This window comes from Aegilops tauschii, chromosome 1 (genome assembly GCF_002575655.3).
Source record: "Aegilops tauschii subsp. strangulata cultivar AL8/78 chromosome 1, Aet v6.0, whole genome shotgun sequence".
NCBI lineage: Eukaryota > Viridiplantae > Streptophyta > Magnoliopsida > Poales > Poaceae > Aegilops > Aegilops tauschii.
In genome coordinates, this window is record NC_053035.3 from 90,865,663 (window position 1) to 90,937,751 (window position 72,089).

At 45.5% G+C, this 72,089-nt stretch overlaps 2 protein-coding genes across 2 annotated transcripts; one reads left to right on the forward strand and one right to left on the reverse strand.

The window, feature by feature from the left end:
• Positions 1-26,906: 26,906 nt before the first annotated feature.
• Positions 26,907-29,316, forward strand: LOC109768733 (uncharacterized). The gene is made up of 3 exons (XM_020327466.4): positions 26,907-27,131; positions 27,814-28,028; positions 28,543-29,316. The coding sequence occupies exons 1-3, from the start codon at positions 26,939-26,941 to the stop codon at positions 29,137-29,139; spliced, it is 1,005 nt and encodes a 334-aa protein (XP_020183055.1). The 5' UTR covers positions 26,907-26,938; the 3' UTR covers positions 29,140-29,316.
• Positions 29,317-30,651: 1,335 nt separating this feature from the next.
• LOC109768731 (septin and tuftelin-interacting protein 1 homolog 1-like) lies at positions 30,652-31,743 on the reverse strand. Its single transcript, XM_020327464.1, has one exon. The coding sequence runs from the start codon at positions 31,741-31,743 to the stop codon at positions 30,652-30,654; it is 1,092 nt and encodes a 363-aa protein (XP_020183053.1).
• Positions 31,744-72,089: the final 40,346 nt, after the last annotated feature.

The following is a 72,089-nucleotide window of genomic DNA, read 5'->3' on the forward strand; positions in this document are numbered from 1 at the left end:
AACCTTGGCTTCTTATGCTAGAGGTATATATGATTACTATGATGTGGAACAAATAGAAGAATTTGTTGCTTTTATGGGTGCTTATGAAATTGAATCTATGTTCAAAGAGTTTGAAAATCTTTATGATGCTGTTTATAGACCTGAACATTTAGCTATCCTTAAATATTGCTATGCCAATTATGAATTCAATTCCGATATTGATGCATTTATTGAGAAAGTCTCTGCTGTCCAAGAAGAGACTAATATTTTGCAGGAATCTATGGAAGAAGAAATTGATGAAACTGTGAGCTCATTGGATGAAAAGATGAGGAGGAGAGCGAAGAACAAAAGGAGGAAGAGCGGATTAGCTACCCGTGCCCACCTTCTAATGAGAGTAACTCTTCAACTCATACATTGTTTAATTTCCCTTCGTGCTTACCGAAGGATGATTGCTATGATGATTGTTATGATCCCGTTGATTCTTTTGAAATACCCTTTTTGATGATGCTTGCTATGCTTGTGGCCAAGATGCCAATATGAATTATTCTTATGGAGATGAACTTGCTATAGTTCCTTATGTTAAACATGAAATTGTTGCTATTGCACCCACACATGATAGTCCTATTATCTTTTTGAATTCTCCAAACTATATCGGAGAAGTTTGCTTTTATTAAGGATTATATTGATGGGTTGCCTTTTACCATTGCACATGATGACTTTGATGAATATAATATGCATGTGCTTGCTGCTCCTACTTGCAATTATTATGAGAGAGGAACTACATCTCCGCCTCTCCATGTTTCCAACACGAAAAAATTGCAAGAAACTGTTTATACTATGCATTGGCCTTTACTTTGTGTGCATGAATTGTTCTTTTATGACATGCCGATGCATAGGAAGAGAGTTAGGCTTCGTATTTGCTTGATATATGTTGCTTTGTGCTCACTACTAAATGCCAAATCATTGCTAATTAAAATGGCTTTGATATAGCTTGGGATCCGGGTGGATTCACTACTTGAGCACTATATGCCTAGCTTAATGGCTTTAAAGAAAGCGCTGCCAGGGAGACAACCCGGAAGTTTTAGAGAGTTATTTATTTCTGTTGTGTGCTTTCATATAGTTTAAAAACAACAAAATAAAGAGGGGAACCCAAAACTTTTCAAAAAGGAAAGTGGAAGTGAGAAAGACGAGCATTGTTAAAGTGGGGGACGTCCTTGAACTTTGTTCATGCCCATGGAAACTTTGTGAATCTTGATTATAGAAAATTTTCAAAAAATAATAATTATCCCCTTGTACAATTCCATTGTTTTATAAAAGGGATAATTAGATTTATGCCCCTAGTTGTGTCCCACTCGTCTGTTTTACCCCTAATTCCCAAAAGTCACCGGTTCTGTCCAAATCACTTTACTCCTCTTATGCTTTTGCCCTTTGACCGTTTGACCGTCAGTTTGAAAACTTCATAACTAATTCATACTAAATCAGAAAAATGCAAATAAGATACCAAAATGTTCAGAAAAACATCACCTATAAGTCAGTGTCATTTGCATTCATGAAAAAAGTGTTCGAAAGTGCCCATCCGAGTTTTAGCTCTTATGCTACCACCATGAATAGTAAAATCTAAAAAAGTTCAAAAAAATTCAAAAATAATTTGGCGGCAAAGAATGACAAATGTTTTAAGTGCCTGCCAAGTTTCATTAGGGAATAACATTCGTGGGTGCCGCGGCAAAAAAAACAATCAGCACTCCAAAATAGATTTTTTTCCCATGACTTCCACAAATGTCGTTCCCTAATGAAACTTGGCAAGTACTTAGAACACTTGTCGTTCTTTGCCACCATTTTTTTTGAATTTTTTTGAATTTTTTAGAGTTTACTATTCATGGTGGTATCAAAAGAGCTAAAACTCGGATGTGCACTTTCCAACACTTTTTTCATGAATGCAAATGACACTGACATATAGGTGATGTTTTTCTGAACATTTTGGTATCTTATTTGCATTTTTTTAATATTGTATGAATTAGTTATGAAGTTTTCAAACTGACGGTCAAACGGTCAAAGGGCAAAAGCATAAGAGGATCAAAGTGACTTGGACAGAACCGGTGACTTTTGGGAATTAGGGGTAAAACAGACAAGTGGGACACAACTAGGGGCATAAATCTAATTATCCCTTTATAAAAATAATGTGCCAAGGTTTGCCTTTAGGATGTTTACAATGCTTGTTGGTTTGTGCGGTGCAGGACAGAAACTTTGGCTGTAGTGAACGATTTTACATTTTTTACTTGAACATCAAATGGTTCTAAAACTTTTTGCACTGTCTTTATATACAAATTGTTTATTTTTCCTAATTTTTGCAGAATTTTTCAAGTATCAGAAGTATGGTGAATGTTCAGATTATTACAGACTGTTCTGTTTTAGACAGATTCTGTTTTTGATGCATAGTTTGCTTGTTTTGATGAAACTATCAATTTATATCAGTGGATTAAGCCATGAAAAAGTTATATTACAGTAGCTACAATGCCAAAACAAAATATGAATTGGTTTTCAACAGTACTTAGAGTAGTGATTTGCTTTATTATACTAACGGATCTTACCGAGTTTTCTGTTGAAGTTTTGTGTGGATGAAGTGTTCGAAGATCGAGGAGGTCTCGATATGAGGAGAAGAAGGAGAGGCAAGGGCTCAAGCTTGGGGATTCCGAAGGCACCCCAAGTAAATATTCAAGGAGACTCAAGCGTCTAAGCTTGGGGATGCCCCAGAAGGCATCCCATCTTTCTTCAACAAGTATCGGTATGTTTTCGGATTCGTTTCGTTCATGCGATATGTGCAATCTTGGAGCGTCTTTTGCACTTAGTTTTCATTTTTCTTTTATGCACCATGCTGGTATGAGATATTCCTTGGTTGATTTATAGAATGCTCATTGCACTTCACTTATATCTTTTGAGTATGGCTTTATAGAATGCTTCATGTGCTTCACTTATATCATTTGAAGTTTGGATTGCCTGTTTCTCTTTACATAGAAAACCGCCATTTGTAGAATACTCTTTTGCTTCACTTATATTTGTTAGAGCATGGGCATATATTTTGTAGAAATAATTAAACTCTCTTGCTTCACTTATATCTATTTAGAGAGCTGACAGGAACTGGTCATTCACATGGTTAGGCATAAAATCCTACATAAAACTTGTAGATCACTGAATATGATATGTTTGATTCCTTGCAATAGTTTTGCGATATAAAGATGGTGATATTAGAGTCATGCTAGTGGGTAGTTGTGGATTAGTAGAAATACTTGTGTTGAGGTTTGTGATTCCCGTAGCATGCACGTATGGTGAACCGTTATGTAACAAAGTCGGAGCATGAGGTATTTATTGATTGTCTTCCTTATGAGTGGCGGTCGGGGACGAGCGATGGTCTTTTCCTACCAATCTATCCCCCTAGGGGCATGCATAGTAATACTTTGCTTGGAGGGCTAATAAACTTTTGCAATAAGTATATGAGTTCTTTATGACTAATGTGAGTCCATGGATTATACACACTCTCACCCTTCCATCATTGCTAGTCTCTTCGGTACCGTGCATTGCCCTTTCTCACCTCGACAGTTGGTGCAAACTTCGCCGGTGCATCCAAACCCCGTGATACGATACTCTTTATCACACATAAACCTCCTTATATCTTCCTCAAAACAGCCACCATACCTACCTATCATGGCATTTCCATAGCCATTCCGAGATATATTGCCATGCAACTTCCATCATCATCATCATCATATACATGACTTGAGCATTTATTGTCATATTGCTTTGCATGATCGTAAGATAGCTAGCATGATGTTTTCATGGCTTGTCCGTTTTTTGATGTCATTGCTACGCTAGATCATTGCACATCCGGTACACCGCCGGAGGCATTCATATAGAGTCATATCTTTGTTCTAGTATCGAGTTGTAAGTAAATAAAAGTGTGATGATCATCATTATTAGAACATTGTCCCATGTGAGGTTTTCAAAATAAAAGAGGCCAAAGAAGCCCACCAAAAAAAGAGAAAATAAAAAAAAATGAGAGAAAAAGAGAGAAGGGGCAATGTTACTATCCTTTTACCACACTTGTGCTTCAAAGTAGCACCATGTTCTTCATATAGAGAGTCTCTTGAGTTATCACTTTCATCTACTAGTGGGAATTTTCATTATAGAACTTGGCTTGTATATTCCAATGATGGGCTTCCTCAAATGCTCGAGGTCTTCATGAGCAAGCAAGTTGGATGCACACCCACTTAGTTTCCAGTTTGAGCTTTCATACACTTATAGCTCTAGTGCATCCGTTGCATGGCAATCCCTACTCCTCACATTGACATCAATTGATGGGCATCTCCATAGCCCGTTGATTAGCCGCGTCGATGTGAGACTTTCTCCTTTTTGTCTTCTCCACACAACCTCCATCATCATATGCTATTCCACCTATAGTGCTATGTCCATGGCTTGCGCTCATGTATTGCGTGAGGGTTGAAAAGGCTGAAGCACGTTAAAAAGTATGAACCAATTGCTCGGCTTGTCATCGGGGTTGTGCATGATTTGAATGCTTTGTGTGGTGAAGATGGAGCATAGCCAGACTATATGATTTTGTAGGGATAACTTTCTTTGGCCATGTTATTTTGAAAAGACATGATTGCTTTATTAGTAGGTTTGAAGTATTATTGTCTTAATGTCAAATGATAGAATATTGCTCTAAAACACTCGTGTCTTAATATTCATGCCATGATTAGATTATGTGATCAAGATTATGCTAGGTAGCATTCCACATCAAAATTATCTTTTTTTATCATTTACCTACTCGAGGACGAGCATGAATTAAGCTTGGGGATGCTGATACGTCTCCATCGTATCTATAATTTTTGATTGTTCCATGCCAATATTATACAACTTTCATATACTTTTTGGCAACTTTTATACTATTTTTGGGACTAACATATTGATCCAGTGCCCAGTGCCAGTTCCTGTTTGTTGCATGTTTTATGTTTCGCAGAAACCCCATATCAAACGGAATCCAAATGGGATAAAAACGGACGGAGAATATTTTTGGAATATTTGGAGAATATGGGAAGAAGAATCAACGCGAGACGGTGCCCGAGGGGGCCACGAGGCAGGGGGCGCGCCTGCCCCCCTCGTGGGCCCCCCGTAAGGCGGTTGCTGCTCTTCTTTGGCCGCAAGAAAGCTAATTTTCGAAAAAAAATCTCGGCGAAGGTTTCAATCCAATCGGAGTTACGGATCTCCATACATATACGAAACGTTGAAAGGGCAGAACACGAGAACGCAGAAACAGAGAGAGACAGAGAGACAGATCCAATCTCGGAGGGGCTCTCGCCCCTCCCATGCCATGGAGGCCAAGGACCAGAGGGGAAACCCTTCTCCCACCTAGGGAGAAGGTCAAGGAAGAAGAAGAAGAAGGGGCCCCCTCTCCCCCTCTCTTCCGGTGGCGCCGGAACGCTGCCGTGGCCACCATCATCATCAGCGCCATCTTCACCAACACCTCCGCCATCTTCACCAACATTTCCATCACCTTCCCCCCTCTATCTACAGCGGTCCACTCTCCCGCAACCCGCTGTACCCTCTACTTGAACATGGTGCTTTATGCTTCATATTATTATCCTATGATGTGTTGCCATCCTATGATGTCTGAGTAGATTTTCGTTGTCCTATCGGTGGTTGATGAATTGCTATGATTGATTTAATTTGCTTGTGGTTATGTTGCTGTCCTTTGGTGCCCATCATATGAGCGCGCGCGTGGATCACACCATAGGGTTAGTTGTATGTTGATAGGACTATGTATTGGAGGGCAAGAGTGACAGAAGCTTCAACCTAGCATAGAAATTGATGCATACGGAATTGAAGGGGGACCAATATATCTTAATGCTATGGTTGGGTTTTACCTTAATGAACGTTAGTAGTTGCGGACGCTTGCTAATAGTTCCAATCATAAGTGCATAGAATTCCAAGTCAGGGATGACATGCTAGCAGTGGCCTCTCCCACATAAAACTTGTTATCGGTCTAGTAAAGTAGTCAATTGCTTAGGGACAATTTCGCATCTCCTACCACCACTTTTCCACACTCACTATATTTACTTTATTGTGTTTTTATCTAAACAGCCCCTACTTTTTATTTATGCGCTCTTTATTATCTTGCAAGCCTATCCGAAAACACCTACAAAGTACTTCTAGTTTGATACTTGTTCTAGGTAAAGCGAACGTTAAGCGTGCGTAGAGTTGTATCGGTGGTCGATAGAACTTGAGGGAATATTTGTTCTACCTTTAGCTCCTCGTTGGGTTCGACACTCTTACTTATGGAAAGAGGCTACAATTCATCCCCTATACTTGTGGATTATCAGTCCGCTACCACGGCGCGGCGGCTAGGCTCAATTTCCCCTTCGGCACACGTCCGGTCCACCTCGTTCCGTCGGAGCCAGGGGTGGTGAGCTCGGCTATGGCGCGGGAGGACCGCGAGGCATGGGAGCATCTCGAGGCCGAGGCCGCCGACGAGGCCTACATGCAGGAGCTCCACCGGCAGCACCCGGAGCTCGTGGAGGCGGAGCGGGCGATCTTTGCCGGTGCGGAGGGTTGCGAGGTTATCGCGCTCTCCTCCGATGACGAGGTCGAAGGCAGCAAGGACGACGGCGAGGTTATCGCGCTCTCCTCTGATGACGAGGTCGAAGGTGGCGGCGCGGAGGGCGTCGAGGTGGGCCCCCAGGACGAGGAGATCGATGTCGACGAGTGGAGGAGTGCCTTCCCCAACGACCCCGACGACGGTACTGGCCCGGACCCAGCTCGCGGCACACCGTACATGACAAGGAAGGATTGGCTCGACCTCTACTTGGACCGAAAGTAGTTTAGCTTAGTTTAAATTTATGTTTTATGTTCGGTTATGCAAAACTATCTATGTTTATGTTTGAATGCATGCTACTTTCGGTTGAACCTGCTTTGAACTTGATCAAATTGAACTTTACAACCTTAAGTTTAGGGGATCGACTAGAAAAGGCCAAAAATTGCTGGAGTATATATATATATATATCCACTAAGGGTTTTAGTCCTTTAAATTTTTAAGGATTGCCTAGAGATGTCCTTATGACTTGTTTATTTCAGTTCTTCACAATGTGATGCGCTATATGTGCAACTATTTGCTGTGCAGTTCAATTTCATCAATAACAGTTTCAACAATACCACTATGAATTGCGATATTTGGTTGTTGTTAAGGATATTGCAGTTAACTTGCCTTTTCGTTTTTTAATTGTTGTTTAGCAACATGCATTGTACTGAATGACTAAATATGCAATCCCAGGCTACATAGCAACAAGGAAGAGTGTTACCTTAATGTTCTGATGATGTCTAGATATACACGTAATAAAATGTTATATAATGGGATGGATGGAATGTTGTACTACATCATTTTCAATTGTTGTTTAGCTTCTAATATTAACTTGGTGCTTTTAGGTACATATATCATTGCCAAAGATCCACACTTCGACCCTTTCTGCGCATGGGGTAATGAGATATTCATGAACCAGCATCAAGTGAGGAAACTGATAAAGATTGTTACTAAAATGGGTCAAAAGATGACAATCGAACTATTTGTTTACACTTTATGCAAGACAACAGTGAACTGCAGGATGGTAAGTAAGAACCCTATAGCCTTCTTTTTACTGCCTGTAATTAGTTGTGTTAGATGACAATATCTGAATCTTTTTTCTTTTGTAGTGGATCCTGAAGCAGTTTACTCAAGATTACCTCTCAAACTACATGATTGGCGGCCGGCCATCACAAGGGGTTGGACTAGAGTCCTGCATGCCTTCTGCATATAGGAGAGCACAATAGGGCCATTCCGCTTCAGCTTGTTCAGCAACTGGAATGTCTGTCGCCTCTTTCTTTACCATCTATAATAGTACAAGTATAGAACCCTGGTACATCATTCTTTATTTGGTGCTTCTGTAATTTTTAAACATATGTACCTGTGAATCGAATAATGCATTGGTTGTTTGAACCTGATGGATATGAATAAAGCTATAGCCTACTTTCAAGTTTAAATTAGGTACAATTTTAAATAGCAGCAATTAAATTAGGGCGAAATTACGTTGTGCAGGTCATTACGGCACACACGGTTGGTAAAACACAAACGTTTGCGATATACACCATAATCCGAGACGGTTCACAGAGAGGAAACGTGTGCAAGCATGCACACAGTTGCCGTTCTCAACGCGTGTGTGATGTCAGACACTATCACATACGGTGCGGGAAAACTAAATGTGTGTGATTGTCTACCTATCGTACACGGTTTATAATCATGAAATGTTTGTGATGTGCCAGGCATCGTAAATCTCCCGTGCCTGGAATCTGCCTAAAATCTGCCTGGAAAGCTCTGGTGCCTAGAATCTGCCTGGTTTTAGGCAGAACCACAAAACTCCGACTGCGATGGCAATGCGAGCACAAACGAGTAGCAAGGATGAAGCGTTTGGGATATTCGAGATATCGGAAACGGTTATATAGGGACAACTGTATGCATCAAGGCTCCCTATCCCCGACGGTTTCTGGGTCATGTGGGAAGGACCTCCTATCGCCCACACTCACTTGGCGATGGTTCCAAATGCCATCGCGGAAAGGGGTAAAAAACCGTTTGTTTAGGACCGACGCGCACCAGTGATATCTTTTCATTCTATTTTATGCTGTCACCAACTTTTCTTTCAACTGCTCCAACATTTGTCTTTTAGCTGTTAGAAAATCTTGTGCCTCCTCATCTTATGGTCTAGGAATATCCAACTCAGTTATCAATGGAGGTGGGAAACCATAATGTGCTTGGAATGGAGACATCTTTAGGGCAGTGTGGTAAGTGGAGTTGTACCAATATTCTGCCAAAGATAACCAAGAAAGCTACTTTTTAGGTTCAGTAGTAGTCATGCATTTGAGATAAATTTCCAAGCATTGATTAACCCTCTCTGCCGGGCCATCTGTTTGGGGGTGATATGTTATACTGTATCTTAATTCCACCTTCAGAGCAGAGAAGATATCTTTCCACAGCTTGCTAGTGAAATTTCTGTCGCTGTCAGAGATTATGAGCTTTGGAGGGCCATGTAATCTGATAATGTGATCCACAAATGCTTGAGCCACTTTCAACACAGTATAGGGGTGAGATAATGGTATAAAATGTGAGTATTTAGTAAACCTATCTACCACCACCGCGATCACTTCCTTGCCTTGAGAGTTGGGCAACCCTCAATGAAATCCATTGATATGTGTTGCCATGCCATGTCTGCTACATGTAGAGGTTCTAGCAAACCAGGTTGTAAACAATTTTCATGCTTAGCTCTCTGGCAGATAGGGCAAGCTACAATAAAATTTCAACCTCTGTTTTTAACCCATTCCAATGGAAAATACTTTTAACTCTGTGATATGTAGCTCTCATTATTGAATGTACACCCACTGGAGAGCTATGCAGAGTTATTGGCAGTTGGTTTCTCAATTCAGGGTCATTGCCAACCACTACTTTCCCTTTATATCTGATAATGCCAGCCTTCATAGTATACTCAGAGGGAATATTTGGCTTTTGAAGTAGCAGTTGTTCCATTAGTTCCTTGTGTATTGTGTCTTTCTGATGTCTCTCTATCAAATCTTGAGCCCACACATGGGTAGGAGCAAAAATGGCCATCAAGCAGGTAATACTCTAGAAAGAGCATCAACAACTCTATTTGTTGTCCCCCTTTTTGTACTGGATCTTGAAGTTGAACTCCAAAAGTTTCATCATCAACTTGTGTTGCACCCCTTCAGGAATCTTATGGTTTGTAATGCATTTCAAGGACTGCTGGTCTGTCTTGATCAGTAATTCATTTCCATTTCCAAGTAAGTAGTGTCTCCATTTCTTCAAAGCTTCCAAAATGGCCAATGCTTCTTTCTCATATGTGGACATAACATCATTTCTAGGACACAGTGAAGAGCTATAATATGCAGTTGGTTTGCCTTGTTGCATTAATACAACTCCAATTCCCTTGCCCGGTGCACCAGTTTCCAACACAAACGGCTGAGAAATTTTTGGTAAAGCTAAGACATGGGCTAAAATCAGAGCTTCCTGCAGTTGTGCAAAGGCTACATCATGTTCATTTTTCCAAGAAAAAAATGTCTTTATTAAGGAGGTCATGTAATGGTCTGCAAATAAGACCATAATCTTTAATGAATCGCCTATAATACCCTTCCAAGCCTAAGAAACCTCTCAACTTAGTGACACTATCTGGTGTTGGCCATTGAGCAATTGCAGATATCTTTTGTGGGTCAGTTGCCACTCCTTCAGCAGATATGGCATGTACCAGATACTCTACTTGTTGCACAGGAAACATACATTTTGATAGTTTAGCAAACAACTTGTTGTCTCTCAAAACTTGCAACACAATGTTCAGGTGTTCTATATTTTCCTTCAGATCTTTGTTGTATACTAAGATATCATCAAAGAATACCAACACAAAAATTCTCAGATATGGACCAAATATCTTGTTCATTAATGCTTGGAATGTACCAGGAGCATTGGGCAGTCCAAATTGCATTACCAAGTATTCAAAATGGCCTAAAAAAGTTTTGAAAGCAGTTTTGTGTATGTCTTCAGGGTGCATTCTTATCTGGTGATAGCCTGACCTCAAATCTAGTTTGGAAAAGTACTTAGCCCCATGCACCTCATCCAAAATATCTTCTATGACAGGTATGGGAAATTTATTTTTGATTGTCAATGCATTTAACCTCCTAAAATCAGTACACAACCTCTTGGAACTGTCCTTCTTTCTGACCAAGATCACTGGAGCTGCATATGGACTTTGACTATGTCTTATCAAATGAGCAGCTAAGAACTTGTTGATTTGATCTTCCATTTCCTTTTTTGGTGCTGAGGCACTCTGTATGGTCTCACTTGTGAAGGTGTAGCTCCTGGAATTAAAGGAATAGTATGCATATTCCATCAGTAGCTTTTGCACTTGGGGAGGAGTTTAAAAACCCTCAGGAGCATTCATGATTATGTTATGTACCTGTAATAAAAACCCTTCCACTCCTTTGTCCAAGAGTTTGTTCATTTCCTCAGCTGGAACTTCCTTAACACTCTCCATGGTTTTAAAAACTTGCCTTTGTTTCTAATTGTTTGCCCTCTGAAGTGAAACTGAATGTTTTCTTTGGAACATCAAAAGAAACTAGACTCACCTTGGAGAACCAATCAAATCCCAATATCACATCATGACTAGGTAGATTAAGAACTTTCAAGTTGTGAGACAACTTAAGTTTTGCCATTTGAAATTCACAATTGGGAACTACTGAAGTTGATAATAACTTGCTTCCACCAGCCCCCACAATAGTTCTTAGTTTTACTAGCAGTAACTGACAACTTGCCTTAACTGCAAAGTCCTGATTTATGAAAGAAGAAGTGTTGCCTGAGTCTAACAATGCTACAGCTCTTTTCCCATTGATGTGTATTACTACTGTGGGTGTTGGTACGGCGGGTGTTGGTACGGCGGGTGTTAGTACGGCTAGTTGGTTTCCCGTAGCAAAGGCAAAAATAAACATGGCTCGCTCATTTTCTCTAGTCTTTTCCTGTTGCACCTGCTCCTCACTTTGCATGGAAATTTCCTCAGCTAGTTCTTGTTGTAACATGTGTACATTGGTCACTAATTTACATTTGTGTCCATGCATCCACTTGTCTCCACATCTCCAACATTCTTTCACTTTCCTGATTTTCTGAACATAGCATGTAGAATTCTCAGCTTGTCTGACAGGTAACTGTTGTTGGGTACTGTGGTAGGGCTGACTTTGTTCTGAAACCCAACTGTGTTTTTCTGATAGTAGTTAGTATAAGGAACTCCTTGTTTCTTAGGAACTGTGTGTACTGGAGGATGGTTGGCTTCCACATCTTTTGCCAACCAATAAGCATCAGTAACTATTTGAGGTCTTAGAGGTCTGATTTGGAATTTAATTCCCTCCTTTAAGCCAATGAAATAACATCTGACAAACCATAGCTCTCCTAGTTCAGTATTTTCTTCTTGTACATCAGCCATTAAATCTTCAAAAGACTTGGTGTATTCAGACACTATGTTTTTCAGTTGTTTTAGAGAGTTGAACTTTTCTATTAAGTCATAGGAGCCTTGTTGAGAAAATCTCTTCACTACTTCAACACATAACTATTTCCAGGATAATTTTTTCTTCAATAACCCAGATCTTCCTAACCAAATATTAGGATCCTCTCCTTCAAATCTAGGAAAATCCATCTTAGGGCCCTTGGTCAGAGACTTCATGAATTGGGCTTGCATATCTTGCTCATAGGTCCTGATTCTTGCCACTGTGTGTGTGCACGCGTGCGTGCGTGCGTGTGCGTGTGTATGCAAATGCATCTCTTCAATTTGTTTACATTTTTCCTTCTTTGCCTCTAATTGTTTCCTTAATTGCTTCGTTCTGTTCGGCTGGTCCTGCACTTGCTCTTGCTGTAGTGTAGGAGATTTCACCACTTGACTAGAACTAGAAGGAATTTCATTATGTGGGTTGCTGTTCATTGATTTCACTAGTGTCTGAAGCACTGAGGTGATCGTTGAGAGTTGCTTGCTGAGATCTAGCACAACCTTCTGCACACTACCCACTTGTAATGATATTTGCCCATGTTTACTACTGATGGACTGCACTTCATCTTGCAATTTAGTGACCTTTGACTGCATCTGGGCATTGTCTTTCTGCAGAACACCAAAATCCTCACACACACAGAGTAATCCTGCAGATCCGCCTCATTAATAGCTTTAGCACGTCCCATCGCCTTGATCTGAGGTCGAGGTAAGGAATTTTACCACTGGAGTCCCCCAGCAACCTATCCCCAAACCTCCAATCCTTCCGCCGCCTCGATCCACCTCCTTGCCACACGGATTAGCGCTCGAACACGGGATTTTAGCTATCGGGCAAGGCACCCGAACAACCACTTCTGCATGACTAATCTGCGCCTGAACAATTCACTGCCTCCAACTCCTACACCCCGTCACCAATTACCTCCAACCCCACCACCGTACGCTGCCAACAATCGTCGTCGTCTTCAGAAACACGGGTGGGAGAAAGGGTGGGAATCATCTATCTGGATTTTTTTTGGGTTCCAAGAGTACGCTCTTGGCGAGAATCGCTTGCTCATTATACCAATTTGTCAGGTCCCGGATGATCTACTAGCTATGAGAGTGTAGAATTATTGCGGAAAAGTATGAATCAGATCAGACAAGAATTATGAATCACCGCATCTATTCCCTGATTCAGTTATAGATACATATACACAGACATGATCCCTACATGGAGGGCCATGATGAGATGATGGCGACTGACTAGGACACCCTACACTCTAGGCGCTATGGTTACAACAGAATGAACGGTGCAATGTTACATGGAATACATACAACGTGACAGTTCAACACCCCCCCTCAGTCCGAACGGCGCCATGCAAGACGTTCAGACTGGACCGGAACTCACGAAACACCGAAGAAGGCAGCCCCTTTGTGAAGACATCAGCAAACTGGGAGGTAGTCGGGAAATGAAGCACTCTTGCCTTGCCGAGTGCCACACGATCCCGAACAAAGTGTAGATCGATCTCCACATGCTTCGTTCGTTGATGCTGAACGGGGTTGGACGATAGGTACACGGCGCTCACATTGTCACAATAGACAACGGTGGCACGACGAGGGGGACGATGAAGCTCGCCAAGAAGTTGTCGAAGCCAGCACGACTCTGCCACACAGTTGGTGACGGCACAGTACTCGGCCTCGGCGCTAGACCGGGACACGGTGTGCTGCCGCTTAGAGGACCAGGAGATCAAGTTAGCACCGAGAAATATGCAGAACCCGGAGGTGGAGCGGCGTGTGTCGGGACAACCCGCCCAATCGGCGTCACTATAGGCAATGAGGTCGTGGGACGAGGAGCGGTACAGCTGCAAGCCATAGTGAGGCGTGCCATGGAGGTAGCGAAGAACACGCTTGAGGAGCTGATAGTGTGCATCGAGAGGAGCATGCATGACGAGGCAAAGCTGCTGGACTGCGTAGGAGATGTCGGGATGTGTCAAGGTAAGATACTGTAAGGCGCCGGCGAGACTATGGTAAAGCGCAGGATCGTGGAACGGGACGCTAGTGGTGCTAGAGATCTTGCTATGCGTGTCAACAGGGGTGGATATAGGTTTGCAGTTAAGCATATGCGCACGATCGAGGATTTCAAGCGCGTATTGCTCCTGCGAGAGGAAGATGCCGGTGGTGGAGCGATGCACATTGATCCTAAGGAAGTGGTGAATGTCGCCGAGGTCGCTCATGGAGAACTCGCTGGAGAGAGATGTGACGAGGGACTGAAGCAGGCTGGTAGTGTTGGCGGTGAGGATAATGTCATCAACGTAGAGTAGAAGATATGCCAAGGCAGTGCCACGACGGAGAATAAAGAGGGATGTGTCACACTTGGACGACACAAAGCCAAGTGTGTGGAGGAATTTGGTGAACCGAAGAAACCAAGTGCGGGGCGCCTGCTTGAGCCCATAGAGAGACTTGTTCAGGCGACAAACATGGGTAGGACGAGCCACATCCACAAAGCCCGCGGGTTGCTGACAGTAGACGGTCTCAGCCAAGTCGCCGTGGAGAAATGCATTCTTGACGTCCATCTGCCGGATGGGCCACCCGTTAGCTGTCGCAATGCTAAGGACGACGCGGATAGTGGCCGGCTTGACGACGGGACTGAACGTCTCCCCGTAGTCGATGCCGGCCTGCTACATGAAGCCGCGCACCACCCACCGAGCTTTGTACCGCGCCAAGGTGCCGTCGGGATGAAGCTTGTGGCAGAAGATCCATTTGCCGGTCACCACGTTCACACCTGCAGGACAAGGAACCAAAGACCAAGTGTCATTCCGAATTAGCGCGTTAAACTCATCAAGCATCGCGGCGTGCCAGTGCGGGTCCTTGAGTGCTGCTCGGTGATACGTCTCCAACGTATCTATAATTTTTGATTGCTCCATGCTATATTATCTTCTGTTTTGGACATTATTGGGCTTTATTATTCACTTTTATATTATTTTTGGGACTAACCTATTAACCGGAGGCCCAGCCCAGAATTGCTGTTTTTTGCCTATTTCAGAGTTTCGCAGAAAAAGAATATCAAACGGAGTCCAAACGGAATGAAACCTTCGGGAACGTGATTTTCAGAACGAACATGATCCAGGAGACTTGGACCCTACGTCAAGGAAGCTTCCAGGAAGCCACGAGGTAGGGGGCGCGCCTACCCCCCAGGCGCGCCCTCCACCCTCGTGGCCCCACGTTGCTCCACCGACGTACTCCTTCCTCCTATATATACCTACGTACCCCCAAACGATTAGATACGGAGCCAAAAACCTAATTCCACCGCCGCAACCTTCTGTACCCACGAGATCCCATCTTGGGGCCTGTTCCGGAGCTCCGCCGGAGGGGGCATCGATCACGGAGGGCTTCTACATCAACACCATAGCCTCTCCGATGAAGTGTGAGTAGTTTACCTCAGACCTTCGGGTCCATAGTTATTATCTAGATGGCTTTTTCTCTCTTTTTGGATCTCAATACAATGTTCTCCCCCCTCTTGTGGAGATCTATTCGATGTAATCTTCTTCTGCGGTGTGTTTGTTGAGACTGATGAATTGTGGGTTTATGATCAAGTTTATCTATGAACAATATTTGAATCTTCTGAATTCTTTTATGTATGACTGGTTATCTTTGCAAGTCTCTTCGAATTATCAGTTTGGTTTGGCCTACTAGATTGATCTTTCTTGCAATGGGAGAAGTGCTTAGCTTTGGGTTCAATCTTGCAGTGTCCTTTCCAAGTGACAGTAGGGGCAGCAAGGCACGTATTGTATTGTTTCCATCGAGGATAACAAGATGGTTTTTTTTATCATATTGCATGAATTTATCCCTCTACATCATGTCATCTTGCTTAAGGCGTTACTCTGTTCTTCTGAACTTAATACTCTAGATGCATGCTGGATAGCGGTCGATGTGTGGAGTAATAGTAGTAGATGCAGGTAGGAGTCGGTCTACTTGTCTTGGACGTGATGCCTATATACATGATCATACCTAGATATTCTCATAACTATGCTCAATTCTGTCAATTGCTCAATAGTAATTTGTTCACCCACCGTAAAATACTTATGCTCTTGAGAGAAGCCACTAGTGAAACCTATGGCCCCCGAGTCTATCTTCATCATATTAATCTTCCAACACTTAGTTATTTCCGTTGCTTTTATTTTACTTTGCATCTCTATCATAAAAATACCAAAAATATTATCTTATCATATCTATCAGATCTCACTCTCGTATGTGACCGTGTAGGGATTGACAACCCCTTATCGTGTTGGTTGCGAGGATTTATTTGTTTTGTGTAGGTGCGAGGGACTCGCGTGTAGCCTCCTACTGGATTGATACATTGGTTCTCAAAAACTGAGGGAAATACTTACGCTACTTTGCTGCATCACCCTTTCCTCTTCAAGGGAAAACCAACGCAGTGCTCAAGAGGTAGCACTCGGTACGAGGATGGAAGAGGTGAGGGGGTGGTGGAGACGTGAAGGTCAAGGATATCCTTGGGCATGGCGTATCCGGTTTTGGCTCGGGTCTGCATCGGGTGGGGGTTAGCAGGTGGTGCAACGGGTACGGCGCGCGCTGGGAGAGGCGGATCAGGTGGCGTGAGGCTGGGGACGGAGTAGAGACGGGTGAGCCGCGGAGACCGGGCGTGCATGGGGGAGATCCCGAGAACGTAATGCGCGCGGGAGTGCATGGTGAAGATCCCGAGAGATCGGGTGGGATCGTGGTGGTGGTGCCAGGCGAGGGACCCGGGCGGGCGGGCGTGATTGGCGCAGGTGGGATATGGGGGCGTGGGCGGCTACTGGGACCGGGGGCAGGTGGCATGCGGGAAGGGGTGGGTGCGCGATCCAGTGGGAAAAGTGGGTACGAGGAACGGAAAGCGAGGGGCGGCGGGCCAGGTGGGGGGAGGTGTGCTGGATTTTCTATGGCGGATGATCCTGCGGGTTCAGAGAAAGGAAAGGAATTTTCATCAAAGATCACAAGACGAGAAATAATAACTTTGTGCGTGGATAAATCAAGGCAGCGGTAGCCCTTCTGTTCACGGGGGTAACCAAGGAAGACGCAACGAGCAGAGCGTGGTGAGAGTTTGTGATCAGCGGTAGCAGAAGTGTTCGGGTAGCAGAGACATCCAAACGTACGTAGGTGATTGTAGGTGGGGTGGATGCCGTAGAGAAGAAAGTGAGGGGTAAATTGATGAATGGCACGGGACGGGCGTATGTTGAGGAGAATGGTGGCGGTGTGCAATGCCTCTGCCTAGAAGGGAGAAGGGAGCGAGCCCTGGAAGAGGAGCGTGCGTACCACGTCATTGGTCGTGCGGATGTGCCGCTCGGCCTTCCCATTTTGGGGAGAGGTGTGGGGGAAGTGAGACGAAAAGAAATGTCGTTGGAGGAGAAGTAGTCGCGAAGAGTGGTGGTGAGAAATTCGCCGCCATTGTCACACTGCACACATCGAATAAGCACGCCATATTGGGTAAGGAAAAACTTAAAAAAGCGGAGAAGAACATCACAAGTTTCAAACTTTGCACGGAGAGGAAACGTCCAAGAATAATGAGTGTAATCATCAATAATCAAAAGATAATACTTGTAGCCTGAGTAACTCACAACCGCTGATGTCCACAAATCACAATGAACTAAATGAAATGGGGCGGTGGTATAGGAGGTGGATGATGGGACGGGGAGGCGGGTATGTTTGCCAAGTTGGCATGCGGTACATAGTGGTGAAGTGCGAGCATCTTTATTACAAGTGTTGAGGAAATCTAAGGAAAAACGGGAAAAGGAAGAAGAGCTCGGATGTCCAAGCCGCCGGCGCCATACGAGGCGGGTGGAGGTGGAGCGGGCGCGCCAGGAAGCATCACGGGGTAGGCCTGCTGGGGGACGTCGGGGCGGGGGCCGAGAATGCCGGCTCTCTTGGGCGGGATCCAGGGGGCGCGCGGAAGAGGGTAGGGCATCCTGCTACCTCTTGAGCACTGCGTTGGTTTTCCCTTGAAGAGGAAAGGGTGATGCAGTAAAGTAGCGTAAGTATTTCCCTCAGTTTTTGAGAACCAAGGTATCAATCCAGTAGGAGACCACACTCGAGTCCCACACACCTACACAAACAAATAAGAACCTCGCAACCAACGCGATAAAGGGTTGTCAATCCCTTCACGGTCACTTACGAGAGTGAGATCTGATAGATATGGTAAGATAATATTTTTGGTATTTTTATGATAAAGAGTAAATAAAGATGCAAAGTAAAATAAACGGCGCGAGAAATAGCTTGTTGTCGGGAGATTAATATGATAGAAAATAGACCCGGGGGCCATAGGTTTCACTAGTGGCTTCTCTCAAGAGCATAAGTATTATGGTGGGTAAATGAATTACTGTCGAGCAATTGATAGAATTGAGCATAGTTATGAGAATATCTAGGTATGATCATGTATATAGGCATCACGTCTGTGACAAGTAGACCGAAACGATTCTGCATCTACTACTATTACTCCACACATCGACCGCTATCCAGCATGCATCTAGAGTATTAAGTTCATAAGAACAGAGTAATGCTTTAAGTAAGATGACATGATGTAGAGGGATAAACTCATGCAATATGATATAAACCCCATCTTTTTATCCTCGATGGCAACAATACAATACGTGTTGTTTCCCTTTCTGTCACTGCGATCGAGCACCGCAAGATTGAACCCAAAGCTAAGCACTTCTCCCATTGCAAGAAAGATCAATCTAGTAGGCCAAACCAAACTGATAATTCGAAGAGACTTGCAAAGATAACCAATCATACATAAAAGAATTCAGAGGAGATTCAAATATTGTTCATAGATAATCTTGATCATAAACCCACAATTCATCGGATCTCGACAAACACACCGCAAAAGAAGATTACATCGAGTAGATCTCCAAGAGATCGAGGAGAACTTTGTATTGAGATCCAAAGAGAGAGAAGAACCCATCTAGCTAATAACTATGGATCCGAAGGTCTGAGGTAAAGTACTCACACATCATCGGAGAGGCTATGGTGTTGATGTAGAAGCCCTCCGTGATCAATGCCCCCTCCGGCGGAGCGCCGGAAAGGCCCCAAGATGGGATCTCACGGGTACAGAAGGTTGCGGCGGTGGAAATAGGGTTTTGGCTCCGTATATGATGTTTCCAGGGTATATGGGTATATATAGGAGGAAGAAGTACGTCAGTGGAGCAACGAGGGGCCCACGAGGGTGGAGGGCGCGCCCCCTGCCTCGTGCCTTCCTCGTTGATTGCTTTACGTAGACTCCAAGTCCCGTGGATCACGTTTGTTCCGAAAATCACGTTCCTGAAGGTTTCATTCCGTTTGGACTCCGTTTGATATCCTTTTCCTTCGAAACACTGAAATAGGCCAAAAAAAGCAATTTGGGCTGGGCCTCCGGTTAATAGGTTAGTCCCAAAAATAATATAAAAGTGTATAATAAAGCCCATTAAACATCCAAAACAGAATATAATATAGCATGGAACAATAAAAAATTATAGATACGTTGGAGACGTATCAAGCATCCCCAAGCTTAATTCCTGCTCGTCCTCGAGTAGGTAAATGATAAAAACAGAATTTTTGATGTGGAATGCTTCTTAGCATAATTTTCAATGTAATTCTCTTATTTGTGGTATGAATATTCAGATCCGAAAGATTCAAGACAAAAGTTTAATATTGACATAAAAACAATAATACTTCAAGCATACTAACTAAGCAATTACGTCTTCTCAAAATAACATGGCCAAAGAAAGTTATCCCTACAAAATCATATAGTCTGGCTATGCTCTATCTTCACCACACAAAATATTTAAATCATGCACAACCCTGATGACAAGCCAAGCAATTGTTTCATAGTTTTGGTGTTCTCAAAGTTTTTCAATCTTCACGCAATACATGAGCGTGAGCCATGGACATAGCACTATATGTGGAATAGAATGGTGGTTGTGGAGAAGACAAAAAAGGAGAAGATAGTCTCACATCAACTAGGCGTATCAACGGGCTATGGAGATGCCCATCAATAGATATCAATGTGAGTGAGTAGGGATTGCCATGCAACGGATGCACTAGAGCTATAAGTGTATGAAAACTCAACAAAAGAAACTAAGTGGGTGTGCATCCAACTGCCTTGCTCATGAAGACCTAGGGCATTTTGAGGAAGCCCATCATTGGAATATACAAGCCAAGTTCTATAATGAAAAATTCCCACTAGTATATGGAAGTGATATCATAGGAGACTCTCTATCATGAAGATCATGGTGCTACTTTGAAGCACAAGTGTGGAAAAGGATAGTAGCATTGTCCCTTCTCTCTTTTTCTCTCTTTTTTTGGGCCTTTTTTATGGCCTTTCTTTTTTTTTTGTCCGGAGTCTCATCCCGACTTGTGGGGGAATCATAGTCTCCATCATCCTTTCCTCACTTGGGACAATGCTCTAATAATGATGATCATCACACTTTTATTTACTTACAACTCAAGAATTACAACTCAATACTTAGAACAAATTATGACTCTATGTGAATGCCTCCGGCGGTGTACCGAGATATGCAATGAATCAAGAGTGACATGTATAAAAGAATCATGAACGGTGGCTTTGCCACAAATACGATGTCAACTACATGATCACGCAAAGCAATTATGACAATGATGAAGCATGTCATAGTAAACGAAACGGTGGTAAGTTGCATGGCAATATATCTCGGATTGGTTACGGAAATGCCATGATAGGTAGGTATGGTGGCTGTTTTTAGGAAAGTATATGGTGGGTGTATGATACCGGCGAAAAGGTGCGCGGTATTAGAGAAGCTAGCAATGGTGGAAGGATGAGAGTGCGTATTCCATGGACTCAACATTAGTCATAAAGAACTCATATACTTGTTGCAAAAATCTACAAGTTATCAAAGCAAAGTATTACACGCATGCTCCTAGGGGGATAGATTGCTAGGAAAAGACCATCGCTCATCCCCGACCGCCACTCAATTAAGGAAGACAATCAATAAATAAATCATGCTCCGACTTCATCACATAACGGTTCACCATACGTGCATGCTACGGGAATCACAAACTTTAACACAAGTATTTCTCAAATTCATAACCACTCAACTAGCATGACTCTAATATCACCATCTTCATATCTCAAAACAATTATCAAGCATCAAACTTCTCATAGTATTCAACACACTCATAAGATTTTTTTTACTAATCTTGGATGCCTATCATATTAGGACTAATTTTTATGATTAAAGCAAATTACCATGCTGTTTTGTAGGACTCTCAAAATAATATAAGTGAAGCATGAGAGAACAATAGTTTCTATAAAACAAATCCACCACCGTGCTCTAAAAGATATAAGTGAAGCACTAGAGCAAAAACTATATAGCTCAAAAGATATAAGTGAAGCACATAGAGTATTCTAATAAATTCCGAATCATGTGTGTCTCTCTCAAAAGGTGTGTACAGCAAGGATTATTGTGGTAAACTAAAAATCAAAGATTCAAATCATACAATACGCTCCAAGCAAAACACATATCATGTGGTGAATAAAAATATAGCCCCAAATAAAGTTACCGATGGACGAAGACGAAAGAGGGGATGCCTTCCGGAGCATCCCCAAGCTTTGGCTTTTTGGTGTCCTTAGATTACCTTGGGGTTCCATGGGCATCCCCAAGCTTAGGCGCTTGCCACTCCTTGTTCCACAATCCATCAAATCTTTACCCAAAACTTGAAAACTTCACAACACAAAACTCAACAGAAAATTTCGTGAGCTCCGTTAGAGAAAGAAAACAAAACACCACTTCAAGGTACTGTATTGAACTCATTCTTTATTTATATTTGTGTTAAACCTACTGTATTCCAACTTCTCTATGGTTTATAAACTCTTTTACTAGCCATAGATTCATCAAAATAAGCAAACAACACACGAAAAACAGAATCTGTCAAAAACAGAACAGTCTATAGTAATCTGTAACTAACGCAAACTTCTGGAGCTAAAACGATTCTACCAAAATAGGAAGACCTAGAAAATTTGTTTATTGATCTACTGCAATTGGAATCAATATTTTATCACGTTCTGGTGATTTTAAACAATTGTTTTCGTGAACAGAAAGTTTCTGGAATTTTCAGCAAGATCAAATAACTATCATCCAAGAAGATCCTATAGGTTTAACTTGGCACAAACACTAATTAAAACATAAGAACAAATCTAACCAGAGGCTAGATCAAATATTTATTCCTAAACAGAAGCAAAAAGCAAAAAACTAAAATAAAATTGGGTTGCCTCCCAACAAGCGCTATCGTTTAACGCCCTTAGCTAGGCATAAAAGCAAGGATAGATCTAGGTATTGCCATCTTTGGTAGGCAATCCATAAGTAGCTCTCATAATAGATTCATATGGTAATTTTATTTTCTTTCTAGGAAAGTTCCATACCTTTCCTCAACGGAAATTGGAATCTAATATTCCCTTCCTTCATATCAATAATTGCACCAATCGTTCTAAGGAAAGGTCTACCAAGAATAATAGGACATGAAGGATTGCAATATATGTCAAGAACAATGAAATCTATGGGCACATAGTTCCTATTTGCAACAATAAGAACATCATTAATTCTTCCCATAGGTTTCTTAATAGTGGAATCCGCAAGGTGCAAGTTTAAAGAACAATCATCAAATTCACGGAATCCTAGCAAATCACACAAGGTTTTTGGAATCATGGAAACACTAGCACCCAAATCACACAAAGCATAGCATTCATGATCTTTAATTTTAATTTTAGTAGTAGGTTCCCACTCATCATAAAGTTTTCTAGGGATAGAAACTTCCAACTCAAGTTTTTCTTCATAAGATTGCATTAAAGCATCAACGACATGTTTGGTAAAAGCTTTATTCTGACTATAAGCATGAGGAGAATTTAGCACGGATTGCAACAAGGAAATACAATCTATCAAAGAGCAATTATCATAATTAAATTCCTTGAAATAAAAAATGGTGGGTTCTTTAATATCTAAAGTTTTGACCTCTTCAATCCCACTTTTACCAATTTTTGCATCAAAATCTAAAAACACCGAATTTTTGGGACGCCTTCTAGGTAAAGGTGACTCATCTCCAGTCCCATCATTATCAAGATTCATATTGCAAAACAAAGATTTAATAGGAGAAACATCAATAACTTTTAGATCTTCATCTTTATTTTCACAAAAAAATTCCGGCTTAGCGGCCATCTTATTAACTAAGGTGGCCTGCTTATCCGAAACTTCAGCTATTAATTTTTTGAGATGAGCAATCTAAGATTTCAAACCATAAAATTCTTTAAACATATCATCGAGCTCTTTATTCATATAACCCATAAAGCTTTTTTGTTCCTCAAGCTCGTTCCTAAAGAAATTATTATGCTCAAATTGTAAAGTCATGAAACTCCTGACGTTGCTTTCGATCTCTTCTAACCTTTTAAGGTGAAGATCACCAAATGTAGGTAGAGCCATCGTGACAAGCAAGCAATCCAACACACAAGCAAACAAGAAACAAGAGAAAAAGAGGCGAACGGAAAAGAGAGGGCGAATAAAACGGCAATGGTGAAGTGGGGGAGAGGAAAACGAGAGGCAAATGGCAAATAATGTAATGCAAGGGGTAAGAGTTTGTGATGGGTACTTGGTATGTCTTGACTTGTGCGTAGACTCCCCGGCAACGGCGCCAGAAATCCATCTTGCTACCTCTTGAGCACAGCGTTGGTTTTCCCTTGAAGAGGAAAGGATGATGCAGTAAAGTAGCGTAAGTATTTCCCTCAGTTTTTGAGAACCAAGGTATCAATCCAGTAGGAGACCACGCTCGAGTCCCACGCACCTACACAAACAAATAAGAACCTCGCAACGAACGCGATAAAGGGTTGTCAATCCCTTCACGGTCACTTACGAGAGTGAGATCTGATAGATATGATAAGATAATATTTTTGGTATTTTTATGATAAAGAGTAAATAAAGATGCAAAGTAAAATAAACGGCGCCAGATATAGTTGTTGTCGGGAGATTAATATGATAGAAAATAGACCCGGGGGCCATAGGTTTCACTAGTGGCTTCTCTCAAGAGCATAAGTATTACGGTGGGTAAACGAATTACTGTCGAGCAATTGATAGAATTGAGCATAGTTATGAGAATATCTAGGTATGATCATGTATATAGGCGTCACGTCCGTGACAAGTAGACCGAAACAATTCTGCATCTACTACTATTACTCCACACATCGACCGCTATCCAGCATGCATCTAGAGTATTAAGTTCATAAGAACAGAGTAATGCTTTAAGTAAGATGACATGATGTAGAGGGATAAACTCATGCAATATGATATAAACCCCATCTTTTTATCCTCGATGGCAACAATACAATACGTGTCGTTTCCCTTTCTGTCACTGGGATCGAGCACCGCAAGATTAAACCCAAAGCTAAGCACTTCTCCCATTGCAAGAAAGATCGATCTAGTAGGCCAAGCCAAACTGATAATTGGAAGAGACTTGCAAAGATAACCAATCATATATAAAAGAATTCAGAGGAGATTCAAATATTGTTCATAGATAATCTTGATCATAAACCCACAATTCATCGGATCTCGACAAACACACCGCAAAAGAAGATTACATCGAATAGATCTCCAAGAAGATCGAGGAGAACTTTGTATTGAGATCCAAAGAGAGAGAAGAAGCCATCTAGCTAATAAATATAGACCCGAAGGTCTGAGGTAAAGTACTCACACATCATCGGAGAGGCTATGGTGTTGATGTAGAAGCCCTCCGTGATCAATGCCCCCTCCGGCGGAGCGCCGGAAAAGGCCCCAAGATGGGATCTCACGGGTACAGAAGGTTGCGGCGGTGGAAATAGGGTTTTGGCTCCGTATATGATGTTTCCAGGGTATATGGGTATATATAGGAGGAAGAAGTACGTCGGTGGAGCAACAAGGGGCCCACGAGGGTGGAGAGCGCGCCCAGGGGGTAGGCGCGCCCCCTTGCCTCGTGCCTTCCTCGTTGATTGCTTTACGTAGACTCCAAGTCCTCTGGATCACGTTTGTTCCGAGAATCACGTTCCCGAAGGTTTCATTCCATTTGGACTCCGTTTGATATCCTTTTCCTTCGAAACACTGAAATAGGCAAAAAAAAGCAATTTGGGCTGGGCCTCCGGTTAATAGGTTAGTCCTAAAAATAATATAAAAGTATATAATAAAGCCTATTCAACATTCAGAATAGAATATAATATAGCATGGAACAATAAAAAATTATAGATACGTTGGAGACGTATCACATCCCCATGGGTGCGAAATAGCCGAGCCATGGCTGGCCCCCAGCGCCGCGCCCACCGGCTGTGTCGCCACGGCCACGGCCGCGACCGCGCCCACGTCCGCCGCGCCCACCGGTGCGGATGGCGCCGAGCTGACCCGCGCGGCCACCACTGCCGCCGCCGCCGCGGCCACCGCCGCCACCGCGGTCGTCGTTCTGGACGGCGAGGACCTGGGTGCCTTCGGCGCGGGCGCGCTTGTCCAGAGTCAGCTCGGCGAGGACGAGCCGAAAACGCGCCTGGTTGAAGGAGGGTAGCGACACGGTGGCCTGGATGATGGCGGCCTGCATGGCGAACTTGGGGCCGAGGCCGTCGAGCATCTGCAACGTGAGCGCTCGATCCGTAACCGTTACCTTGACATCAGCGAGGGCGGCGGCGATCCCTTGCGGACGACGACAGTAGTCGTTGATGGAGAGATCACCACGCGCGCAGGCCCGGAACTCCTGTCCCAGATGCATGGCGTGTTCAGCTTCATTGGCGAGGAAGTACTCGTGTAGACGGTGCCAGATGGTGAACGAAGTGGAGCCGGCGGGAGCGACGACGTCGAGGAGATCGCCGTCGATGGTGGAGAAGAACAGCAAGACAAGGGTGTTGTCGTCGTCCCTCCAGGCAGGGTCGGCAAGCCGGCGTTCCGCGCCGTCGCGGATGTGATCCTCCGCATGGTACCGCGCGAGCACGAGGGTGGCGTAGTTGCGCCAGCGGGTGAAGTTGCTGCCGTCAAGGGCCAGCTTGAAGTCGAGGACGCCGATGATGTTGGCCGGGATGGGAGAGGAGGGGGCAGCAGGAGGTGCCGGCACAGGGTTGGGTGGGTGGGAAGCTAAGGGAAGATCGCTGGATTGAGGGAGTTCAGGGGAGAGCGATGCGCGGGGACGCTCGCCATGGGAGAGGCCGGTGGAGAGGTTTGCACCGGCCGAGCCATCGTCGTCGTGAGTGAGGGGAGGCGAGGCGGAGGGAGAGTGGGAGGAGCTGGTCGCCATGAGAGGCTCTGATTACCAACAAAAATTATGAATCACCGCATCTATTCCCTAGTTCAGTTACAGATACATATACACAGGCGTGATCCCTACATGCAGGGCCACGATGAGATGATGGCGATTGACTAGGACGCCCTACACTCTAGGCGCTATGGTTACAACAGAATAATCGGTACAATGTTACATGAAATACATACAACGTGACAGTTCAACAATCAGATTTGACTATAATTGGGGAGCAAGTAAGGATGTATGTATTGTCTATGAGCCATGACGTCGATAGGAATGAATCCAGAAATGCATAATGGTCTTCTGAGCCACATCCCGGCTGTTATATAGGAGAGGGGTTTAACCCAACAGTGAAAGTAAAAACGAGATGTGCTACAGTAAAACGATAAAGTCGATCTAGCGGTGACTACCAGTCGAAGACGCAGGAGTCACTGTGAACCGTTGGATCACTCATAGCGGTATTGTAGGTCAAGCTACAGTTAACTGAACCTGTCGACAGTGTTAACTGAAGAAATACCTTCATTAACCTGACAGCCTCGCGGACGCGTGCTCGTGGGACCACGGAGAGAGAGAGAGCTTCCATGGCCGGCGGCGATTGTTCTCCCGTGGCGGCAGCGGCTGCGGCGAGAAAGTGGGACCACGAAGAGTATCGGTTCGAGACGCCGGAGGAGGATTCCTTGGACCCGCGATTCAGCGAGTACGACCCCAAGCAGGGTTGTTTCATATACGTCCGCTACTTCTTCGATGGCGACAAACTCGACCTCGACGAGGAGTGTACGTTCCGTTCCAATCCAATCCAACCCAATTCCCCTTATTCTAGTTCATGATTATGTTCGGTTGAACCTCTTTTGGATAGGTTTGGAGGGGATTGAGGTGGATTTTGATTTATAGCAGATTTTACCCTCCCCAATCCACTCAAATCCCCTTCAAACCCCTCCCCTTGCAACAGAACAAGCCCTTACCGATCCTTGTGGCCTTCGTTATGCATGTCTAGTTCATGAACTCCAGTCAGTCAGTGTCACTTCATTCCTCAAAATCATTCTGAAGGTTACTTTCACTTCCTACTGGATTTATTCCGAAGCAAAGGCTGCCACTTTCAAATTCATTCGTCAATTAGCGCATTTTCTTCTGAATCGAATGTTCTAACCTTTTTCTGAATCGAAAACGCACTACTTTTAATTACTACTCTCTCCGTTCCCAATTATAAGATGTTCTAACCTTTTTCTGAGTAGGATGTATGTAGTGTGTCTGTTCACACATTTTAGCCTGTATATCAAAAACATTTTCTAATTCGGTACAGAGGTGGTAGTATATTACTATGCAAAAGATGAGAGCACAGCCTGGCTGGTTCGGTTTTCAATGGTTCTGTTCCAACCAATTTACACCTACATACATACTCGTCTTGTTACCCTCCTTGTTTGATTGATCGATATGCATTTTTCTTCTCATTTGACAGCACCTGCTGGTCCCATGCGACATACTGGTAAAATCTTCAAAGAGGGGTTCCGGCTAAAAAACTCGGTCAATGTTGTCTCCATCAAGATTGTTTCCTCCGACTATGGCTACCCACTCAATGTCTACGGTCCCATCATAGCCAGGGACAGTCTGGATCAAAAATGTGTCTATATATTCCGGCACGACCAGGATGATTGCCAGCTCATCAGCTCAAAGGTATTACTGCCATTTGCCTCATATCTACAGACACATACAATATATCAATGTGTATTTTCTTGTACTGGTACTTTCTCATTTCAGTACTCTGATTTACAAAAAATGGTGATTTCCTGACGGAGAAATTTTGGCAATTTCTATAAATGATTATTTCTGAATGTTGTATATTAGTAATCCATATCTGGGTTTTTGTATGTTATAATTGAATAACGGATCTGGTTTTGTATCCGTTCCATATGATGTTGATTTTAATGATACTTGTCTTGTAGGGTATAGTGATAGGAGCCAGGGGTTTATCACTTGCGTGCCTCAGTTTATGGCACTACAGCAATCTGCACAATAAGAAAAGGAAGTACAAAAAATACATGGCCACAGATGTAGCATAATTTTTCTGAGTCTAATTACCTTGTTTCGTCATTCAGAGCATAGCTAAAAATGAACCCCAAAGCAAGGGTAATTCAATCAATCCCAGAAACAAGCTCCTGGAATTTATCTATTCAAATTGGTCTTGTAGGATGATTCATTGATTTTGATTGGCCAAAAGAGAGGATTCATGGTATGCGATGATATATTCTTTGAAATCAATCTGAAGGTGAAGGATGTGTATGGGAGGACTGTCCATGATGCTAGGCTCAGTAAAGGCCTGATGGAGGTGGATGCTATCCGCAGGCTGGAATTTGATCCCAGATATGTGGTTGAAACGGAAACACTCGTTAGCATGCACAGCATATTGGATTTAAACTACACATTCGTAAGAAGGTCGGTGGAGGGCACTGTTGAGGTCAGGATCCTTCAGGGTCCTGATGAATTCCATGGGAAGATCGCTGCTTCCACTACCAGCATTCCATGCGACATTGTGCTACATGATAGCAAGGTGAGTGGTGCGCTAACTGCAGGTGACAATGGAGTCCTTCAAATGGCGCGGCGCGTAGTAGGAGTCTCTGTGGATGAGATACTGGTGTTGACTGTTGCTGCTGCTGTCGGTGACTATAAGTTATCTGTCGGCACTGTTGAGTTTACTCCAAGGCGCAATGGTTACGATGCTGAGATTATCATATGCGGCAACTACCATATGCTTCTGAAGGCCACTTGGTCGATTGTGTATTTCTGATGTAATTCTTAGTTATTCAGTCGCGGCAGTCTGCCATATTCTGTAGATCCTTTTTTTAGCAATCCTCTAGATCCTTTTGATGCAACGAGGCTCCATTATGGGAACTAGTTATAGTACATGCTCAAACAATATATGTGTTCCAGCGTCTATTGTATATATTCTGACTCTTCTTGCTGATGTAAGCTAGTTTTACTGGGACTGCTTGTGGTACATGCATGAAATTTAAGAGTTGTGCTATTTACGTCAGTATAGTCAGGTTTACTCGGAGGAAAACGATGAAGTGTCCCCAAAACTTGCCATCCTAAAAAGAATGTCAATATGAAGTTTTTCACCTTGTTGAATTGCAAGATGTAGTAACCAGAATGCATTTATATACAAGATCTGAAGACCTGTGTATTAGAATCAGATCGCCTGTGTTGCAAGTTCAATGTCTATGAAGACTATCCGGCTGCAATATATTTTCTAGTGCACTAATCACCTTTTTATTTTTATGTTTTTGGTTAGAATCAAGATCTCACTATAATACTAGCTTTCAGTTCTTTTGATACTTCCTCTATGTATCCAACTTGGCTGTGCATTATTGTGCTAAGGAAGTGGTTCTGAATAGTATCAAATTCAAACTTATAGCAGAATAATTGACCCCTTTTTAATTTCTTAAAATAGGTTCTTTTTCAGAATTTAAGCAACTTTAAAATGCCTTTTTTGGTGGCACTAGCACACCCAATATGCCCTCCTGGAGCATCACTAACAAGCGCCCATCAATAAAACTGCTGCACTGGATGAACAAATTCTGGTTAAGCAAAGCCTGATTAAGCATTTTTCATGCACTCCACATCAATTAGAAGAAGCAAATTCTGGTTGAGCAAATATTTGACAATGAATACGTCAATGATTTTATCATATCTTTTCATCTGCAGAGTTTGGATATCTCAGGAAAAAATGTACTGTTCTACAAAATGCTTGGTTTGATCAATGGACAAAGGCAATATGCACTTCAGAGCAACAAGACTAGCTATCTTCAGGAGGTGTTTCAGGCTTTCAGCCAATAAGAGCATAACACACATGGATCTCTTCAACAGCTAGCATTGGGTCTCTAGTCTTCGTTTCCTAGGATGCCCCTGCCTCACCATATAAACCCGGCCATAAACCCAGCTTCTTCTACGCCCAGGCAGAGATCTATGCGAAGCAATGTCGAAAGATAAAGATATGTTGTGCCTTATTTTACACTCTCACAAAATCTACATGTAGAACTGCAAAAATTCACGAAAACTTGCAAATCTGGATTTGGACTCCTTTACTATTTTGTAATTTTCATTCAAGCGTCTGTGCTGCAATAGCGTATTGATTTGGAGTGTCAAATATGGCATAAGTGACAACAACCATTACATTGCTGATCATAAGTGACTACAACCATTACATTGGTAATCACAAGTGACTACAACCATTACATTGCTAACCATAAGTGACTACAACCTCACAAGCTGTTGTAGGCTTGTAGCAGACTAGTATCAACTATGTATGACAAACAAGACGGCTGAGGTCTGCCGCTTCTCGATCCACCATGGCGACGCCGGCCTCCAGCCGTGCTTGCACGCGTTCGTCGTGGAGCAGCTCCGGGGTGAAGAGGTTCTTCCAGCCGGCGCACCACGCCGCGGCCTCTCCCGACGGCGGCCTCGCGGACCGCAGCCAGTGACGCAGCGCGCTCTCCCACTTGCCGAAGAACTCCTGTTCTAGGATCGACACCATGTCTTCGGTGCGCACCAGAGGCGTCCACGACATCACCTCGCGGAACTTAGTGTCGCGCTGCTTTGGTGGTGTGATCTTGAGCTGTTGCAGCCATCGTGTGAGCTTAGGCAAGATGTGACGCCGGGAGAAGATCTCCCAATGCGTGGGGCCGAAGTAGTCTTTCCATGGGGAGATGACGTCGTAGCAGCCGCCGCTGATCTTGCTCTCCACGGTGCCGTAGAGGCTCTCCGGCAAGTGACCGATCAAGGGGATCCACGGGCGTAGCCAGTGGTCGCAGCCCGGGCTCCACAACGGTTCCCACTCTCGCGCCTTCATGGCCATCCTCGGCGTGAGGACCTGCTCCACGATGTGCTGCACGGTCGGAGCAGGCAACGCGCCCCTCCACGCTCCCAGCGCACGCTTCTTCCCCCGGAGCTCCTCCTCGGACTTGACGATCGCCGCCAGCGCCTCCTCCGTCTCCACGCTGTCGTCGCCTTGAAGCTTCACGTCGCGCAGCAGCGCGAGGGTCCTCTCGCAGCACTCCCGTTCGAGGTGCAGGGCTCGTGAGACGGCCGCCGACTCGTGCCACTCGTCTTGGGCTGGCGGCGACGGCGCCGGCGCGCCATGCAGGCCGTTCTTGTACGTCTTTTCGGAGTGGCCGATGCCGGCGGTCGAGCAATGCCGGATGGCCTTTATAGGGGCGATGATGCCCTGGCCGTGCGCGCCGAGGCCCGAGCCTTGCTTGTAGTTCCACAGCCGCATCATCTTGGCCACCGGCGCAGTGGTGCGCGCGAGGCTGCCCGGCATCTTGAACGGGTACGACGGGTCGTCGCCCTCGTCGAGCAGCGCTGCGGTGAAGCTGCGCTTCAGTAGCGCCATGCCGCGGATCGACGTTGCCAGGCGATCGAGGACCAAACAGGGAACGTCGCTGCTGCTTGGAACCGGCCGGCGTGCTGTTCCTTGTGCTGATCGATGCGTATGCTAAGAGTCATTATATAACTACTACTCAGCAGGCTGTTACTAGAAGCTAATCAATCGACTCCGTTTTGGAGACGAGCCCTTGAACGCGTTTCCGATTCCGACAAAGCATCTTATTTACTTTATTTACTGAGATAACTACTATACTTTGCATAATACACCAACATTTCGGTACATACGCGGAGAGCACTTTTCATAGACGGTGGAACGGGGGCTCACAACTAACTTTTGATCTTTGTAACCTTGGCATCCAAGAAATATGGTGGAGTCCGAACAAGAAACTAGTTTCACATATAAAAGAACTCAACTTTGCACAACCGTTTAGCTTGAAAGCTACCCTCATTTTAGACAACTAAATTTTGGACTCTTCAAATAGATCTCATGTGTGTGCGATTTAGATTTAGGGAGTTTTTTTTTTCTTTTTTTGCACGCGAGGGGGGAATTTTGGTTTGGGAACACGTCACTTACCCAACATTATCCATACTTAGGCCTAGTTTGGCAGTGTAGTTTTTAAATACCGCAGTGTCACTTAGCCAACATTATCCATACTTAGCCAACATTGAAAACGGGTAAGGACCCGAATGACCATGGTCAATTACATGAAGGTGATGTTAACGCTGCACGGATCGTGCAGCAGGCCATCACCAAGCTTGAAATAGAGAGAAAAAACAAGTACAAGGTGGGGGTTTTGGGAGTCAGAGAGGGCTGCTTATTCAACTGTGTCAGCCCAAGCACTTAACACGGCTCGATCAACATCCCTTGGCGCTCTAAAACACCACAACCTAAGAGAGGGTGCAACTGTAGAGAAGGTTTGTGCTGATGACCATCTGGCATTGTCGAAAACCTGCACATTACGACAATTCCAAAGTGCCACCGCACAGGCTGCAAAAAGGATGTGCCACAGTTTGTCGTATTTGTGTCTTGCAGTTTGCGAAAGAAGGAAGCCATGCAGATCGGATGAGCCCAGTGCGGAATCAGATAAGCCTAATTCCTCCCAAACTGCATCTGCAAGCCTACATCGAAGAATAATGTGGCAGCTGGATTCCACAGCTGGACAAAGATCACATCCATTGTGCTGCACAAGCGTCGTCCAATGCTTATTCATCATGTTATCCCTGGTGTTCAGCCGTCCACGGAGAGCAAGCCACAAAAAAACTCGATGTTTATTGGGTATGATCTTATCCTAGACATAAAAAGCCACCGGACAGTCCACACCGGTGAAAGAAAGCAAGCTGTAGAAGTAGGCAGTGGATAGCTGGTTACCAGTACAGGCTGGACGTCGAGCATCTCCCTTGTCCGGTTGAGGTTGGATAACATCACGATACATAAGTAGTGCCTCACACTCGCTGGCTGCAGTGGCGGAGAGGTCCGGGTGCAAATGGAGGTCCCATTGCCCATCCCTGAATTGTGATGCAACCGTGCAATATTTGTGTCTCGCAAAAGAGAAAAGCACCGGGAAGGTGATCATAAGTCTCCCACATTCCAGCCAAGCATCAAACTAGAAGGAGATAGTGGATCCGTTACCAATCTCACAGACCATAGCCTCCATGACAGTTTTGAAGGTGCATTTGATCCCACTCCATATGGCAGTGTCCCGATTATGGTAGTCCAGGGAGATTTTATTCTAAAAATATTGCCTTGCAAACCAATTGTAGCATGGGACTTCATTTGACTACAGAATCTTGGAGGCTAGCTTACATATTAGCGATACGTTGTGACATTGAAGGTTTCTGGTCCCTAAACCACCAGACTCTCGAGGCAGCCTGACCCATGCAACCAAGCAGTGACCACCAGATGCAGAACTCTTTCCTTGCCAGAGAAAACCTCTAAGAATCCTTTCAAGCTTTTCAAGCAATTGAGTAGGCCATATGAAGCATGCCATGAAGTAGTTTGGGATGGAAGCAAGAACCAAGTTGATTAGGGTGAGGCGGCCGCCCCAGGACAGGAAGGTGGCATGCCAGCCAGAGAGCCTCTTGTCAACCTTATGAATAACTGGCATTAGTAGGTCATGTGATATCTTTTTCGTGGAGAGAGGCAGACCCAAGTCGATGCATGGGAACGATGAAATGGAGCATTGGAACATCTCAGCCACTCAAACTTGTAGCTTCATCCATACATATTGGGATGAAGGTGCTCTTGCTGAAATTTATATGTAGCCCACTGAAATTGGCGAAAGCATGTAAAATCCTTTTAATGATCTGGGTTTGTTCATAATTTCCTTGGATTAGCAGAAACGTATCGTCAGCGTATTGCAATATTGGGAAAGGTCCATCCACAGCAAGGGGGTGCTTAAGATTTCCTTTTCCAACCTCAGATATGCAGAGTCTCTGTAACAAGTCGGCCACAAAAATGAAAAGATAAGGGGACATGGCGTCACCTTGGAAGTCCACTTTTTGACAAAATCATACTGCTCATTTTATCATTAATTATAACCCTGGAAGAGTTGGAATATAAGAGTGTGTGAATCCACTTGATCCATCGTTGGCCAAACCCCTTGCTGATAGAATCCACTTGTCAAAGGCTTTTTAGGAATCCAACTTGAGCACTATCATGGGCATTCTCCTCTTCATCGCCTGCTGTACCAATACGGCTGCGAGAACAAAGTTATCCATGATGCATCTTCCTGGCAGAAATCCTGATTGTAACGAGTGTACCAGCATCGGGATCATTTTCTGTAAGCGCACAGCCAGTGCCTTGGTCGCCATCTTGGGAATGCTATGTGAGGGAGTCCTGGATTAGGGGGTCCTCGGGCGTCCGGGCTATGGGACATAGGACGGACTCATGGGCCGCGAAGAAAAGATGGAAGGCTCTCCCCCGTGTCCGGATGGGACTCTCCTTGGCGTGGAAGGCAAGCTTGGCGTGCGGATATGAAGATTCCTTTCTCTGTAAACCGACTCGGTACAACCCTAGCCCCCTCCGGTGTTTATATAAACCGGAGGGTTTGGTCCGTAGAGGCAATCATAATCATACAGGCTAGACATCTAGGGTTTAGCCATCACGATCTCGAGGTAGATCAACTCTTGTAACCCCTATACTCATCAAAGTCAATCAAGCAGGAAGTAGGGTATTACCTCTGTTGAGAGGGCCCGAACCTGGGTAAACACTGTGTCCCCTGCCTCATGTTACCTTCGATCCTTAGACGCACAGTTTGGGACCCTGAGGGAGTCCTGGATTAAGGGGTCCTCGGGCGTCCGGACTATGGTACGTGGGCCGGACTGATGGGCTGTGAAGATACAAGACCGAAGACTCTCTCCCGTGTCCGGATGGGAATCTCCTTGGCGTAGAAGGCAAGCTTGGCGCCCTGATATGAAGATTCCTTTCTCTGTAACCGACTTTTGTACAACCCTAATCCCCTCCGGTGTCTATATAAACCGGAGGATTTAGTCCGTAGGGATAAGGATAATCATAATCATACATGCTAGACTTTTAGGGTTTTAGCCATTACGATCTCGGGGTAGTTCAACTCTTGTAATACTGATATTCATCAAGATCAATCAAGCAGGAAGTAGGGTATTACCTCCATAGGGAGGGCCTGAACCTGGGTAAACATTGTGTCCCCCGTCTCCTGTTACCATCAACCTTAGATGCACAGTTCGGGACACCCTACCCGAGATCCGTCGGTTTTGACACCGACATTGGTGCTTTCATTGAGAGTTCCGCTGCGTCATCTTCAAGAGGTTCGATGGCCCCCGTCAATCATCTACAACAATGCTGTCCAGGGGGGAGTCTTCTTCCCCGGATAGATCTTCGTATTCGGCGGCTTCGCACTACGGGCCAACTCGCTTGGCCATCTAGAGCAGATCGACAGCTACGTGTAACGCCCACGATGCGGCTATATCTCCCACGTGTCGAGGCACGACTTAGAGTCATAACCGCATAGTGGTTTTGTCACAAGAAGGGTCATCTTCACACAATCCCATGTAATGAACAAGAATGGGATAAAGAGTTGGCTTACAATCGCCACTTCACACAATACATAAATATCATCATACATCATCCAAAATACGAACATATAGACCGACTACGGTCAAAATCCAGATGAAAATAAGACAACCCCAAATGCTAGATCCCCGATCGTCCCAACTGGGCTCCACTACTGATCATCAGGAAAAGACACATAGTAACGACCACGTTCCTCGTCGAACTCCCACTTGAGATCGACGCCATCGTCTGCACTGGCATCGTCGGCACCTGCAACTGTTTTGGTAGAATCTGTGAGTCACGGGGACTCAGCAATCTCACACCCGCGAGATCAAGACTATTTAAGCTGGTAGGAAAGGATGGTGCAATGAGGTGGAGCTGCAGCGGCAAAAGCATATATGGTGGCTAACTTGCGCAAATGAGAGCGAGAAGAGAAGCAACGGAACGGACGTCATCTAGCAATGACCAAGAAGAGGTCCTGAACACCTACTTACGTCATGCATAATTCAGACCGTGTTCACTTCCCGGACTCCGCCGAGAAGAGACCATCACGGCTACACACGCAGTGGATGTATTTTAATTGGGTCAAGTGACAAGTTATCTACAACCGGATATTAACAAATTCCCATCTGCCTCATAACCGCGGGCACGGCTTTCAAAAGATAATACCCTGCAGGGGTGTCCCAACTTAGCCCATCATAAGCTCTCACGGTCAACGAAGGATAAACCTTCTCCCGGAAAGACCCGACCAGTCTCGGAATCCCGGTTTACAAGACATCTCGACAATGGTAAAACAAGACCAGCAAAGCCGCCCGAATGTGCCGACAAATCCCGATAGGAGCTGCATATATCTCGTTCTCAGGGCACACCGGATGAGCCAGACGTCGGGTTGGCATAGACCCTGGTTGCCCAGGGGGCGCCGGACATCGCTTGGTTTGGGCCAGCACTCGAAGGAGCACTGGTCCGGGGGTTTAAAATAAAGATGACCCTCGGGCTCGCGAAAACCCGGGGGAAAAGGCTTAGGTAGCAAATGGTAAAACCAAGGTTGGGCCTTGCTGGAGGAGTTTTATTCAAGGCGAACTGTCAAGGGGGTCCCATAAATCACCCGACCGCGTAAGGAACGCAAACTCAAGGAACATAATCCCGGTATAACAGTAACTAGGGCGGCAAGAGTGGAACAAAACACCAGGCATAAGGCCGAGCCTTCCACCCTTTACCAAATATATATAGATGCATTAATTAAATAAGAGATATTGTGATATCCCATCATATCCATGTTCCGACATGGAACAAACTTCAACCTCACCTGCAACTAGCAACGCTATAAGAGGGGCTGAGCAAAAGCGGTAACTTAGCCAAACAACGGTTTGCTAGGAGAGGATGGTTAGGGGCTGACATGGCTAAAATGGGAGACATGATATAGCAAGTGATAGGTAGCGAGCATGGCAATAGAGCGAACAACTAGCATAGCAAAGATAGAAGTGATTTCGAGGGGTGGTCATCTTGCCTGCAAGATTCTCAGAGTTGTCGAAAGCTTGACCCTCGTAAGCGTACTCGACAGGTTCCTCGTTCACGAACTCGTCTCCCGGCTCTACCCAAGACAAGAACACAAACAAACGGAACCACAATCAACAGCGAGAAATGCGCAAGCAACATGATGCAAAATATGTATGATATGCGAGATATGATATGCGATGCATATGCGTGCTCCGGAAGGAAAATGATGAACATGGTAGTAACTTGGCAAACCAAGCATGCCACTGGAAAGATGAGATGATTTCGGTCGAAATCGATATAAAGATCACCGGAATCGGATGCACGGTTTGCAAATGGCAAGCAAAACAAGAATGACACTAATCTGCGATTAACAGCAAGATAGCACTTAAAATGCAACAAACAACAATGCTATAGCACCCCAACATAGCAACAAAGCACATGGCAGTAAACTACAGGAGATGCTTGACAAAAGATGAACACTGAGCTACGGCTAGTTCACAACATATCAAGCTCAAACAAGCATGACAAAAGTGCAAAAGATTACAGGTTCACAGACTTGGTGAAAAACTGGACATGGCAGAAATCAGCATCAGGTAGCAATGTTCAGAGCACGAAATCAATATGCTACAGAAACTTAACATAGCAAAACAAGGCATGGCAGTGTTCTACTAAATGCACATGACAAAAGTCCCTTACTGACCATAAGCCAAAAAGGACTAGAAGATATGATGGCAAGCATGTAAACATAGCAAGTTTCGTTAACAGGTTTAAGACACTGCAGAAAAAGAGCATGGCAGAAATAATAATATGTAGGCCTCTTTGTGAGCTTGATGCACTCACTACAGAGCAATGCATGACAAACCAAGCATACCTACAGTAAGAAGGCATGTTTATGAAGCTATCCATGGCAAGAACAATTGCATAGCATGTATGGATCAACTACAATAAGCTTGGCAAAAATGCATATCATGTTAAGAATCTGCCAGAAATATTTTATAGCAAAAGTAGAGCAAGATTGAGTCATGCTATGGCACTCCATAATTGCAAAACATTGCAGGAATGGATCAATTACAACTATAGCTACAAAATATCCTGAATGAACATCTCCAAAATATACATGGATCTCTCTGTAACATCAAGTTTACATGACAACAAAATTACAGCAGACAAGGACTTGGAGAAATCACTCTCTGAAATCAGAAATATTACGGGACCTAATTTGCATGCTTGTGCTAGTCACCACAGATATCACAAAAAATACATGGACTACACCACTGGAAAGATGGCATGGCATACTTCAAAACACATGTAGAGCTCATGCTCAAAAGATGCACAGAATAAATGATACAAAAATGACAAATCTCCAAGTTCTGATAAGAACCAGAGAATAACAGCAACTAGCCCTCTTCCAACAGAGATCTGGTCATCAAGATGACCTCTAATGAACATGGTGCAATTGAACAAAACGAAGAGCATCACGAGACGAACAATTTGACATATTACACGCGCGAATCAAAGCTACATGCAAGAAGTTATCGCATGGGGAACAGGAGCACTTGCTGAGAAAAATTCCAGACTTGGAGAAAAAACGGGTCGCGAGAAAGTCAATGGGCACGTACAGTGTAGATCGGATCGAGCGGAAGAGCTCGAGCTCGAGCCCGTCGCCGGTCGGGAGGAAGAGGAGCGACGGGGAGGCGGCCGGAGGAGGAGAGGCGCGGCCGCCGGCGGGCACGGGCGGCGGGCCGCAGGTGGCCGGAGGAGGGGCGTCGGCGGCGGCCTCGGGAGGCGCGTCGGGCGGCGGCGGAGATGGCGGGGCCGGCCGGCGCCGGCGAGGGCAGGCGGCGGCGGGGCGAGTGCGGCGGCGGCGCACGGGAGGCGAGGCGGCGGCGGGCGCGCGCGGCGCGGGCGGCGGCGATGCGGGCCGGCGGGCCCGCGGCGGGCCTGCGGGCCGGCGCGGTGGAGGATCCGGCGGCGGCCACGTGTCACCACGGGATTGGACGGGGCGCGGCGGCGGACGTGTTCGGCGGGGTACGGACGCGTCCGACGGCGCGGAGGGATTTTTTTAGGGTTTGGACTGCGGTTGTATTTCGGGAGAGATGGAGTTTTATAGGTAGAGGGAGCTAGGAGACTCCAAATGAGGTGCGGTTTTCGCCCACACGATCGTGATCGAACGACCTAGAGCATGGAAGAGAGTTTGGTAGGTTTTGGGCTGGTTTTGGAGGGGGTTTTTGCTGGACACACAAATGGACTTTGCGGATGCCCGGTTAACCGTTGGGGTACCAAACGAGCTCCGAATGGAACGAAACTTAACCGGTAGGCTCCGGGTGGTATACTAGGGCCACATGACAAGCTTCGGTCCATTCTGAGAAAGTTTGACACACGCACACGAAAGAAAACAAGAGGGGTGCACCGGATGAGATAGGAGCGCCGGATTGGAAAACGGACAACGGGGAAAATGCTCGGATGCATGAGACGAACACGTATGCGAATGTAATGCACATGATGACATGATAAGAAAATGCATGACATGACAAAATACAAAACGAAAGACAAAAACCCGACAACGGAGGAAAATCATAACACATAGCCGGAAATGGCAAGAGTCGGAGTTACAAATATGACAAGTTACATGCGGGGTGTTACACTACGCCCCTGGCCACCAGGTCAGATTTGGAAGCTTGAACTACGTCGCTGATATCTGCGGAGACTTGATCTTCGATGGATTCGAGCCCACGGTAGCCACTCCCTGCCAGTGCGATGAGCATGACCTAAATCTGTCATCGGACCATACCTAGGAGATAGCACCTGTAAGTGCTCCAGCCCTAGATCTGGAGTAGATTACGCCATCCGAGGACGGGAAGCTCAACCCCGCCACGGAAGCCGCAGACTCAGCGGAGTTGGAGCCGCACACAGACCCAACCTCGAGCGGGATCTGCGTCATCGGAACCTCGGACTCGTCTCTGGCCATAGGTTCCGAACCACGTGCATCCGCGGCCATCGAGCCTGATCAGGCGCCTATCGTTGAATTCAGCGCCGCGGACATCTTCCAGCACTCACCTTTAGGTGATGTGCTAAACTCATTAAAAACCCTCTCCTTAGCAGGGGACTCACAGCCGAATTATATCCGGTTTGAGCTGGGGGCGGATGGCGGGGAATTTCGCTTCCCACCACCTCCCAGTTAATAGCCACTGTCGAAGACTTAACTGACACGCTCGATTACGACTCCGAAGACATTGACGGCATGGACGACTATGCCGAAGAGGAGCAGGCCAAAAACCCGCCATTTACCGGGCGCTGGACGGCCACCTCCTCATACGACGTATACATGGTGGATACACCCAAAGAGAATAGCGGCGATGACAAGGAAGATCCAGTCGAGGACGAACCTCCTAAGATACAACCAAAGCACTGACGTCAGCGGCGCTGCTCTAAATCACGCCATAGAAAAAGCAGCAATACCGGCACAGGAGAAGATAACACCCCGGACGGTGCCGAAGACAGAGAAGACCCCGACGAGCAAACTGCCGAACAGGACGATCGGGAAGATGGGCAAGTTAGCCCTGACGAACAGGCCATAAACGAAGACTCGAAGGACAGCAATTATCTACCACTCTCCGAGGATGAGGTGAGCCTCGGTGACGAAGACTTCATTGTACCCGACGAACCTCTCGAGCAGGAGCACTTTAAGCGCCGGTTAATCGCCACTGCAAGGAGCCTGAAAAAGCGGCAGTAGCAGCTTCAAGTTGATCAGGATCTGCTCAATGACAGATGGACTAATGTCCTGGCAGCCGAGGAATACGGCCTCGAGCACCCAACCAAAAGTTAGCCGAAGCGCAAATTGCTACCTCAGTTCAATGACGAGGCGCTGGAGCCCGTAGCATCATCGTGCAATGCGGCTGACCGACCACCATGTGGCTGGGACAAAGAGGCAACTCAAGCCGAACACCAGCACGCACTACCTCACCATGAAGGCAGAGATAAAACAGCTCGGGGACATACATATGACCTGCGGCAGAACTTGGACAGTAGAGCAGGGCAGAACAGATCGATTTATGGCTCACGGGGGCGTGCCCCGACATGCGACAACGTCTACCTAGCCGGACGCAACAATCATAATCACGCCCGGGCCAAGAACAGCAGACGGACTCCATCCGAGCTACGTCACGACGTGGCCCGATATAGAGGCGCCGCACACCCCCTTTGCTTCACTGACGAGGTAATGGAGCACAAATTCCCAGAAGGGTTTAAACCCATGAATATCGAATCATATGATGGAACAACAGATCCCACAGTATGGATTGAAGATTTTCTTCTCCATATCCACATGGCCCGTGGTGATGATCTCCACGCCATCAAATACCTCCCACTAAAACTAAAGGGACCAGCGCGGCACTGGCTAAACAGCCTTCCAGAGAACTTCGTTGGCAGCTGGGAAGACCTGGAAGACGCCTTTCGCGATAACTTCCAAGGTACATATGTCCGGCCACCAGATGCCGATGACTTAAGTCACATCATCCAGCAGCCCGGAGAGTCAGCCAGGAAGCTCCGGACTAGGTTCTTAATTAAAAAGAACCAAATTGTCGATTGTTCGGGCGCCGAAGCCCTCGCGGCCTTCAAACACAGCGTCCGGGATGAGTGGCTCGCCCGCCACCTCGGTCAAGAAAAACCAAAATCCATGGCAGCCCTTACCGCTCTAATGACCCGCTTTTGCGCGGGAGAAGAACACTGGCTCGCTCGTAGAAGCAACAGCGCCAGCGATTCGGGCACTTCCGAAGTCCGAGATGGCAACGGCAAGCCACGACGCAATAAACACAAGTGCCGCAATAATAATGAAAGAACGCAAGACACAACAGTCAACGCCGGATTCAGCGGCTCCAAACTCGGTCAACAGAAAAAGCCATTCAAGGCAAATAGAGATGAACCATCCAATCTAGACAAGGTATTGGATCGGCCCTGCCAGATTCATGGCACCCCCGATAAACCAGCTACTCACACCAACAGAAGCTGCTGGGTCTTCAAACAAGCCGGCAAGTTTAATGCCGAACATAAGGGGAAGGGGCCGCCCAGTGACAGCAATGACGAAGAGACTTGCCAGCCGAATACCGGGGGTCAGAAGCAATTTCCCCCCGAAGTGAAAACCGTAAACATGGTATACGTGACACACACCCCTACAGGGGAGCGCAGGTGTGCACTACGGGACACATACGCCATAAAGCCGGTCCCCCAAAATTTAGCCATATCCGTCCCGTAGGTTCGGCAGCTCTGATCATCGATCTAGTTATCGATGGGTTCCATCTCACGAAAGTCCTTACGGACAACGGCAGTAGCCTTAATCTACTCTACCAAGACACTATCCGCAAAATGGGCATCGATCCTTCAAGAATCAAGCCCACCACAACTACCCTCAAGGGAGCAGTACCCGGCGTAGAAGGTCACTACACGGGCTCCATCACATCGGAAGTCGTTTTCGGTCCGCCGAACAACTTCCGCAGTGAAGGATTGACCTTTGATATTGTCCCGTTCCGCAGTAGCTACCATGCACTTCTGCGGCATACCGCTTTTTCCCGTTTTAATGCGATCCCACTCTACGCCCGCGTAAAACTTAAGATGCACGGTCCACGCGGCGTCATAACAATAAATGAAAATATGGAACACTCCCTCCGTATAGAGGATCATACTGCGGCTATTACAGCCAAAGTACAAAGCGGCCTCATCAAGCCGCATATCTCATTGGCCATTAAGCCGCCGGTCTCTATTAAATGGAACCGATTAATCTCAGAGCTGGATTAGCAGTTCGGCCTCCGTCGTTCGCCTCATATACCCGCGAAGTTTGTACCGCGCATACATAATTATGTACTTAAAATACCCTGGTCATCGACAGAGGCACAATACGGACAGGCCTACAAGCACTCCCATAGCCTCGCTTTTCTTTTCTAACTATTTTTTATCTTTTATCACAGGTTTCTCAAAGACTGGTCATCTCACGAACTCTTTCAGAGTTCGGCTTCGTACACTTACCCAAAGGCTATTCCTGTTAAGGAGTCCTTTCACTGAGGCAAGGTGGCGCAAACGTGCGACAGGAGGTCCAAATAATTTTGTGTAGACCGCACTCTTTATTTTGAGCCTGTAAAGTGCCTTCTCCCTCAGCCTTCGACCACCGGCATGTCAAATAGCCTGGGTTGTGGCGTTATTATCTGTAAGACGGCAATTGACATATCAATCAGGTTCCAGTGAACATAATCCGTATTCAGTATTCACTTTTTCTAAAGAACTGAATTTTGCTTCTCCGGTTGTTTCACACACGCACCTCGGCACAAATTGCCAGGGGCTTGATATGGGAACAAATGAGTTGCCAACAAGTCCGAACAGCTTTATAGCACACTTCGGCGTCATGAGTTTGGCCTTATATGCACCAGCTCCGAATCATGTCTTTGGTCAATAGTTGGGTTGCCCGGCTCCTGTGCTTACTACCTTACATTCCGCTATATCGACTAGGGTAGTAAAGGGAGAACTACTGCGATTGTGTCCTGGTTTATCCAGATGAGCACCTCAGTAGAGAAAGCCGAAAACTGACTGTCATGATGCGGCGAAAGCTGGTCAACCACTCGATGACTTATCAGAATCTTTCGCGATTCCTTCCGTATTACACGAAGGACCGTTCTTAAGGTCACCTATGTAACGCACCGTATTGGGATAACTGCGTACATACCAGGGGCTATATCATAGACCCACCGTCAAACTCCTATGGCTAAGTGAAAGTGTTAAAGCCCTATAGTCCGATTGCCTAGTTCGCCGCATTGACACCTCCTTCACGGACCAAGACGTTGGGTCAAGAGTGATCAAGTGCTTTTCCGAACACCCCCGTATTATATGCAAGGGGGCTGAAGCCGACGACTGGCAAACTTTCAGATTATACAAAAAACGGCCGCATAGCAGGAACCAAAACTTTCCGGGAAAAGTATAAAAAACATAGCCTTAATATATCATAATTTTTTTTTACAATTTCGATACATTCACTCGAACATCATATCCTTCGAGCACTGACCCTCTATCAAGCGGGAACCCTCTAGGACATCTTCAAAATAATGCTCTGGCGCGTGATGGTCCTTGCCCTCGGGTGGACTCTTCGCTGTAATATCGGCGGCCTTCATCTTCGCCCAGTATGTCTTGACGCGGGCAAAGGCTATCCGTGCACCTTCAATGCACGTTGACCGCTTCACGGCATCAATACGCGGCACCACATCAATAAGTCGCTGCACCAAACCGAAATAACTATTCGGAATTGGCTCGGCCAGCCACAGCCGAACCACGATGTCCTTCATGGCAGATCCGGATATCTTGTGGAGCTCGGCCCACTAGGCCATCTGTTCGTTCAACAACAGCAGACGCTTTGGCATGCTGAACTGCGACCAAAAAAGCTTTTCCGTTGCATGTCCTTCTTGCGCTTGGAAAAACTGCGTCGCATCAGAGGCACTCTTCGGCAAGTCCAAAAATGCATCTGGAGAACTCCACATTTGATTAAGCGGGGCATACTTCGGATCTCCGAATTTAGTTTGTAATAAGAAGGACTTACCGTCCGTGATCTCCCCAGCTTGTCGGATCTCCTCCCGAGCCGCTCTAGACTCGGACCGGGCCTCTCTCGCCTCTCGTAAGGCCTTGTCGAGATCGGCCGTTTTGGCTTTGTTATCCTTTTTGAGGGATTCGCATCGGACAGTGGCATCCTTCGGCTCACGCGCCATAATGGATATTCTCTCCTCGCACTGGCGCCGAGCAACCTGTCCGGCCTTTAGCTCAGCAGTTGCCTTCGTGGCAGCCGCATCACTCATCCTGGCTTGCTCCTTGGCCCGGGCAAGCTCGGCCCAAAGGATCTCAACCGCGGCTGCACTATCTGCAGTTACGCATAGCTCAGTACACAATTCTCAGCGTCATGCTCATCTTATCATACTTATGTATAATGACTGCCCCAAAAATATACCTTGCGCCTCGTCGAGCCGCCTATTAATAAGCGTGATGTCATCATCCGCAGCATCAAGTTTTTGCTTCAGACATACAACCTCTGTAGCTTGGGCAGTCGCCATGTATGTAGCAGCCTGTGTTCCAATTAATTGGATTATTTCCTGAGCATATCTTTTTTGATCCTCTGATCGCCTCCCTTTGGGCGCCAACCAGAGTCTCAGGGGCTACTATCTATACACAGGTGCATTTTGCGTACAGAGCACAATTGAAAATATTACAGTACGTACCTCGAAGCCTCTTAGCAGGCCCATGAAGGCTTCATTCAATCCGCTTTTCGTGGACAGAATTCTTTCAGCCACCTTACTCATTAAGGTATGATGTTCCTCCGAGATTGACGCATGTTGCAACATGCCCATTGTATCCGGCGCCTCCGGATTCCCGGGAGCGGCTGCGGGAGTGCGGACTCCCTTCGAAGGGATATGTTTACTCGACTCTAGAGTCGTCCCCGACTGTAAACCGGATAGTCCAAGGCCATTATGGTTGATCCCCGTCGGGGCCGCACACCCCGGGCCCTGGGCGACCGAAGTTTCACCTTCGAGCGTCGTCTTCATTGTCCCCCGCACCACTTGTTGATCGGGAAAGATCCTCCGGGACGACACCTCGAAGTCGTCTGCCCTATTGGGCAAGGGAGCCTGTGGAGGTGTCTCGCTTTCCATCATCTCTGGAAGCAGATCCCCCGAGGAGGAGGACTGTTGAGAAATATAAGCCATAGAAACTAGAAAACAAGCAAACTATGCGATGAAAACAGAATCTGTCAGAAACAGAACATTCTGTAATGATCTGAACAGCAACCATACTTCTGCTACTCCAAAAATTATGAAATAAATTGGTGGACGTGAGGAATTTGTCTATTAATCTTCTGCAAAAAGAATCAACTCAAAATCACTCTTCTGTAAAAAAAATGGCAGCTAATCTCGTGAGTGCAAAGTTTCTGTTTTTTACAGCAAGATCACATTAACTTTCACCCAAGTCTTCCCAAAGGTCTTACTTGGAACTTTATTGAAACAAAAGCTATAAAACATGATTACTACAGTAGCTTAATCATGTAAACACGCAAAAGCAGTAAGGATAAATATTGGGCTGTCTCCCAACAAGCGCTTTTCTTTAGTGCCTTTTAGCTAGGCATGATGATTTCAATGATGCTCACATAAAAGAAAAGAATTGAATCATAAAGAGAGCATCATGAAGAATATGACTAGCACATTTAACCCTAACTCACTTCCTATGCCTAGGGATTTTGTGAGCACAAAATTTGTAGGAACAAGAATCAACTAGCATAGGAAGGCAAAACAAGTAAAACTTTAAGCACATAGAGGGGAAACTTGATATTATTGCAACTCCTACAAGCATATATTCCTCCCTCATAATAATTTTCAGTAGCATCATGAATGAATTTAACAATATAACCATCACATAAAGCATTCTTTTCATGATCTACAAGCATAGAAAATTTTCTACTCTCCACATAAGCAAAATTCTTCTCATTCGGAATAGTGGGATCACTAATTCCTAAAGTTGACACTCTTCCAAACCAGCTTTAGATGATAGTATTATTCATAATCCAAAAGATATAAGTGAAGTTCATGGAGCATTCTACAATTAATATAGTCTAACCAATATACAAGCTCAAAAAATATATAAGTGAAGCACACGAAGCATTCTATAAAACCATACTTAAAAGATTTAAGTGAAGCGGAAAGAGCATTCTATAAGGTCATAATCAAAATATATAAGTGAAGCACATGAAGTATTCTATAAATCAATGAAGGTCTATCTCATACTAGCATGGTTCTTAAAGAAAAAGAAAAACACAAAGGACACAAATCACGTGAACAAAACAAAAACCGAGGTATACCGATAATTGTTGAAGAAGAAAGATGGGATGCCGACCGGGGCATCCCCAAGCTTAGATGCTTGAGTATCATTGAAATATTTACTTGGGGTGCCTTGGGAATCCCCAAGATTGAACTCTTGCCTCTCTTTATTCTTCTCATATTGATAGCTCCTCGATCTTCGAACACTTCATCCACACAAAACTTTAACAAAAACTTTGTGAGATCCGTTAGTGTAATAAAGCGAACTACCACTTTAAGGTACTGTAATGAACTCATTCTTTATTTATATTGGTGTTAAACCTACTGTATTGCAACTTCTCTATGGTTCATACCCCCCGATACTAGCCATAGATTCATCAAAATAAGCAAACAACACGCGAAAAACAGAATCTGTTAAAAACAGGACAGTCTGTAGTAATCTGGAAGTTTAGTAAACTTCTGTAACTCCAAAAATTATGAAATAATATGACAATTTGAAAATTTTGTACAGAAGTAATGTGCAAAATGTTTCAGACCCATTTGACCTTCCAGTAAAAAAATGTAAAATCACGTGCTACAGCCAAAGTTTCTATTTTTGTTCTACACATAGTAAACAAGCAATCTAATCATCCTAAAACCAAAGCTTGGCACATTATTTTTATAATACAATGGATATATACAAGGGGATAATTATTTACAGAGAAACTTCCATGAAAAATTCTACATTGTTTCCGTGAGCATGAACACAAGTGCTCAAGGTCGACCCTCACTTCTTCAATGCATAACTTTCCAATCACTTCTCTTTTTGAAAAACTTTTTATGCATGAGAGGCAAGTAAATTTTTTTGTATTTTCATTCTTTAAAAAAAATTGTGAGTTTCACCCACAACTAAACAGAAACAAAAAGGAAAAACAAAATCTACTTAGTGAAGAAAGCAAACAAGCACACACGAGAATATCAACCCCACGCTATTGCTCCCCGGCAACGGCGCCAGAAAAGAGTCTTGATGACCCACAAGTATAGGGGATCTATCGTAATCCTTTCGATAAGTAAGAGTGTCGAGCCCAACAAGGAGCAGAAGGAAATGACAAGCGGTTTTTAGTAAGGTATTCTCTGCAAGCACTGAAATTATCGGTAACAGATAGTTTTGTGATAAGCTAATTTGTAACGAGTAACACGTAATGAAAGTAAATAAGGTGCAGCAAGATGGCCCAATCCTTTTTGTAGCAAAGGACAAGCCTGGACAAACTCTTATATGAAGGAAAACGCTCCCGGGGACACATGGGAATTATCGTTAAGCTAGTTTTCATCACGTTCATATGATCCGCGTTCGTTACTTTGATAATTTGATATGTGGGTGGACCGGTGCTTGGGTGCTGCCCTTCCTTAGACAAGCATCCCACTTATGATTAACCTCTATTGCAAGCATCCGCAACTACAAAAGAAGTATTAAGGTAAACCTAACCATAGCATGAAACATATGGATCCAAATCAGCCCCTTACGAAGCAACACATAAACTAGGGTTTAAGCTTCTGCAACTCTAGCAACCCATCATCTACTTATTACTTCCCAATGCCTTCCTCTAGGCCCAAATAATGGTGAAGTGTCATGTAGTCGACGTTCACATAACACCACTAGAGGAGAGACAATATACATCTCATCAAAATATCGAACGAATACCAAATTCACATGACTACTTATAGCAAGACCTATCCCATGTCCTCGGGAACAAATGTAACTACTCACAAATCATATTCATGTTGATAATCAGAGGGGTATTAATATGCATAAAGGATCTGAACATATGATCTTCCACCAAATAAACCAACTAGCATCAACTACAAGGAGTAATCAACACTACTAGCAACCCACAAGTACCAATCTGAGGTTTTGGGACAAAGATTGGATACAAGAGATGAACTAGGGTTTTAGAGGAGATGGTGCTGGTGAAGATGTTGATGGAGATTGACCCCCTCCCAATGAGAGGATCGTTGGTGATGACGATGGCGATGATTTCCCCCTCCCGGAGGGATGTTTCCCCGGCAGAACAGCTCCGCCGGAGCCCTAGATTGGTTCCGCCAAGGTTCCGCCTCGTGGCTGCGGTCTTTCGTCCTGAAAGCTTGCTTATGATTTTTTCCAGGGTAAAAGACTTCATATAGCAGAAGATGGGCACCGGAGGCCTGCCAGGGGGCCCATGAGGCAGGGGAGCGCGCCCAGGGGGGTAGGGCGCGCCCCCCACCCTCGTGGCTAGGGTGTGGGCCCCCTCTGGTGGATTCTTTCGCCAGTATTTTTTATTAATTCGAAAACGTGCCTCCTTGAAGTTTTGGGACTTATGGAGTTGTGCAGAATAGGTCTCTAATATTTGCTCCTTTTCCAGCCCAGAATTCCAGCTGCCGGCATTCTCCCTCTTCATGTAAACCTTGTAAAATAAGAGAGAAAAGGCATAAGTATTGTGACATAACGTGTAATAACAGCCCATAATGCAATAAATATCGATATAAAAGCATGATGCAAAATGGACGTATCAACTCCCCAAAGCTTAGACCTCGCTTGTCCTCAAGCAGAAGCCGATAACGAAAAATATGTCCACATGTTTAGAGATAGAGGTGTCGATAAAATAAAATACGGACATGAGGGCATCATGATCATTCTTATAAAAGCAATATATTGTCATATGGTTTCTTATGCTCAAGTAACAATCTATTCACAATGTAAGGTATGAATCAGAAACTTCATTGAGAACCAACAAACTATAATCTTAGTCATTGAAGCAATTGCAATTTATCATAACATCGGAAAGAGTCAATATAAGAGCTTTTCAGCAAGTCCACATACTCAACTATCATTTAGTCTTTCATAATTGCTAACACTCACGCAATACTTATGGGTATGGAGTTTTAATCGGACACATAGAAAGATAGGGGCTTATAGTGTTGCCTCCCAACCTTTTACCTCAAGGGTAATGTCAACAATAATAATTCATGCTAACTTACATCCAATTGGATATATATATATATATATATATATATATATATATATATATATATATATATATCAGGATCTTTCCAACACAATGTGCTTGCCAAAGGATAAAATGTAAAAAGGAAAGGTGAAGATCACCATGACTCTTGCATAAGGTTAAGACAAAAGTAAAAGATAGGCCCTTTCGCAGAGGGAAGCAGAGGTTGTCATGTTCTTTTATGGTTGGATGCACGAAATCTTAATGCAAAAGAATGTCACTTTATATTGCCACTTGTGATATGGACCTTTATTATGCAGTCCGTCGCTTTTATTGCTTCCATATCACAAGATCGTATAAAGCTTATTTTCTCCACACTAATAAATCATACATATTTAGAGAGCAATTTTTATTGCATACAACAATGACAACTTACTTGAAGGATCTCACTCAATCCATAGGTAGGTATGGTGGACTCTCATGGCAAAACCGGGTTTATGGATATTTGGAAGCACAAGTAGTATCTCTACTTGGTGCAAAGAATTTGGCTAGCATGAGGGGGAAAGGCAAGCTCAACATGTTGGATGATTCATGACAATATACTTTATTTCGGATATAAGAAAACATAACCCATTACGTTGTCTTCCTTGTCCAACATCAACTCTTTAGCATGTCATATTTTAATGAGTGCTCACAATCATAAAAGATGTCCAAGATAGTATATTTATATGTGAAAACCTATCTTTCTTTATTACTTCGTATTAATTGCAACGATGAACAAAACTGTGTTTGTCAACTCTCAACAACTTTTATTCGTCATATTCTTTATATGTGAATTCATTACTCTCCATAAGATCAATATGATCTCTTTGTTTCTTTTTATTCTTTCTCTATTCTTTTATTTTTATTCCCTCATGATCATAGCAAGATAATCAAGCCCTTGACTCAACACTAATCTTTATTATATATAGCTCACGAACTCGATTACATAGAAGGATCATAAAACAAAACTCAAAACTAAATCATACTAAAACTTTATTCTACTAGATCAAGATACTACCAAAAGGATCGAACTAAGAAAAACGGTAAAGATAGGAGTGTGATGGTGATACGATACCGGGGCACCTCCCCCATGCTTGGCAGTTGCCAAGGGGAGTGCCCATACTAGATACTTAGTTCTCCTTTGCGGATGAAGAAGATGGTGGTGATGATGGATAGTCGCACATCGAGCGTAGGAGATACTAGCTACCTCTTGAGCACTGCGTTGGTTTTCCCTTGAAGAGGAAAGGGTGATGCAGCAAAGTAGCATAAGTATTTCCCTCAGTTTTTGAGAACCAAGGTATCAATCCGGTAGGAGGCCACGCACGAGTCCCTCGCACCTACACAAACAAATAAATCCTCGCAACCAACGCGATAAGGGGTTGTCAATCCCTTCACGGTCACTTACGAGAGTGAGATCTGATAGATATGATAAGATAATATTTTTGGTATTTTTATGATAAAGATGCAAAGTAAAGTAAACAAAATAAAAACGGCGCAAGAAATAGCTAAGTGTTGGAAGATTAATATGATGGAAAACAGACCCCCGGGCCATAGGTCTCACTAGTGGCTTCTCTCAAGAGCATAAGTATTTACGGTGGGTGAACAAATTACTGTTGAGCAATTGACAGGATTGAGCATAGTTATGAGAATATCTAGGTATGATCATGTATATAGGCATCACGTCCGAGACAAGTAGACCGACTCCTGCCTGCATCTACTACTATTACTCCACACATCGACCGCTATCCAGCATGCATCTAGAGTATTAAGTTCATAAGAACATAGTAACACTTAGCAAGATGACATGATGTAGAGGGATAAATTCATGCAATATGATAAAAAACCCCATCTTGTTATCCTCGATGGCAACAATACAATACGTGCCTTGCTGCCCCTATTGTCACTGGGAAAGGACGCCGCAAGTTTGAACCCAAAGCTAAGCACTTCTCCCATTGCAAGAAAGATCAATCTAGTAGGCCAAACCAAACTGATAATTCGAAGAGACTTGCAAAGATAACCAATCATACATAAAAGAATTCAGTGAAGATTCAAATATTGTTCATAGATAAACTTGATCATAAACCCACAATTCATCGGTCTCAACAAACTGTTGGAAATATGCCCTAGAGGCAATAATAAATGGTTATTATTATATTTCTTTGTTCATGATAATTGTCTATTGTTCATGCTATAATTGTGTTATCCGGAAATCGTAATACATGTGTGAATACATAGACCACAACGTGTCCCTAGTAAGCCTCTAGTTGACTAGCTCGTTGATCAACAGATAGTCATGGTTTCCTGACTATGGACATTGGATGTCATTGATAACGGGATCACATCATTAGGAGAATGATGTGATGGACAAGACGCAATCCTAAGCATAGCGCAAAGATCGTGTAGTTCGTTTGCTAGAGCTTTTCCAATGTCAAGTATCTTTTTCCTTAGACCATGAGATCGTGTAACTCCCGGATACCGTAGGAGTGCTTTGGGTGTGCCAAACGTCACAACGTAACTGGGTGACTATAAAGGTACACTACGGGTATCTCTGAAAGTGTCTGTTGGGTTGACACGGATCGAGACTGGGATTTGTCACTCCGTATGACGGAGAGGTATCTCTGGGCCCACTCGGTAATGCATCATCATAATGAGCTCAATGTGACTAAGGAGTTAGCCACGGGATCATGCATTACGGTACGAGTAAAGAGACTTGCCGGTAACGAGATTGAACAAGGTATTGGGATACCGACGATCGAATCTCGGGCAAGTAACATACCGATTGACAAAGGGAATTGTATACGGGATTGATTGAATCCTCGACATCGTGGTTCATCCGATGAGATCATCGTGGAACATGTGGGAGCCAACATGGGTATCCAGATCCCGCTGTTGGTTATTGACCGGAGAGGCGTCTCGGTCATGTCTGCATGTCTCCTGAACCCGTAGGGTCTACACACTTAAGGTTCGGTGACGCTAGGGTTGTAGAGATATTAGTATGCGGAAACCCGAAAGTTGTTTGGAGTCCCGGATGAGATCCCGGACGTCACGAGGAGTTCCGAAATGGTCCGGAGGTGAAGAATTATATATAGGAAGTCCAGTTTCGGCCACCGGGAAAGTTTCGGGGGTTATCGGTATTGTACCGGGACCACCGGAAGGGTCCCGGGGGTCCACCGGGTGGGGCCACCTGTCCCAGAGGGCCCCATGGGCTGAAGTGGGAGGGGAACCAGCCCCTAGTGGGCTGGGGCGCGCCCCTTGGGCCTCCCCCTGCGCCTAGGGTTGGAAACCCTAGGGGTGGGGGGCGCCCCACTTGGCTTGGGGGGCAAGCCACCCCCCTTGGCCGCCCCCCCCAGATGGGATCTCCAGGGGGGCGCCCCCCAGGGCCCCTATAAATAGTGGGGGGAGGGAGGGCAGCAGTACTACAGCCCCTGGCGCCTCCCTCTCCCCCTGCAACACCTCTCCCTCCCGCTTGCGCTTGGCGAAGCCCTGCCGGGATCCCCGCTACTTCCACCACCACGCCGTCGTGCTGCTGGATCTCCATCAACCTCTCCTTTCCCCTTGCTGGATCAAGAAGGAGGAGACGTTGCTGCTCCGTACGTGTGTTGAACGCGGAGGTGCCGTCCGTTCGGCACTCGGTCATCGGTGATTTGGATCACGGCGAGTACGACTCCATCAACCCCGTTCACTTGAACGCTTCCGCTCGCAATCTACAAGGGTATGTAGATGCACTCCTTTCCCCTCGTTGCTAGTATACTCCATAGATGGATCTTGGTGATGCGTAGAAAATTTTAAAATTCTGCAACGATCCCCAACAGTGGCATCATGAGCCAGGCCTATGCGTAGTTACTATGCACGAGTAGAACACAAAGCAGTTGTGGGCGTAGATGTTGTCAATTTTTCTTGCCACTACTAGTCTTATCTTGTTTCGGCGGTATTGTGGGATGAAGCGGCCCGGGCCGACCTTACACGTACGCTTACGTGAGACAGGTTCCACCGACTGACATGCACTAGTTGCATAAGGTGGCTAGCGGGTGTCTGTCTCTCCCACTTTAGTCGGAACGGATTCGATGAAAAGGGTCCTTATGAAGGGTAAATAGAAATTGGCATATCACGTTGTGGTTTTACGTAGGTAAGAAACGTTCTTGCTAGAAACCTATAGAAGCCACGTAAAAACTTGCAACAACAATTAGAGGACGTCTAACTTGTTTTTGCAGCATGTGCCTTGTGATGTGATATGGCCAGAAGATGTGATGAATGATATATGTGATGTATGAGATTGATCATATTCTTGTAATAGGAATCACGACTTGCATGTCGATGAGTATGACAACCGGCAGGAGCCATAGGAGTTGTCTTTATTTTTGTATGACCTGTGTGTCATTGAATAACGCCATGTAAATTACTTTACTTTATTGCTAAACGCGTTAGCCATAGAAGTAGAAGTAATCGTTGGCGTGACAACTTCATGAAGACACAATGATGGAGATCATGATGATGGAGATCATGGTGTCATGCCGGTGACGAAGATGATCATGGCGCCCCGAAGATGGAGATCAAAGGAGCAAAATGATATTGGCCATATCATGTCACTATTTGATTGCATGTGATGTTTATCATGTTTTGCATCTTATTTGCTTAGAACGACGGTAGTAAGTAAGATGATCCCTTATAATAATTTCAAGAAAGTGTTCCCCCTAACTGTGCACCGTTGCGAAGGTTCGTTGTTTCGAAGCACCACGTGATGATCGGGTGTGATAGATTCTAACGTTCGCATACAACGGGTGTTGACGAGCCTAGCATGTACAGACATGGCCTCGGAACACACGCAATACACTTAGGTTGACTTGATGAGCCTAGCATGTACAGACATGGCCTCGGAACACGGAAGACCGAAAGGTCGAGCATGAGTCGTATAGTAGATACGATCAACATGGAGATGTTCACCAATCTTGACTAGTCCGTCTCACGTGATGATCGGACACGGCCTAGTTAACTCGGATCATGTTTCACTTAGATGACTAGAGGGATGTCTATCTGAGTGGGAGTTCATTGAATAATTTGAGTAGATGAACTTAATTATCATGAACTTAGTCTAAAATCTTTACAATATGTCTTGTAGATCAAATGGCCCACGTTGTCCTCAACTTCAACGCGTTCCTAGAGAAAACCAAGCTGAAAGATGATGGCAGCAACTATACGGACTGGGTCCGGAACCTGAGGATCATCCTCATAGCTGCCAAGAAAGATTATGTCTTAGAAGCACTACTAGGTGAAGCACCCATCCCTGAGAACCAAGACGTTATGAACGCTTGGCAATCACGTGCTGATGATTACTCCCTCGTTCAGTGCGGCATGCTTTACAGCTTAGAACCGGGGCTCCAAAAGCGTTTTGAGAAACATGGAGCATATGAGATGTTCGAAGAGCTGAAAATGGTTTTCCAAGCTCATGCCCGGGTCGAGAGATATGAAGTCTCTGACAAGTTCTTCAGCTGTAAAAATGGAGGAAAATAGTTCTGTTAGTGAGCACATACTCAGAATGTCTGGGTTACACAACCGCTTGTCTCAGCTGGGAGTTAATCTCCCGGATGACGCGGTCATTGACAGAATCCTTCAGTCGCTTCCACCAAGCTACAAGAGCTTTGTGATGAACTTCAATATGCAGGGGATGGAAAAGACCATTCCTGAGGTATATTCAATGCTGAAATCAGCGGAGGTGGAGATCAAAAAGGAACATCAAGTGTTGATGGTGAATAAAACCACTAAGTTCAAGAAAGGCAAGGGTAAGAAGAACTTCAAGAAGGACGGCAAGGGAGTTGCCGCGCCCGGTAAGCCAGTTGCCGGGAAGAAGTCAAAGAATGGACCCAAGCCTGAGACTGAGTGCTTTTATTGCAAGGGAAGTGGTCACTGGAAGCGGAACTGCCCCAAATACTTAGCGGACAAGAAGGCCGGCAACACCAAAGGTATATGTGATATACATGTAATTGATGTGTACCTTACCAGTACTCGTAGTAGCTCCTGGGTATTTGATACCGGTGCGGTTGCTCATATTTGTAACTCAAAACAGGAGCTGCGGAATAAGAGGAGACTGGCGAAGGACGAGGTGACGATGCGCGTCGGGAATAGTTCCAAGGTCGATGTGATCGCCGTCGGCACGCTACCTCTGCATTTACCTACGGGATTAGTTTTAAACCTCAATAATTGTTATTTAGTGCCAGCTTTGAGCATGAACATTGTATCTGGATCTCGTTTAATTCGAGATGGCTACTCATTTAAATCCGAGAATAATGGTTGTTCTATTTATATGAGAGATATGTTTTATGGTCATGCCCCGCTGGTCAATGGTTTATTCTTGATGAATCTCGAACGTGATGTTACACATATTCATAGTGTGAATACCAAAAGATGTAAAGTTGATAACGATGGTCCCACATACTTGTGGCACTGCCGCCTTGGTCACATTGGTGTCAAACGCATGAAGAAGCTCCATGCAGATGGACTTTTGGAGTCTCTTGATTACGAATCATTTGACACGTGCGAACCATGCCTCATGGGTAAGATGACCAAGACTCCGTTCTCCGCAACAATGGAGCGAGCAACCAACTTATTGGAAATCATACATACCGATGTGTGCGGTCCAATGAGTGTTGAGGCTCGCGGAGGATATCATTATGTTCTCACTCTCACTGATGACTTAAGTAGATATGGGTATGTCTACCTAATGAAACACAAGTCTGAAACCTTTGAAAAGTTCAAGGAATTTCAGAGTGAGGTTGAGAATCAACGTGACAGAAAAATAAAGTTCTTACGATCAGATCGTGGTGGAGAATATTTAAGTCACGAATTTGGTACACACTTAAGGAAATGTGGAATCATTTCACAACTCACGCCGCCTGGAACACCTCAGCGAAACGGTGTGTCTGAACGTTGTAATCGCACTCTATTGGATATGGTGCGATCTATGATGTCTCTTACCGATCTACCGCTCTCATTTTGGGGCTATGCTTTAGAGACTGCCGCATTCACTTTAAATAGGGCTCCGTCGAAATCCGTTGAGACGACACCATATGAATTATGGTTTGGGAAGAAACCTAAGCTGTCGTTTCTAAAAGTTTGGGGATGCGATGCTTATGTCAAGAAACTTCAACCTGAAAAGCTCGAACCCAAGTCGAAAAAATGCGTCTTCATAGGATACCCTAAGGAAACCATTGGGTATACCTTCAACCTCAGATTCGAAGGCAAGATCTTTGTTGCCAAGAATGGGTCCTTTCTGGAGAAAGAGTTTCTCTTGAAAGAAGTGAGTGGGAGGAAAGTGGAACTTGATGAGGTGATAGTCACCCCTTCCGAACAGGAGAGTAGCGCAGCGTGGGAAGATGTTCCTGTGGTGCCTACACCGACTGGGGAGGAAGTTAATGATGATGATCATGAAGCTTCGGATGAAGTTACTGCTGAACTTCGTAGCTCCACAAGGACACGTTCCGCACCAGTGTGGTACGGCAACCCTGTCCTGGAAATCATGTTGTTAGACAATGGTGAACCTTCGAACTGTGAAGAAGCGATGGCGGGCCTGGATTTCGACAAATGGCTAGAAGCCATGAAATCCGAGATAGGATCCATGTATGAAAACGAAGTATGGACTTTGACTGACTTGCCCGATGATCGGCGAGCCATAGAAAATAAATGGATCTTTAAGAAGAAGACTGACGCGGATGGTAACGTGACCATCTATAAGGCTCGACTTGTCGCTAAGGGTTATCGACAAGTTCAAGGGGTTGACTACGATGAGACTTTCTCACCCGTAGCGAAGCTGAAGTCCGTCCGAATCATGTTAGCAATTGCCGCATTCTATGTTTATGAGATATGGCAAATGGACGTCAAAATGGCATTCCTTAACGGCTTTCTTAAGGAAGAATTGTATATGATGCAGCCGGAAGGTTTTGTCGATCCTAAGAATGCTAACAAGGTATGCAAGCTCCAGCGCTCCATCTATGGGCTGGTGCAAGCATCTCGGAGTTGGACCATTCGATTAGATGAGATGATCAAAGCGTTTGGGTTTACACAGACTTATGGAGAAGCCTGTGTTTACAAGAAAGTGAGTGGGAGCTCTGTAGCATTTCTCTTATTATATGTGGATGACATACTATTGATGGGAAATGATATAGAATTCTTGGAAAGTATAAAGGCCTATTTGAATAAGTGTTTTTCAATGAAGGACCTTGGAGAAGCTGCTTATATATTAGGCATCAAGATCTATAGAGATAGATCAAGACGCCTCATTGGTCTTTCACAGAGTACGTACCTTGACAAGATATTGAAGAAGTTCAATATGGATCAGTCCAAGAAGGGGTTCTTGCCTGTATTGCAAGGTGTGCAATTGAGCACGGCTCAATGCCCGACCACGGCAGAAGATAGAGAAAAGATGAGTGTCATCCCCTATGCCTCGGCCATAGGGTCTATTATGTATGCCATGCTGTGTACCAGACCTGATGTAAACCTTGCCGTAAGTTTGGTAGGAAGGTACCAAAGTAATCCCGGCATGGAACACCGGACAGCGGTCAAGAATATCCTGAAGTACCTGAAGAGGACTAAGGATATGTTTCTCGTTTATGGAGGTGACGAAGAGCTCGTCGTAAAGGGTTACGTCGACGCTAGCTTCGACACAGATCTGGATGACTCGAAGTCACAAACCGGATACGTGTATATTTTGAATGGAGGGGCAGTAAGCTGGTGCAGTTGCAAGCAAAGCGTCGTGGCGGGATCTACATGTGAAGCGGAGTACATGGCAGCCTCAGAGGCAGCGCAAGAAGCAATCTGGATGAAGGAGTTCATTACCGACCTAGGGGTGATTCCCAATGCGTCGGGCCCGATGACTCTCTTCTGTGATAACACGGGAGCTATTGCCCTTGCCAAGGAGCCCAGGTTTCACAGGAAGACCAGGCATATCAAGCGTCGCTTCAACTCCATTCGTGAAAGTGTTCAAAATGGAGACATAGATATTTGTAAAGTACATACGGACCTGAATGTAGCAGATCCGTTGACTAAACCTCTCCCTAGAGCAAAACATGATCAACACCAGAAATCTATGGGTGTTCGATTCATAACAATGTAATTAGATTATTGACTCTAGTGCAAGTGGGAGACTGTTGGACATATGCCCTAGAGGCAATAATAAATGGTTATTATTATATTTCTTTGTTCATGATAATTGTCTATTGTTCATGCTATAATTGTGTTATCCGGAAATCGTAATACATGTGTGAATACATAGACCACAACGTGTCCCTAGTAAGCCTCTAGTTGACTAGCTCGTGGATCAACAAATAGTCATGGTTTCCTGACTATGGACATTGGATGTCATTGATAACGGGATCACATCATTAGGAGAATGATGTGATGGACAAGACCCAATCCTAAGCATAGCGCAAAGATCGTGTAGTTCGTTTGCTAGAGCTTTTCCAATGTCAAGTATCTTTTCCTTAGACCATGAGATCGTGTAACTCCCAGATACCGTAGGAGTGCTTTGGGTGTGCCAAACGTCACAACGTAACTGGGTGACTATAAAGGTACACTACGGGTATCTCTAAAAGTGTCTGTTGGGTTGACACGGATCGAGACTGGGATTTGTCACTCCGTATGACGGAGAGGTATCTCTGGGCCCACTCGGTAATGCATCATCATAATGAGCTCAATGTGACTAAGGAGTTAGCCACGGGATCATGCATTACGGTATGAGTAAAGAGACTTGCCGGTAACGAGATTGAACAAGGTATTGGGATACCGACGATCGAATCTCGGGCAAGTAACATACCGATTGACAAAGGGAACTGTATACGGGATTGATTGAATCCTCGACATCGTGGTTCATCCGATGAGATCATCGTGGAACATGTGGGAGCCAACATGGGTATCCAGATCCTGCTGTTGGTTATTGACCGGAGAGGCGTCTCGGTCATGTCTGCATGTCTCCCAAACCCGTAGGGTCTACACACTTAAGGTTCGGTGACGCTAGGGTTGTAGAGATATTAGTATGCGGAAACCTGAAAGTTGTTCGGAGTCCCGGATGAGATCCCGGACGTCATGAGGAGTTCGGGAATGGTCCGGAGGTGAAGAATTGTATATAGGAAGTCCAGTTTCGGCCACCGGGAAAGTTTCGGGGGTTATCGGTATTGTACTGGGACCACCGGAAGGGTCTCGGGGGTCCACCGGGTGGGGCCACCTATCCCGGAGGGCCCCATGGACTGAAGTGGGAGGGGAACCAGCCCCTAGTGGGCTGGCGCGCCCCCCTTGGGCCTCCCCCTGCGCCTAGGGTTGGAAACCCTAGGGGTGGGGGCGCCCCACTTGGCTTGGGGGGCAAGCCACCCCCCTTGGCCGCCGCCCCCCCTCAGATGGGATCTCCAGGGGGGCGGCGCCCCCCCAGGGCCCCTATAAATAGTGGGGGGAGGGAGGGCAGTAGTACTACAGCCCCTGGCGCCTCCCTCTCCCCCTGCAACACCTCTCCCTCCCGCTTGCGCTTGGCGAAGCCCTGCCGGGATCCCCGCTACTTCCACCACCACGCCGTCGTGCTGCTGGATCTCCATCAACCTCTCCTTTCCCCTTGCTGGATCAAGAAGGAGGAGACATCGCTGCTCCGTACGTGTATTGAACGCGGAGGTGCCGTCCGTTCGGCACTCGGTCATCGGTGATTTGGATCACGGCGAGTACGACTCCATCAACCCCGTTCACTTGAACGCTTCCGCTCGCGATCTACAAGGGTATGTAGATGCACTCCTTTCCCCTCGTTGCTAGTATACTCCATAGATGGATCTTGGTGATGCATAGAAAATTTTAAAATTCTGCAACGATCCCCAACACAAACACACCGCAAAAGAAGATTACATCGAATAGATCTCCACAAGAGAGGGGGAGAACATTGTATTGAGATCCAAAAAGAGAGAAGAAGCCATCTAGCTAATAACTATGGACCCGAAGGTCTGAAGTAAGCTACTCACACATCATCAGAGAGGCTATGGTGTTGATGTAGAAGCCCTCCATGATCGATGCCCCCTCCGGCAGAGCTCCGGAACAGGCCCCAAGATGGGATCTCACGGGTACAGAAGGTTGCGGCGGTGGAATTAGGTTTTTGGCTCCGTATCTGGTAGTTTGGGGGTACGTAGGTATATATAGGAGGAAGAAGTACGTCGGTGGAGCAACGTGGGGCCCACGAGGGTGGAGGGCGCGCCTGGGAGGGTAGGCGCGCCCCCTACCTCGTGCCCACCTGGTTGATGTCTTGACGTAGGGTCCAAGTCCTCTGGATCACGTTCGTTCCGAAAATCACGTTCCCGAAGGTTTCATTCCGTTTGGACTCCGTTTGATTGTCTTTTTCTGTGAAACTCTGAAATAGGCAAAAAGACATCAATTCTGGGCTGGGCCTCCGGTTAATAGGTTAGTCCCAAAAATAATATAAAAGTGTATAATAAAGCCCAATAATGTCCAAAACAGAAGATAATATAGCATGGAACAATAAAAAATTATAGATACGTTGGAGACGTATCAAGCATCCCCAAGCTTAATTCCTGCTCGTCCTCGAGTAGGTAAATGATAAAAACAGAATTTTTGATGTGGAATGCTACTTGGCATAATTTCAATGTAATTCTTCTTAATTGTGGTATGAATATTCAGATCCGAAAGATTCAAGATAAAAGTTCAATATTGACATAAAAATAATAATACTTCAAGCATACGAACTAAGCAATTATGTCCTCTCAAAATAACATGACCAAAGAAAGTTCATCCCTACAAAATCATATAGTTTAGTCATGCTCCATTTTCGTCACACAAGAATGCTCTCATCATGCACAACCCCGATGACAAGCCAAGCAATTGTTTCATACTTTAGTAATCTCAAACTTTTTCAACCTTCACGTAATACATGAGCGTGAGCCATGGATATAGCAGTATGGGTGGAATAGAGTATAATGATGGGGGTTATGTGGAGAAGACAAAAAAAAGGAGAAAGTCTCACATCAACGAGGCTAATCAATGAGCTATGGAGATGCTCATCGATTGATGTTAATGCAAGGAGTAGGGATTGCCATGTAACGGATGAACTAGAGCTATAAATATATGAAAGCTCAACAAAAGAAACTAAGTGGGTGTGCATCCAACTTGCTTGCTCACGAAGACCTAGGGCACTTGAGGAGGCCCATTGTTGGAATATAGAAGCCAACTTCTATAATGAAAAGTCCCCACTAGTATATGAAAGTGACAAAATAAGAGACTCTCTATCATGAAGATTATGGTGCTACTTTGAAGCACAAGTGTGGAAAAAGGATAGTAACATTGTCCCTTCTCTCTTTTTCTCTCATTTTTTTGGGCCTTCTCTTTTTTATGGCCTTTCTCTATTTTTTTATTCCTCACTTGGGACAATGCTCTAGAAAATGATGATCATCACACTTTTATTTATTTACAACTCAATGATTACAACTTGATACTATAACAAACTATGACTCTATATGAATGCCTCCGGCGGTGTACCGGAATATGCAATGAACCAAGAGTGACATGTATGAAAGAATTATGAACGGTGGCTTTGCCACAAATACTATGTCAACTACATGATCATGCAAAGCAATATGACAATGATGAACGTGTCATGATAAATGGAACGGTGGAAAGTTGCATGGCAATATATCTCGGAAAGGCTATGGAAATGCCATAATAGGTAGGTATGGTGGCTGTTTTGAGGAAGATATAAGGAGGTTTATGTGTGAAAGAGCGTATCATATCATAGGGTTTGGATGCACCGGCGAAGTTTGCACCAACTCTCAATGTGAGAAAGGGTAATGCACGGTACCGAAGAGGCTAGCCATGGAAAGGTGAGGGTGCGTATAATCCATGGACTGAACATTAGTCATAAAAACTCACATACTTATTACAAAAATCTACAAGTCATCAAAAACCAAGCACTACGCGCATGCTCCTAGGGGGATAGATTGGTAGGAAAAGACCATCGCTCGTCCCCGACCGCCACTCATAAGGAGGACAATCAAAGAACACCTCATGTTTCAAATTTGTTACATAACGTTTACCATACGTGCATGCTACGGGACTTGCAAACTTCAACACGAGTATTTCTCAAATTCACAATTACTCAACTAGCACAACTTTAATATCACTACCTCCATGTCTCAAAACAATCATCAAGCATCAAACTTCTCTTAGTATTCAACACACTCATAAGAAAGTTTTTACTAATTTGAATACCTAGCATATTAGGATTATTTAAGAAAATTATCATGCTATTTAAGACTCTCAAAATAATCTAAGTGAAGCATGAGAGATCAATAGTTTCTATAAAACAAATCCACCACCGTGCTCTAAAAGATATAAGTGAAGTACTAGAGCAAAACTATATAACTCAAAAGATATAAGTGAAGCACATAGAGTATTCTAATAGTTTCCGAATCATGTGTGTCTCTCTCAAAAGGTGTGTACAGCAAATATGATTGTGGTAAACTAAAAAGCAAAGACTCAAATCATACAAGACGCTCCAAGCAAAACACATATCATGTGGTGAATAAAAATATAGCTCCAAGTAAAGTTACCGATGGAAGTAGACAAAAGAGGGGATGCCTTCCGGGGCATCCCCAAGCTTTGGCTTTTAGGTGTCCTTAGATTATCTTGGGGGTTACATGGGCATCCCCAAGCTTAGGCTCTTGCCACTCCTTGTTCCATAATCCATCAAATCTTTTACCCAAAACTTGAAAACTTCACAACACAAAACTCAGCAGAAAATCTCGTGAGCTCCGTTAGCGAAAGAAAACAAAAGACCACTTCAAGGTACTGTAATGAACTCATTCTTTATTTAAATTGGTGTTAAACCTACTGTATTCCAACTTATCTATGGTTTATAAACTATTTTACTAGCCATAGATTCATCAAAATAAGCAAACAACACACGAAAAACAGAATCTGTCAAAAACAGAACAGTCTGTAGTAATCTGTTACTAACGCAAACTTCTGGAACTGCAAAAATTCAGCCAAAATAGGACGACCTAGAAAATTTGTTTATTGATCAGCAGAAATTGGAATCAATATTATATCACGTTCTGGTGATTTTTAACAATTATTTTCGTGAACAGAAAGTTTCTGGAATTTTCAGCAAGAACAAATAACTATCATCCAAGAAGATCCTATAGGTTTAACTTGGCACAAACACTAATTAAAACATAAAACACATCTAAACAGAGGCTAGATCAAAAATTTATTCCTAAACAGAGCAAAAAGCAAAAACTAAAATTAAAATTGGGTTGCCTCCCAACAAGCGCTATCGTTTAACGCCCCTAGCTAGGCATAAAAGCAAGGATAGATCTAGGTATTGTCATCTTTGGTAGGCAATCCATAAGTGGCTCTCATGATAGATTCATATGGTAATTTTATTTTATTTCTAGGGAAGTGTTCCATGCCTTTCTTTAATGGAAATTGGAACCTAATATTCCCTTCCTTCATATCAATAATTGCACCAATCGTTCTAAGGAAAGGTCTACCAAGAATAATAGGACATGAAGGATTGCAATCTATATCAAGAACAATAAAATCTACGGGCACATAGTTCCAGTTGAGGATATAAACCTTAGAGTCACCCGCCAAAAGGGGCCAGGTTACTCATAAGGGTCATCACTTGAAGCCTGGCACCAAACTTGAAGATGGTGGGCCAAAGATGGGCTTAAGACCCGGAGATAGCTTAAGGCTCGTAGTGATAAACCGCCATATGGCGAGACTTGTAGTATAAGGCAAGAATAGTTGGGAGTCCGAGCCGGACACTTTTATGAGCCGGCCGGGACTCTGAGAGCTGCTGGGCATCAACCTCTCTATATAAAGGGACGACCCGGCAGCGGTTTAGGGACAAGAAAGATCTCATCGAGAGCCGGGCATAGCAGTTAAGCTCCCTGGTCATCGAAACCCTAATCAATACCACCTCAACTGGACGTAGGCTTTTACCTTCACCGTAAGGGGCCGAACCAGTATAAACCCTCGTGTTCCTTGTCCCGTTAACCCCTTCAAGCTTCCTAGCGGCGATGGCTCCACGACTAAGTCCTAGCTTGAGGACATCTGCCGTGACAATTCCACGACAGTTGGCGCCCACCGTGGGGCCAGCGCACGGTGGATTTGAGTTCTTGAAGGGCAGCTTCGAAGGGCTCAAGGGATACGCTGTGGGCCGGATGACCAAGAGTCATCGCGGCAAGCTCTACATCGACGATGCAAACTGGGGCCCCGACGCCGGTTCAATTGAGTACGGGTACCGGGTCCCCTTCGGCGGAATTCATGTTTTCATTGGCAAGATTGGTGAGCCGGGCCCTGAGCCGGATCTCTGCGCCGATCTCATCGAGACGGCTCAGCGTGCACGACCCGCCCGGGCCCTGCCTGCCTTAAAGCATGCTTTTGTGGGATGTATCCATGGAGGGCTCTCTGATAGATCTGGATCTGGTGACGAGACGGCCGCCAGCTCTGACGGCGAGTCGTCCACCGATGAGTCAAACTCGTTGTATCAACTTCAAGATGGCAGGCTCATGGGTTGTTCCGATGGTGACAGTATTCCGGACCCGTTTGAGCCGCCAAGCCGGGTTGGAATCTTCATGGCCGGTGCGCAGCCTGTTCAAAACCCTGCTGCTGGAGCGGGAAACCCGGTGCCCTCGCCGGCTCAGGTGCTGATGGATCTCACGGACAAGATGACGGCCCTGTTGACCGCCGCGGTTGACCCGGCGGATCAAGCTCAGCATGATGCGGAGGTGGCGCAGTTAAAGTTAGATCTAGTGAAAGCTAAGGAGGATCTGGCAGTGGAAGGGATCAGGATGGCTGCGGAGAGGGCGGCTCTCGACGCCCAAACTCAGTTGATCCAGGCGCAGTCCTTCCGGCTCACGATGGATCAGAACGCGTCCAATGAGGTCATGAGAAGGAGGCATCAAAAGGCCCAATCTCGACTTCCTCCGGTTTATGATCCTCGAAACCTCTTCAACACGCCAGGTGCAGGGTCTAGTAACCCGCCGGGGATCATAGTGCCCGGGTCTGGGAACCCTATTCAGCCGCAAGTAATGGGGCCTCCCCGGGTGAGCCCTGCCCCGCCTCAGTATGTGCCAATACCACCGGGTCATTATGCTAACCCGCTGGAGAACATGGTAGCCGCTGCAGCGCGGCTGGCGGCCCTCCCAATTGATGGCGACTCTCCGACGGCTATTGAAACCCGCCGGGTCAGGGAACTCCTTCAGACAGCACTGGCGCAGCAAGAGGCGTACTCCTACAGCCGGGACAGGATCCACTCGACCCCTCGTCCAGGCCGGAGCCCGAGTTATAGCAGACACATGGTCTCAGCGACCGGCTCAAGTAATGTCCGACGCCATGACCCGCCCCCTGGCCATGGCCCGATTCATAACGGAGCCTTTCACGCAGCAGACCAAGACAGAGCGCGGCAAGAGGCGGAGCAGGTGCCTCAGTTGACGGCTTACCAGACTCCCCCGGCTTATCCGACGACTTCCGTCGACGTGGGTATCCCCACCAGGACTGGAGGTGTCCCTTGTTTAGTGCCAGCTCTCCGCAATGAACGTCTACCCAAGGACTTCAAAGGCCCTAGGAAGGTGCCTAATTACACGGCTGACTTACAACCCGCAGCCTGGATCGAGAGTTACGAGATGGCCATGGAACTGCTGGAAGTCAGTGAAGCGGCAATGGCCAAGTACTTCACCATGATGTTAGATGGGACTGCCCGCACTTCGTTGAAAGGGCTACCACCGAATTCCATCGGGTCTTGGGCTGAGCTGAAAGCCCGGTTCATCCAAAACTTCAAGGATACCTGTAGGCAGTCTATGTCAATTGTGGATTTGACTAACTGTAAGCAGCAGGAGGGTGAATCTATGACACATTGGGTTCGCCGGGTTAAGGAGATAATACATTCCTCTGATAAGATGGATGCCGGCTCTGCAGTCTTAATGTTGGAACAGAATTGTCGTTTTGTGCCCCTGAAGATGAAACTCGGGCGGCTTAAGCGCGACTGCAATGATATGGGTACACTGATGGCGGCTCTCGTCAAGTACGCCGATTCTGATGGTACCAAGGACCCCGCTTCAGATGATGAAAGGACAGGGAAGGGAAAGAAGAACGGCAATGGCAAGGGTCCTCAGCATAACCCGGGGAACCAAGGAGGTGCCAAGCGCAAGGCCGATGGCAGCCTAGAGTTCGTAGCCAACGCCAGCTCACAAGGTAATAACCAGCGACGCAAGGGGAGGCCCCCTCCCCGAGCCGGCGGGTCAGGCCCGACGCTGGAGCAGCTGTTGAATGAGCCTTGTCCAAGGCATGGCTCTAGAGAGAAGCCAGCTACTCATCTATGAAAGGATTGTGCAATCATGAAGGCTTTTAAGAATTCCAACGCCTTTAACGGCAACAATGGCCCGGGCGGTGGCTCAGGCGCCGGCGGCTTTCATGGCCCAGGCGGCGGCTCAAATTCTAATCCTCAGAACGGTCAAGGGGGCTTTAATCAGCAGTCTGGCCAGGGTCATCAACAGCAGCAGGGGGGTTATCAGACCAATCCAAAGCAGCTTAGCGGTGGACAGTATCATGTGTTTACCACAGTCTGTGTAGGCGAGATCAGAAGCTGCATAAGAGGGCTGTGAATGCTGTTGAGCCGGCGGTTCCACGCTACTTGCGGTGGTCTGAGCAGCCTATAGTGTGGAGTAGGGAGGATCACCCTCCCCGGGTGGATAATCCGGGTCACTTGGCCTTGGTGGTGGCTCCTCAGGTGGGAGGATATAAGTTCACTAAGGTGCTCATGGATGGAGGCAGCTGCATCAACATCCTCTATTATGAGACTTTCCGTCGTATGGGGTTGATTGATAAGAACCTCAGCCAGTCAAACACTATTTTCCATGGTGTGGTACCTGGTAAGTCGGCTTATCCAGTCGGCAAGATCGAGTTGGAAGTGGCCTTTGGAGATGAGCACAACTACAGGGTGGAAAAATTGACCTTTGAGGTGGTCAAGATAAGAAGTCCGTACCATGCCATATTTGGGCGGCCGGCTTACGCCAAGTTCATGGCACGGCCGTGTTACGTGTATTTACAGCTCAAGATGCCGGGTAATAATGGGACCATTACGGTTCACGGCAGCCGGAAGGAGGCCCTGGAGTGTGAGGAAGGCGATGTAGCTTATGCAGAATCTGTTTGCGCAACAGAGGAGTTGAAATTTTACAAAGACAACGTTGACCCAACAGATATGACCTCTCTGAAAAAGCCGACTACGGAGCATGAGCCGGCAATGAAATTTAAGTCGGCTGATGAGACTAAACTTGTTGATTTCGTTCCAGGAGATTCATCTCAGCAGTTTAGCATCAGTGCCAATCTGGATCCAAAATAGGAAAGCGCGCTCATCAAGTTCATCCGTGAGAATAGGGACATTTTTGCATGGAAGCCGTCTGACATGCCAGGTGTACCTAGAGAACTCACTGAGCACACTCTCAATGTTGATCCAAAATTTAAGCCGGTCAGGCAGTTCCTTCGGCGGTTTAATGAAGAGAGGCGGAAAGCTATTGGTGAAGAGGTGGCCCGGCTCTTGGCGGCTGGGTTTATTGTTGAAGTCTTTCACCCAGAGTGGTTAGCTAACCCGGTGCTCGTACTCAAGAAGAACGGCACCTGGCGGATGTGTGTGGACTACACGGATTTGAACAAGGCGTGTCCAGCTGATCCTTTCGCCCTTCCCCGTATTGATCAAATCATTGATGCTACGGCGGGTTGTGAGCGCCTAAGTTTCTTGGATGCCTATTCTGGATATCATCAGATTAAAATGGCAGTTAAGGACCAGGAGAAGACGGCGTTCATCACTCCCTTTGGAGCCTTCTGCTATGTGTCCATGCCCTTTGGACTCAAGAGTGCACAGGCGACTTATCAGCGTTGCGTGCAGAACTGTCTTCATAACCAGATTGGGCGCAATGTTCATGCTAATGTGGATGATATTGTGGTTAAATCCAGGAAGGAGGAAACCTTGATAGATGATCTGAGGGAAACCTTTGATAATCTCCGGGTCTACAAGATGATGCTTAACCCGGCCAAATGTGTTTTTGGTGTTCCTGCAGGCAAGCTCTTGGGTTTCTTGGTTTCTAACAGAGGCATTGAAGCTAACCCGGAGAAGATCAAGGCCATCACCTCCCTGGCTAAGCCGGCATGTATAAACGACGTCCAGCGCCTGGCGGGTCGTATCGCTGCTTTAAGCCGTTTTATAAGCCGTTTGGGGGAGAAGGCCATGCCATTATATCAGTTGATGAAGAAAACTGATGACTTTGTCTGGAATGATGCAGCTAATACTGCTTTTGAGGATTTGAAGAGACAGCTGGCTGAGCCCCCAGTCCTTGCTGCTCCGGTTGACAAGGAGCCTTTATTGCTATATGTGGCTGCTAACACCCGAGCCGTCAGTGTGGCCGTGGTGGTGGAGCGCAAGGAAGAGGGTAAGGAGCATCCGGTTCAGAGGCCGGTTTATTATGTGAGCGAAGTACTCATTGAGTCCAAGCAGCGGTATCCACATTGGCAGAAGCTTGTTTATGGTGTGTTCATGGCAAGCCGGAAGCTTAAGCATTATTTCCAGGGTCACCCCATCACTGTGGTCAGTTCTGCCCCCCTTGGAGATATCATTCAGAACAGGGAGGCCACAGGGAGAGTGGCTAAGTGGGCTATAGAGCTCGGACCTCATGGTCTGAAGTATGTGCCACGCACTGCTGTTAAATCTCAGGCTTTGGTGGATTTCATCAATGATTGGACAGAGCTACAAGTGCCCGAACAAAAGCCGGATAACACATATTGGACTATTCACTTTGATGGGTCCAGGCAGTTGGAGGGCTCGGGGGCTGGAGTCGTATTGGCTTCCCCTAAGGGTGATAAGTTCCATTATGTGCTACAATTGATGTTTCCTTGTACCAACAACGCAGCTGAGTACGAGGCCTTGCTCCACGGTCTTCGGATGGCTATGGAGATGAGCTTGAGCCGGGTAAGGTGCTTCGGCGACTCAGACTTGGTGGCTCAACAAGTATCAGGAAAGTGGGACTCCAAGGACCCTCTCATGGCGGCTTATCGTCGCGAAGTTGATGCCATTGCTGGGCACTTTCAGGGTTACCAAGTAGAGCACATCGATCGCAGGAAGAACGAGGCGGCTGATGCTTTAAGCCGGCTGGGCTCTCAGCGAAAACCGGTGCCGCCTAATATTTTCCTGGACGTCCTGCATAACCCTTATGTTAAGTTGCCTACAGAGGAAGACTTGGCTGTCCCTGACCCGGAGGCACGGCTGGTGGCGGCTCTCCACATCATACCGGACTAGACAATGCCCTATCTGGCTTACATGACCCGGGGAGATTTGCCTGAGGATGAAACTTTGGCCAGACAAATAACCCGGCGGTCTAAGTCAATGATTGTTATCAATGGTGAGTTGCATCGCCGCAGTGTTACGGGAGCGTTCCAGCGTTGTGTCTCCCCTGTGGAAGGTCAAGAGATCTTGCGTGAGATTCATGAAGGGGATTGTGGCCATCACGCCGGCTCAAAGTCTCTTGTGGCCAAGGCTTTTCGTCATGGTTTTTATTGGCTGACGGCTCATGCTGATGCGGAGGACTTGGTCAGTAAATGTGATGGTTGCCAAAGGTTCTCGCGACGGGCTCATGTGCCGGCTCAGGAGCTGAGGATGATCCCAATTACTTGGCCCTTTGCGGTCTGGGGGCTTGATATGGTTGGGCCTTTTAAAAGGTCCAAGGATAAGAAGACCCACCTCTTGGTGGCAGTTGACAAGTTTACCAAGTGGGTTGAAGCAGAGCCAGTTAGGAAGTGTGATGCAGCCACGGCAGTTCAGTTTATGAAAAAGGTGATCTTTCGCTTTGGCTTTCCACACAGCATTATAACTGACAATGGTACCAATTTATCCAAAGGCGCCATGGAGGAGTTTTGTCAACGAGAGCATATTAGACTAGATGTTTCATCAGTGGCTCACCCTCAGTCCAATGGTCAAGCTGAGAGGGCTAATCAGGAGATTCTGAAGGGCATCAAGCCCCGGCTTTTGGTCCCTTTGCAACGGACGCCGGGTTGTTGGGTGGAGGAGTTGCCCTCCGTGTTATGGAGCATCAACACTACTCCTAACAGGTCTACAGGTTTCAAGCCTTTCTTCATGGTTTATGGGGCAGAAGTAGTCCTCCCCAGTGACATCCGTCATGACTTGCCTCGAGTGGCGGCTTATGTTGAGGCAGATAATGAACAGGCGCGCCAAGATGCTCTTGACTTGCTGGACGAACAGCGTGATGTGGCGGCAGCTCGATCAGCGATTTACCAACAAGACCTGCGCCGTTATCACAGTCGCCGGGTTAAATCCCGGGTCTTCCAGGAAGGTGATCTGGTGCTCCGGCTCATCCAAGATCAAATAGATGCGCACAAGCTATCCCCGCCTTGGGAAGGACCCTTTGTGGTCAGCAAGAACTTGCACAACGGGTCATATTACCTCATTGACATTCGGGAGCACAAAGATTCACGTAAGTCGGAGGAGGAGACCCATCGGCCGTGGAACATAGCTCAGCTTAGGCCTTATTACACTTGAGCCACCGGCTCTCGTGATGTACATATTTCTATAAGCCATGTATATATTATGATAAGCAATAAAACAGGACCTCTGTCCTTTTTTCTCCTCCAAAGGTAAATGTGTTGTTTCCATTACAAGATCACATGGTAATTTGGAGGTGGATCCGGCTTATGATCGTATTCGAATCTAGCCGTACGCAATATAATCACTTGGGGGCTTCCTGTTCAAACATAGGTCGTATTCGAACCAAAGAGAACATAGCTGTCGATACCCATTTGATTGGCAAAGTGCCGAGCTCATTGAGGAGTTTTCTTTGATCATATCTGAATCATAGTTCAACCCCCTTTGGGAACCGACGTGGATCGTATTCGAATTAGCGTCGTTAAACAATTCTTAAAGTCATTTGGGGGCTTCCTGTTCAAACATGGGTCGTATTCG

Bases quoted from the DNA above. Each gene is read 5' to 3' on its own strand.
- LOC109768733 (XM_020327466.4), top strand. From the start codon at position 26,939: ATGGCCGGCGGCGATTGTTCTCCCGTGGCGGCAGCGGCTGCGGCGAGA. The intron at 27,132-27,813 runs GTACGTTCCGTT...CTCATTTGACAG, and splicing joins ACTCGACCTCGACGAGGAGT to CACCTGCTGGTCCCATGCGA. The intron at 28,029-28,542 runs GTATTACTGCCA...TTGGTCTTGTAG, and splicing joins GCCAGCTCATCAGCTCAAAG to GATGATTCATTGATTTTGAT.
- LOC109768731 (XM_020327464.1), bottom strand. From the start codon at position 31,743: ATGGCGCTACTGAAGCGCAGCTTCACCGCAGCGCTGCTCGACGAGGGC.